Consider the following 63,921-nt stretch of genomic DNA (forward strand, 5'->3'; position numbering starts at 1 on the left):
ATTATCATTATGAGTTTAAATGTATTACTCGTAGCGCTAATGCTCTACCTGATTATCCAAAAATAAATTATAAATCTTGTATTTGTTTAGCAATTTGTATTTTGTTTTATCATCTATTAATAATATTTAATTTATTTTTATTTATGATTATATTGTGCTTATTATATTTGAGATATTAAATCAGGGGAGATAATACTACTTGCTTTAATATCTCTAATGATACATAAAATCATTAAATAACCTTGTCATTTTCTCAATTGTAGAAAATAATGGCTGATCTCAAAAATAGAGTGTTCAATGCCCTGGAATTAACAAGAAACAATTTTATACAATGGGCTTCAGATGTCAAATTATATCTATACGGAAAAAGTTTATTATACACAATAATTGAACTTAATCCGCCGACAAAGGAAAGGGTATTGAAAGAGATCCCATAAAAATTGAGGAAGATAGGGCAAAAGCTGCATCAATTTTGAGACATCATTTAACCGACAGTCTCAAACACAAATACACCAATCATAAGGATCCAAAATTACTTTGGGAAGAGCTAAATGAAAGATTTGGCCATAATAAAAGTGTACTTCTCCCAAAGGCCATCGATGAATGACTTGAGAGTTAAGATTTCAAATCAATTAATGATTATAATTCAGCCCTTCATCTGATAAAATCAAAATTAGTCTATTGTAGACAAATAATAACAGATGAAGAAATGATAGAAAAAACATTATCAACCTTTCATGTAAATAGCATTTTGTTAAAACAACAATATTGTGAAAGGCATTTCAAGAAATATCATGAATTGCTGAAAACACTCCTTGTTGCGGAACAAAATAATGAACTATTATTGAAAAATCACAACAGAAGACCTGTGGGGACTATGCCCTTTAATGAGACAAATACGATTGAGACGAATGTGCGCCATCGAGGTCGTGGGAACTATTTCATAAGAGGCAGAGGTCGTGAAAAATATCACGAAAAGAGCGGCATGAATACTTTCGAACAAGGAAATTTCTATGGCCGTGGTCGTGGTCGTAGTCATGGACTTGGTCGTGGCCACGGACGTAGCCACATTTATGAAAGAAATATAATTACCCTCGAAATGATAATTTTAAACAAGTCCAGAAACACAAAAGCACATGTAATAGATGTGGCATGACTGGACATTGGGGGCGAACTTGTCGTACCGCCAAACATTTAGTGGATTTATATCAAGCTTCCCAGAAAAACAAAGGAAGAGGGGCAGAAGCAAATTTTGTAAATGAAGCAAGTACATCTGGGCCCACCTTAGATGTCTTCGATTTCTTTAATGAGGATGTGAACCTCCACAAACTTGATCCCTAAGAAGAAGATAATTACATCTTTTAAGATGACTAGATGCATTTTCTGTTTCTCTAGCTTGTTTTCATTTGATAAATTGTAATTCTCTACTTATGTTTTTGTATTGAGTATTCTGGCTTTATATTAATAATATGATTTTTTTTTTCTTCTCTTGTCTTAGAAAAGAAAATGTCAGTAAATGGATCAATATTTCATTGCCTCCCAGATAGTAGAGCAACACATACGATATTGAAAAATCGAGAATATTTTTCAAACCTAAAATTGCTTGAGGCAAATGTCAATACCATATCAGGAGCAGCAAAATTAATTGAAGGCACTGAAAAAGCATGCATTATACTTCCAATGGGGACAAGATTAGTAATAAATGATGCACTATACTCGAGTAAATCTCGAAGAATTCTTATCAATTTCAAGGCAATACGGCAAAATGGTTACCATATGGAAACCAAAACATGAAAGAGAATTCTTATGCCTTACAACAGAAAGTAATGGAACGAAAATTATCCTTGAAAGGATGCCAGCATATTCACCGGGGTTGTATCTCACTCATATACGCCCCATCGAAATAAATGTGATAAGACTAGACAATAAGGAGCTATTCACTCTATGGCATGACTGCTTAGGTCATCCTGGCACTGGAATGATGCATAAAATAATAGAAAATTCAGTCGGTCATCCACTAAGAAATATTAAGATTCCCCAGTCAAATGAACTCTTATGCACCTCTTGTTCTCTTGGAAAATTTATTAGTAGACCATCAGTAAATAAGATTGTTACTGAATCTCCTATATTTCTTGAAAGAATTCATGGAGATATATGTGGTCCAATTAATCCACCATGTGGACCTTTTAGGTATTTTATGGTCTTAATAGACGCTTCCACAAGATGGTCACATGTAAGCCTTCTATCAAGTAGAAACAATGCATTTGCAAAACTACTTGCACAAATCATCCAATTGAAAAATCATTTTCCTGATTATACAATAATAAGTATTAGATTGGACAATATCGGCGAATTCACATCTCAAACTTTTAATGATTATTGCATGTCAATTGGAATTAAAGTGGAACACCCTGCGCCACATGTTCACACACAAAATGGTCTTGCTGAATCCTTAATTAAGAGATTGCAATTAATTGCAAGACCACTTCTAATGAAATCAAAATTACCATCATCGGCCTGGGGTTATGCAATATTACATGCAGCATCATTGATTAGGCTAAGACGTACAGCTTATCATAAATATTCGCCAATGCAATTAGTAGCTGCTCATGAACCAATATTTCACATTTGAAAATCTTTGGATGCGTTGTATATGTGCTCATTGCTCCCCTTCAACGTATAAAAATGGGTCCACAAAGAAGAATGGGAATATATGTCGTTTTGAATCTCCATCAATCATTCGGTATCTTAAACCATTAACTGGTGATCAATTTCAAGCTAAATTTGCTAATTGCCACTTTAATGAGACAATATTCCCATCCTTAGGGGAGGAGAATGTGGACTTACAGAAAAGAAATATGGAACGTATTTGGAAAGCAACACATTTAGAATATTTAGACCCAAAAACAAAATCATGTGAACAAGAAGTACAAATAGAAATTCTTGATGAAAAGGAAAAAAGTGATGAAATTGTTGTGCAAAGAAAGTGTGGAAGGCCACTTGGTTCAAAAGATTAAAAACCAAGAAAATTGAGAAAACAAGAAGGTGCACCAAATGATACTCAAAATGAAAATGAGAATAAAGGAGAAAATCAAGATATCTCCGATAATGAAAAAGATGAAAATTATGAAACCTCAATAAATTATATTTTCTCCAAGAAAAAATTAAATCGAAAAGGGATCATTCCAAATGAATCTTTTGCTTATTTCTTAGCTATTGATATAATAAATGATGAAAATGGTCTCGAGCCAATGTCGATAAATGAATGCAGAAAAGACCTGATTGGCCAAGATGGAAAGAAACAATTGAGGCAGAATTAAAATCATTAGAAAAAAGAGAAGTTTTTGGGCAAAATTTACAAACTCCAAAAGGCATAAAACCCGTAGGCTTCAAATGGGTATTTGTAAGAAAAAGAAATGAGCAAAATGAAATTGTCAGATACAAGGCAAGACTTGTAGCTCAAGGTTTTTCTCAAATGCCAGGAATTGATTATGAAGAAACATATTCCCCAGTAGTTGATGCAACCACACTCAGATTTTTGGTAAGTTTAACAGTTTTTCAATGCCTACACAGGAGATTGATGGATGTCGTAATTGCGTATTTATATGGGTCATTCGACACAGACATCTATATGAAGGTCCCTGAAGGACTAAACTTACCAATAAAGAATGTACCTAGAGAAATGTTTTCTATAAAATTAAAGAGATCATTGTATGGATTAAAGCAATCTGGGTGAATGTGGTATAACCGTTTGAATGAATACCTTATGAAAGCAGGATTTAAAAACAACCAAATTAGTCCATGTGTATTCATCAAACGATCTCAATTCGGTTTCGTAATAATTGCTGTGTATGTAGATGACTTAAATCTGATTGGAACTCCAAGAGAAATTGAGATAACAGCTAAATATTTGATGAGGGAATTTGAGATGAAGGATTTAGAAAAAACTAAATTTTGTCTTAGACTACAAATTGAACATTTGAAAAGTGGAATATTTGTCCATCAGAGCAATTATACTGAGAAAGTTTTAAAACGATTTTACATGGACAAGGCTCATCCGCTAAGTTCCCTAATGGTGATACGATTACTAAACATAAAGGATGACCCATTTCGTCCACAAGAAGAAAACGAAGAAATTTTAAGCCCTGAAGTGCCATACTTGAATGCCATTGGTGCTTTAATGTACTTAGCAAATAATACAAGACCTGATATAGCATTTTACTGTAAATTTATTAGATAGGTATAGTAATGCACCAACAGAAAGACATTGGAATGAGATAAAACATCTATTTCGATACCTAAAGGTAACTATAGACCTTGGATTATTTTTTCAGTCAGGAAATGATGTCATACTCACTGGATATGCTGATGCAGGATATCTATCTGATCCACATATGCTAAGTCACAAACTGGATATGTATTTACATATGCAGAAACCGTAATATCTTGGAAATCAACAAAACAAACTCTAACAGCTACATCCTCAAATCATGCAGAACTTATAGCTTTATATGAAGTCAGCCGAGAGTGTGTATGGTTGAGATCCATGATCAGCCAACTCCAAAAAGATTGTGACTTAAACGATACAATTAAGGCACCAACTACAATTTATAAAGGTAATGATGCATCTATCAACCAAGTCAGAGAAGGATACATCAAAACACTTGTCACCAAAATTATTCTTCGCACATGATCTGCAAAAAGATAAAAAGATAAAAGTCCAAGAAATTCAATCATGTGAAATCCCCGCTGATTTATTTACAAAATCACTCCGGTCAAAGCAATTTGAATATTTGGTACGCAAGATTAGAATGTGCCGATTTCTAGACATATGTTAACTTCAAGAGGAGAAATATGCTCACTATACTCTTTTTTCTTTTGATCAGGTTTTTTTTATCTCATTGGGTTTTTCCTGATAAAGGTTTTTAATGAGACAGTTTAAGACTATGAATGCCATAGTAAAATTTTCACATATATGTAATGCATTTAAGGGGGAGTATTATAATTGATATGACAATTCATGAATGCATTGGGATGAAGAATCCTATCTTCATGAATAGTATTGTAATGTTTAGTATAAAAGCATCACTCTTGTATTGTAAATGGATGGAATATATTGATATACGAAGCATTTATCAATCCTTTATACTACTTTTTTCCTTATATTCTCCCTACCTTTTAACAATCATATCAATTTAAAGAAAATTCTGAATGACAATGTGATATATATGTTTTTGAAGTGGAAGATGTTAGCAATGCTTTATTTTAGTATTACCGTACCAATAAGGAACTGAAGTTTGACTTATATTTGGTAGTGTTTCAGTTTATTATGCATAGTTCGTTTGATTGTTGATACTAAATAATAGTAATGATAATGATTTATAGTGTAAATTTTAATGGAATGTACAATGTTATTCCTATTGTAATGAAACTTTAAGATAAATAAAATTTTTGTTTACAATCTTTCATTACCACTCAATACCACATTTCTAAATGATAATGTATTAGAATGAATTTTATAAAGAAAATAAGATGACTGAAGTAGAACAAGTACGACAATTAAACTTTTCAAAAGATTTTTCCACCAAATCACACTAAATTTTCATCACCATTTCACCATTCAATACTGACTACCAAACGATCTATAACTGTGAGGTTTCAAATCGAATGCATTATCCATCTTACATAAGATAAAAGTTTTCTCAACAAAAACAAAAGGCAATATTTTGGAAAAAAAAAACAATAGAATATAAATTTAAATGGACCATATAATATATATTTGGACCATATAGAAAAGTAACAACCCAACAACTCTTCCAAAATGAATCATTATACTAACGCATGTATTTATAACTGAAAATAATGAGTATGGATGGGTGATTGTGAAATGGTAGTGTATAATGAGTTACACAACGTAGCATGAGTACATGCCACATCAACCAGTGATATAAAACTCGTTAACGAATATAAAGGCCGATGGTCCAACAATAAGTTCGGTAGTCATGAAAATTGAAGTCATACTAAAGTTGTATCTTAAGTGTAGGGAACCAAAAGCCAGACTATAGTTGTCCAAGAGGCCAAAATTCATATCCAAGAAGAAAAAAAAATCTGAAGTTGACACTTGAAAGGGCTATTGCCTACCCTAACCGCCCTTCCTATCCGCAATCCTGCCCTATATGCAATTAGACATCAGGTTCAGGCCATATATAAGGTGTGCCCAATCTGAAGAACTATCCGGGGTTTGACACGAGATGCTCGACGGGAAAGATAGTATAGTTGCATTCAAATGTGAATGTGCATACCAAGACTAGCCTCTATAGATGGTATGTTTGTTCTAGTATCACATTATTCGTAAATTTCCTCTCGCATCGCAATCGAAAAAAAATATGGCCGGATTTGGGGTATTTTTGGGCTATACTGAGCAAAATGCGAATTCAATAAATGAATTAGCTAACAAACTATGTTACACCAGTTTGCTTATAAATCTTTTAAAATACATATTCCCTTTTGATTAATACCCCAATTCAGTTTTTGCTTCAAAGACACAATGACCTACAGTTGAAGCAAGGGATATGAACAATCATGATACCAACAAGCAAGCAAAGAGAACTAGAGAAGCAAGCCAGCGAAAGGACAAATTTCCTTAGATGTTTGTGAAATAGTAACACTATCCATTATAAGTGAGATGATTAGTCGGGATATCATCGATACAATTAAGAAAAAGATAATGAATTCACAATACTCAAAATCAGCAATTTCATTAGGGTTCAAACATAAACTTACAAGTAAATTATAAACGAGAATCGATTACTACACAACTAAAGATACTTCTTTTCCTTTTCTATGGAAGTAGATGATTTATGCAGCATCCATTGCTTTGTATTCGTATAAATAGCGACCCAAACAAACTGAGAGAAACAAAGGATCATAATAATAGCTTCAAAAAGGAATGGGTACCTTTTCGGAGGACTCATCGTCAAGTAAACTATGTGGAGTATGAACGAGAGTATTATAACAAGCGTCTTGATCATCAATGGCAACGTCGTATATCTGATCTTCCTCGAGTTTTTTGAATTTGGTGCAAAGTAGATAGCATAGAAGAGAACGAAGAGTGCGATATACGCCAAGACAAGTTGGTCACGACATAGGAGTGGAAACATCGAGACTAAGCCAAAGTGTGTAAGCCATTTGTAAACATGAGTTTCTTCGAGAGCCAATAGGCTTGCAGGCAAAAGAGGAAGTAAAATTGACTTCTCGTGAACTGCGAACAAAAGCCAAACTAATAAACAAATGTTCGATAATTACGTACTAACCTTATAACGATGTAAAGGTCGATGAGTCGATAAATAAATTAAGGGTTACCTTGAAATGAAAAGAAGTAAAAAGATAGAGAGCTATTAATCAAGGCAAAGAGGAACCCTTTGTTGCTTGGATACTTAATCTGCTGAACCATTGACGGTAAACAAGTAGACACGGTGGCCACCAAGCTAAGCAGCTTCAATGACTGTGTATCGAACAGTTTCTTCCACTTAATAAGAACTGATGTTGTGCACCAAAAGTTGGCAACGTAATCCTCATAAATTCCTCTCTCGAAGGGAGCAAGACGGGCCAGAACCTGCGCATAATACTTTCTACTTGAGCTTTCTAGGAAGGGAGTGGGGGTTTTAAGTTGTAACTAGTCAAATTTCACCACAAATCCGGATTTAAAAAGATTTCTATGATGATAACGATAATCAGATGATTGACAAAATAAAGAAGCTCAAGCAAAAGATTTCGTACGCATGAGTTTGCAGGAGAAATGAATCAATCACGAGCATTTCACCTGGAGGTGTTCATTTGGGTCATCAGGTTGATTTCAGGTTAGGTGTTTCGAGTCGGTTTGAAATCGGGTTATGTGTCCATATTATTTTTTACATAATTGTAAGTCATTTTTGAAGTCAGGTCAAATCGAGTTCGGCTATAAGGTCGAGTAAATTTCGGTCATCGGATCTATTTTGAACATCTCTAATTTCACCGTAATTATGATAATGAATAAGCAAAACCACTAATAAATCAATTTAACAAATAACTTGCAGAAAATTCTGATAGTGTAATATTTTTAACCTCTAATAAGGCTTCTTTTGATTGCAGATAAGGCCACCAGACTATAGCAAATGTTCCCATGACAACCAAAGCCAATTTCGACACTTCAACAAATGGGTTGCGACGCCTCAAACATCTACCAAGGAGATGGCTGAAAAATGCTGGAGCAAAATATGCACTCATCTGCCAGAACACAATGGATTAAATCATGAGAAACGACAGCTACTATACAGAAACACAAGTGAATTTCAGACTGATCAGCTAAATAAGTTCTTGTTAACATCGAAAAGGGAGGGGGCAGGGGCCATGCTTATCTTATCATAGGTTCATTACATAAACCAACTAAAATATTTATTTCCCACAAAGGAAAACATCAATTCCTCGCAAATAGTATGGTTTTCTGAATAATCCCACTTATTGCCCATCTGCTGTGAATAATACCTACTATTGATTATTTTTAAATAATCCAACTTTTATATATTTTTTGCTAACTGCATCTATAACCATAATTAACCAGCTAATGTAGTTACCTACCACCAAAGAGGAGCAGGGGTAGACCAATGAAGAAGTACAAGGAGGAAAAAGTGAGTGTAATGGCTAGTAGGTATTTACAGTAGTCGGTTAAAATGTGGCAAGGGATGTTGTCAGCAAAAAATATACAAAGGTTGAATTATTTAGAAATAATCAATAGTAGGGATTATTCAGAATAGCTAGACAATAGGTGAGACAAGTTTTCCATTAAATTATCAATACACTATTTAGGGCAACAAGCAAAGAAGCCCAAACAAGGGAACAGGCAATAACAGCAATAGCTACACATATCATTACTTATAAACCATAGCAAAAATGCATATCCAATTCATAATGAAGATTGTAAACACATAAAATAATTGAATTGGCTGGATATTCGAACATTGATTTAAGAATTTGGGAAATTCCACATGCATCAGCTATAAGCTGGCTTTTCTTGATGTCAATTTAATCCACATAATATTGAGGTAAAACCATAAACCCCAGTTTATTTTTTATTCCCTCTTGTGCCATTAGTTTTCAAAGAGACAAAAAAAATGCTTAGAAAGAATACTCGTCTGTCCCGATTCAAGTTTAGACCCAGCTCACATGAGAAGTCAGGACTAAGGGTTAAGGAATCACCTGCTTATGGCTCAAAGCAAGAGTAAACAAAGCACTAGCTACCAGCTCTCGATTGGAAAATATAGCAGCAACAGCTCCAATAGTGAGACCCAAGCTGATACAATTGAACTGAAACATAAAATATTTGATGAGCCAAAACTCACAAGAGTTCAGCACTCCGAATTTGAGAAGAACAGAAGAGGCAAACCTGGAAATGGCCATGGTCTATAACAATGAGACATGGATTCAGTAAAATTAGTGCCATAAGCCAAGCTACATCACTCTGCTGCTTGTGCGGACGGTTAGTAAGATATGCTTGAATAAAGTAAAAAACAGCTGGAAGGAACACCAGTATATCAGAAGACAATACTGTCCATCTCAGCAGCAGCTTTCTAACAAAAGCATGGAAACAATAAGTTCACTCGACAACTTGAGCATAGGATAACCGTGTATCCAGTCAAAAATAGCATTATTGGGTATAAAATTCAAGTGCAAGTTTCCATGGAATGTCCCATATCAAACATCACATGGTATGGTAGTCTAGTACAAAAAAGCTCTTTCTCTTCATAAACTCTCATTCTATACATTGCCATTTGGGAATGTAGTGGGACTATATATGATTCGGAAAAAACAAATGTTAAGATGAAATTTCATTACAAAGGTCATTGGGATGAGTCTTTCATGTAAAAGTACACCACAAAGTATTTCCATTACCACAATTTATTACCAATTATACATTTTTTTAAGGAATTAGTTTATAACTCACCCAAGATAAGACTCGTAACCATGGGAAGTGAACAGGGAAACAGATTCCGGAAGGAGCGACTTCAAGATAATGCCATGAACATAGCTCTGATAGCCGGTCAATGGAGGATAATCGAGGCCCCAGTAACTCAGATCATTGGCAGTGCTATTACGATACCACTCCTTAACAGGAAGATTAATAGTGATCTCCATCCAATGCCTCTGGGCTTCAAAATCACCAAACTTGGGGGGATTTCCAGCACCAGAGTAAGGGTGAAGTGAAACAGTGAGTCTAACTAATAACGCAAACAAAGAGATGCACAAAAATGAGGCACCCAAACCCTTGTTCAGCAACCACCACCATGGCTGACTATTCGTGTCAATAATAATCACCTTTCTTTCCTTTTTGCTTCCCATCTCTCACGGCTTTTCCTAACTCTTTCCTTTCAATATCATCCCAGGGATCGATACATCTCTTATCTATGTCTTCCTTCACCAACCAATATGGATTTTCATGCAAGACCTAGTCACAAAATTAAAAATTGTTGAACAAAATATTCACTTCAGCATATAGAACTCAACTAAATGTAAGCGAGAAACATATAACCTCATTCAAAACCAATAATCAGTGTGCGGAAAAGGAATAGAAAATTCCGTCAGTTGTGATCATGCAGTGCAGTTAGAACATAGTGTACTCATACAAACATGGTAAACTCAAAGGTACTAGGATTACAAGTCAATTTCTAATTCACCATCGGTATCAAACTGTCAATGTTCTGATGCCATACTTCAAAAATACTGATTGAGAATTTGAGATATCATACTAATCGTAAAATACACTCCTAAAAACACCATATAAGACTGACATCAATAACAATAGGGGATATACAGAACTAACACATTTAACAGCCTAGGTAATTCGCCATTTATCTTTATACCATTGAAGTCGATCAAACAATGCTTCAAGTAAGGCACACCCTAGAATCGTTGTATCTTGGAACAACATTCGGTTTGGAATGGAGAACGGGAACACGGAATGCAACCTAGATTGACTCGGGAACAATTGGGTACGAGATACATTATGTATAAAATATATATTTAAAAACAAAATTAAATCAAAATGATTATTTTGCTTTAAGACATTATTTTCAAGTGGAAATTTTTTAGATTTCTAGGTTTCATCTCATTTTTTATCCCTTGTTTTTTCTTTAGTTTTTAAATGAAGGGCCAAAATACCTTTTAAAAAAGTCTTCTACACCGGGAAATCACCTTGAGCGATGTGGATCGCATTTCGTGGTGATTGGGAATGGACAGGTTACGTTCCACGTTCCATGTAACTATGCCTAGAATCATCAGACATTTGAAAAAGAAAACTTGTACTTCTATCAAGTAAAAGAATATTGTGATACTGTTGAACCAATAACCAATTAAAAACAAGCTTCATGGTGAACAACATAACCAGATACCAAACTGTCTCATTTAAATATTGGGTGTTTCTTATTTGTATCAAATTGACAATAATGATGTTTGCAATAAAAGATCAATATTTGATACCCTTAACTCGATCAACTACAAAAGTTAGCTCATTATATCATGGGTGTTTCTCATACGTGAAGAATCAGATAATAATGTTTGCAATGAAGGTTCAATCTAATTTTACCTCCCTTGAACCCACCTTGGTATGAGAAATTTGTGGAAATGGCCAAAGGGGGAAATGCATTGGTGTTGTATCAACATCATCAATCCAGATTTTATACAAATTAATCAAAATTCAATCAATATATAATAAATCGTACCAATTTCACTAAATTGGATGAGAAAAACACTCATACATGCATTGAACATACATCACAAATCAAGCTCAATGCAAGTCTGAACTTTAATTCTCAATTACAGAATTTGTTCAACCCTTAACCTATGCAAGAATCTCACAACACAATTAGTAACAATACCAAAGCTCTGAACCCTAAAAACAACAACCCAACTTAAACACACGATATTAAAAGAATATATGATTATTATTCCGGATTATTGTCAATCAACATCAGAAAGCAATAAGAGTATTAATCCTTGAAAATAATAGAAGGAATGAGAACAAGGAAGGATGTGATACCGAAATGGGACGGATGGAGTGGTTGCTGCCGGTGGATCGACTCCGGGTCTGGGTCTGGATCCGGGTCTGAAATGTGCCTGTGCCGGTCCGTTAGTGAGGAGGAATATGATGAATATTTTGTGAGAACAGAGAAGAAATTAGAATTTGGTTTTGGGTTCAATACTTAGTTTTTTGATTCACCCAAACTACCAAATGGGCATGCCTCTAAGGTATTTATATTCGCACACACATGAGATTTCTTACCATAAGAAGTGTTTAAATCATAAAAATTACCAGCAATCATTCAATCTTTTTATGATTTTTTTATAATAATTTTGGCTATTGATTAACTATGAATAATCTTAATTTTAGAGGGTATTTTCCTATAGTAAATTCAGTAATCTGATGACTTACTATAACAAGTTTTATTTTTTAGAAAAAAGATAAATTAAAATAAAATATCGAAAAAAATGTTAAAAAAATATTGAAATAAAATTCTGATAAATTTTCAGATTGTGATTATTGTAGGAAAATCATGAAAATGTTGAGTTATTCTAGGTAATTTTTTTATTATATATGAGTTAAATAGTGCAAATCATAGATCTTCCTTAAATTCAGGGACTCTTTGACCACATTATCCTTTATGAGTAAGAGTTGCTGTCGTCTTTTCCTCTCCAGACCTTAATTATAGTTTTTCTATGAGCGGAATACACTGAATATGATGATGATACACTAAAGTCTAAGTTCTTGTGTGGTGTTATTGTGGTTTTGATGGTGATTGCTAAAATTTGAAGATCATTTTTTTGATTTTTTTTAAAGTTTTGAAGAAATTTAAAATCGGAAATAAAATGTTTTGAGTTGACATATTTTTTTTAAATATTTTCTTTTTCTGTGATTGAGTGTATGAGCTGGTACATGCTATTCTTGGCCATTAATATAAATAAAATAAATTGCGTGATAATATTCGTTTTTTCAAAAAAAAACTGTCTAGTTGATGGTAAACAAATTTGTTAAAGGCCATTATAAGTTGTATGCTCCGTAAATAAATGATTCTATCAGTATCGTTTCTGATATTTTTTGTGCCCTAGGAGAAAAATAAAAAGGCTCTTATATAAGTAAAGTTTCTGTTATTTTTTCTCCAACTGTGTAATTCAATAGTCATGCGCTTAACTGAGAAACCTAATGCTGCAAGTTTAATTCATGCTAGAAGCTACTTATGCAAATACTAATTATTAATTATAAGGATTAACTCAATTTGGTTACACTTCAAAACTATCCTCAGAAACAATCCTGAGTCTATCATATTAATTTTACACAATATGGTTTTAACCCTCTGTCTTAGAAAAGAAACTAGTCATTAATACTTTCTTCGTTCCAATTTATTTGCAACATTTGCTTTTTCGCGCAGTCCAATACATTAATTTAATCTTTAATTATAAATGATAAAAAATTATAAAAATTTGATATTAATAATATTTGCAATCAGACAAATCAAACAAGATCCCACCTGACTATATTTAAACCTATAAATTAAAAATTAATCATAAATTAAAAGCGATAAATAAATAGTGTCATTTTTACCTATATTACAACCAGAATAATAAATTTTCAAATGAAATAACATAATAATTGAAAAAAAAAAAAAAGCCTAAAGTTAGGATTGGAATTTGGAATCCTAGTAAACAAGGCAAGAATCATAAGATCACCAACCCTTAATCACTATCCCGAGACACTCTTAATTCACAAGACCACTCATATAAATAGACCCAACTAATGAATCAAGAGAGAGATAGAAACACCCTAGTTAAGGCGTTTCTAGCTCTTCCTTTCTCTCTCCTCTATTTCCCGACGACAACGACGACGGTGATCTAGGGTTTTTAATCGCAGGATGAAAATATTTGTGAAGACCCTTAAGGGCACTAGTTTCGAGATCGAAGCGAATAGCGATGACACTGTAAATCTTCTTAATTTTCGTATTTTGTCCTTTTTATGATTGATTTTTTTTCATAAAAAATCTGTATTTGAATTTGTTATTTGTATGTGTTTGTGAATTTTTTTTTTTTGATTTTGGATTTAAATTAGGGTTGGAGATTTTTGAATTTAGGGTTTCGTGTGGGAAGGGTAATTTGGCTATTGAATTGAATTGAAATATGTTAATTTATTATGTGTGAAGTAATTAGTGTTGCGTATTTGTCTTTGATTGATTTTTGAGTGTATTTTTGGATTGAAGTCAGGTTTTTTTGGAATGGTGAGATTCTAGTTGGAGTTTGAAGTGAATGCAGTTGTGGCCTTTATGAGAGGAGATATAAGGAAAGGTTTGTTTTGCCTTCGGAATGGAAGGGTTTATCGTTCTCGGTTTTCTTTTTACGTTAGATTTAGTTGTGGTTGGAGTGGTGGAATGGCTACTGATGTTAGCTACAGTACACAGTTGATTGCCACAATTGGTAGTTGAAATTGTTTGTTTTAGGGAATGTGGCATTTAGGACAAAGTGGGAGAAGTTCCATTTCACTTGGAAAATAGTAGTTTGAGTAGAGGTATTGTTGTGGTAATTGGTATAACTTGTGTCTGTGTTTTGTTGGTAGATTGGGGAGATAGGACTGGAGAAAGGTTTTAACTTTGAAGTAACGGTGAGGAATGTTTGTTGTTACGAATAACTATGTGGTTGACAGGGTGTGTTTTGTTCTGTTCACTGTGTGTGAGATGTAGAAACATTGTGAATAACTCGGAATTTATATTATCAAATTCTAATGCAAATGAACTTTTCAGTCCAAGAAGAAAAAACCAACTATGCTTCGATTTATTGATGCTTTTAATTATTGCCTTTAGCCATACCGTGTTAAAATGCAATTTACAAATTCTGCTAGATCGTGGTCGCTTTTTTTTTGCTATTTGTCCTGGTTCTACTAGTAATGTTGCTAGGATGTCTTTTTATATACAAAATTTTAAGTCCAAGACTCAAAATATTGTACAATTAGATTTGTTGATGCATTTAATGCTTGTCAATTGGCCATCCCGAGTGCTGTTTTGGAAAATGCATTTACTTCATGAATTTTGCAATGCCTGGTTGTTTTCTGGCCGTTTGTTGTGATGCTGTTTTATTGCTTTATATTTTCATGTATTACTTAATCTTTTTTTTGATGTGGGATACCTTGTCAATTGTTTTTTCTTCTTTCTATTGTTAATGAAGCCACTCTTGAATATTAGAATTTTGATGCTAAAATTATTTTTTATACTGGTTTATATAATGATGGATTAAGTTTAAAAACTCATTTTCACCTAGGAGTAAGAGATGTGGACTTATTGGAAGTTTTATCTAAATAAATTGATCATTAGCTGAAAGATAACTATAACACTAGTCATAAATCATAAGTCTAGTAGCATAGAAGTAGAACATAATATACCTATATCAATTATCAATAAATGAAAAAATATTTTTTTATTTAGATGCAACAAGAAAGGAGAAACATTGATTTAGTGTTTCAAATCGCATTTTCAAACACGGTACAAGGCATATTTTCACGTTCCGTGCTTCAATGGTAAATAGTGTTGCATAGATGTTATTTAACTTGATTGAGGCTATGATCATGTTGAGCCCTAGCAAAATCACCTTATTAGGCTTCCTTTTATGTGTTAAAAACTTTTTCTTGTTTCTGTTTTAAATGATATCTAATTAAAGCAATTGTGTTTAACGTTTCCTTTTGAGTTGTATGTAATAGATGCCTTTAATAAGAAGTTATGCTGTTTTCTTGACCTATTGTCCAAATATGAGGTCTCATTTCCTAGTGTTTCTGCTGACTTGCAACTGTTGATCATCATTGTCGTGTTTAGGTTGCAGATGTGAAGAAAAAAATTGAGAATGTACAAGGTGCAGAGACATATCCTGCTAGCCAACAAATGCTCATCCATCAGGGGAAGGTTCTTAAAGACGGTACAACATTGGAAGAAAATAGTGTTGCTGAGAATAGTTTCCTGGTTATTATGTTAAGTAAGGTAGGCCCTTTGCAATAGTTGAAAAAAATGACTGCACTCATGAGCCAATTTTTAGAATTTTTGATTCCTCACTATTCAAGGGTATAAACTTGTTGAAGTGCTTATGAGGGTATAAGCTTACTCTTGTATGGGTATAGCTGTGTACACCTTGTTCTCTCTTGAACTTGCCAAAAATTATATTCCATAGTTAGCACTGGCTAGTGACGTCTTTTGTTGTATAAATGATGAAGCCCATTCTTTCTCTTTTAATTTATGTTACTGTAGATTTGTGGTCGACTATTATTTTCCGAATTTGTTTTGGCACGACATTGCACCTTCCATCTAAGTAAAGATTATCTAAATTTTGTGAGGAAAAAATCTGAATTTTCCCATTTGAACTTAGTTGAGAATCATTTACCCTTGTAATGACCGTGGCTCAGTAAGATCAATTTTTGAAGAGTACTGTGAATCTTTCATTTTTCAACTTTGATGAATTAACCCGATAATGATATTGTTACTGTAATAGAGCTCTTCTATTCTACTCACTTGAATGACATTCCTCTTTTTTTTGTTCTTGCTTGGAAATTCTGTAGTTTTGAAAACATTTTTATTGTGCATGTAATTATTTGGGATTTATTTCAGAATAAGCCTGCTGCAGCTGGAGCTTCATCTGTTTCTGCTGCACCTGCTACTCAGGTAGGTTTGGTGAATTGTAATTATGTTTTGACAATTTTAGCATTTTAATGCTTCCTTTTGTGCAGTTCAGTGAGTGTTACCTGAGATTTTAATCTTATTTGCCTTGAAGCATTGAGCAAAATCTCACCCTCTCTGCATATATACAAAAGCTGGTTTCTTCAATTTTGCACATCTTGAGTTTTTTTTTTTCCTTTTTTAAAAAATCTTTTTCATCACTTTCTAATGTTTTTACAGTTGATCTTTCTTTTATCTCCATCAGTGTAACATAATTCGCTACCCAATTTGCTTCTTGAATTCGCAATTCGCTCGAATTTTCCCAAGAATAGCCCAAAATAGACTATAATTTGCTTTTTCGATTCGCGTCCACGAGCAGATTAGCGAAACTTGTGACACTGATCTCCATTATTGTGGTAAATGGATACTGTCAGTTGGTTGATGAATGTTAATACTATGTGGCAAGGGTCTTGACAACTTGCAACTCATTTTGTTGTAATTTAATGATAATTTTGGTTCTATGAATTGATTCTTGCTGATGTATACATATGTTATTCATAGCTTAAATTGCTGTTATGAATATGCATATGTTTATGTATGCCTCTTGCCCTAGCCTCCCCCTTTTTATATCTTTTGCGGCCCTTATGTGGACTGTATGCCTCTCTTATTTGGCTCTTTATTGTTCCTCGTTCAATGGATTAAGATTGCCTTACTTTGTATAGGTTCAGCCTGAGAGTACACCGGCCCCTGCTGCTCCAATAGCAGCTGCACCTCAAGCTCAGTAAGTTCTTGTGGTAGTTGCTTATTTTGTTTTTGGAGTTTGAATACCTATTGTTTAATGTTGCTCATAGCATGCTATGATACACTATCTATATTACTCTTTCATTCTATTTACTAGTGGCTTTTTGCTTTTAAGGACACAAGCTGCTCCAGAACCAGCAACTGCTGCTCCTGCTACCTCGTGAGTTTTTAAACCTTTTGGACAATTGTATCAAACATCGTATTTTCCATCTAATTCACGTTGTAATGCAATTTTATGCATGTGGTGCTAACATAATATTGTAAAAGCAGAGGTGAATCAGATGTCTATGGTGCGGCTGCATCAAATTTAGTCGCAGGAAGCAACTTGGAGAATACAATTCAGCATATTCTTGACATGGGTGGAGGAAGTTGGGACAGGGACACAGTTGTTCGTGCTCTACGTGCTGCATATAACAACCCTGAGAGGGCTGTTGAATATTTGTATTCGGTATGTTTATTTACTAATGATGCTCTTGGGATTCTCCTCTTTGTCCTTTCCATCTAAATTCAAGCCAATTTAACCATGACTTTGAAGTACTTGGCATGTGATCATTCCTGTCAAGTTCTTTTAAGGGTCACTGTCCATGACAATCTTTGCAAAATCCATCTTGTTGCATGTGATTATGCAGTGTAGTTGAAGTTGAGTTACTATTACACTTTTATTCTTGTTCGTGAAGAATCTTATCTTTTGGCTTTATGCTTTCTCTTTTTTCTTTACAAGTGAACTGGTCTTGCTATTTGATAAATGCTGATATTATCATGTGCACTAGTTGACTTATTAATTACAAATGGGGTATGACTTTTTAGGAAGCTTATTTTTCCATTGATGCAGTATGAATTTTCCTGTCCTTGTCATAGTACTATTTTCATACTTTGTGTATCTTGTTGTACAAGAAACTTGATTGCCTTATTAAATGCAAACGGGGTATGAAATGCATTCCATACTGTGGTAGCTGGTAGGCATACTTCCCTGCGTTTTTTCCATTGATGCAGTATGACTTCTGCTGTCCTTTTCATAGTAATATTCTCATACTTTGTGTATCTTCTTGTTCAAGAAACTTGATTAGCTTACTGTCGCATTCTTTAGAAGTTAGCTAATGTTCATATTTTGGATACTCAGGGAATTCCTGAGCAAGCTGAAATTCCACCAGTTGCTCAAACTCCTGCAGCAACAACTGCTGCTCCTGCTCCTACTGGTGGGCAGGCTGGGAATCCTCTTGCTCAAGCACCTCAACCAGCTGTGCCATCTAGTGGTCCTAATGCGAGTCCATTGGATCTTTTTCCACAAGTATGCTAATTTTTTGTTATTAGCTTGTCTATGCTACTGTATTGAGTTATACCAGAATCTTGTCACTTGAAATTATCTCCATTCATTTGAAACTCCTAATATTTTTTGGTCTCAGGGCCTTCCAAATGTGGGTTCAAATGCTGGTGCTGGCTCATTAGATTTTCTTCGTAATAGTCAACAGGTATGGGATTATTTGTGAAACATTTGCTATCTGCTACATTCAAGTTCTCGATCCTAAATCATATATCTTGTTATAGTTTCAAGCATTGCGAGCGATGGTGCAAGCCAATCCCCAAATCTTGCAGGTATGCTGCCTTTTCTGCACGTCTTGTGTTTTCAGGTGGATTACATAATTTTGGAAAGTTTTATACATTCCTGTCTTCTTGTTCAGCCTATGCTTCAAGAACTTGGAAAGCAGAATCCACAATTAATGCGTCTCATTCAGGATCACCAGGCTGATTTTCTTCGCCTAATTAATGAACCTGTTGAAGGGGAAGGGTATTTACTTTACTTGTATTTGCTTTTTCCATTTCAAAAGGCATGGCTAATGAATGTAAATCTGACTCATTATTAATCTGTCTGGATTAGGAACTTGCTCTCACAGTTGGCGTCTTCAATGCCACAAACTGTGTCTGTGACACCAGAGGAGCACGAAGCCATTGAACGTGTATGTAGTATATTTCTTAAGCTGTGTATTAAACAAAATGTGCCTTATATTTTTGGGTGTCAATGAAATTTGATTTATAAAATGGACCTTAACACAATATTTTATGCACGGATACACGGATTCTTGAAAAGGCTATGGGATTCTTGTTATATGAAATGTTGGTTGAGTTTTGAGAGCTCGAAATAGAAAGGTCAAAGGTGGATGGCCATTTTTGGGATGGTTAACAATGTTTTTTGAAATATTTCTGCTGCTCATGTAAGTGACCTTAATAATTTTCGCATTTACTAGTTTTGTCTGTTAGTGATAACCACAAAGCTCGTGGATTGCTTAACCGTCCTTTCTTCTTTCTTTTGCACCGCCTTTGTGGCCACACACTTCCTTCTCTTCACTCTGCTCGTTCATGACTCCATTGCTGGAAAACTACTCCGTTCATCCCTTTAAAATTGCCACACTTTTCATTTTAATCCGTTCCTTTTACTTTGCTGTAATTTCCTTTTATGGAAATAACTCTACCCAATTCTTAAATTCATATCTACACATTTCCTTTCTCTTTTATTATCCATCTACTCAATCTGAATAACCCACTCATCATTGATCTTTGTGCCAAATGCTCTTGTTGCAAGTTCAAAAGTACCGAGGAGGTATTATGTATTGTGTGGTGGACCATAGAGTCAAATATATGATGATAAACTAAGCCCAACACTATCAAAATTTAATTAGTACAACTGCGAGACGTCTCCCATGAGTTGATTACACTTCCGTATGATTAATAGGGTCTTCCTAAGCATAGTATCTGAATTATATTTGATCGTTGAAATCCCTGCTAAGTTATCATCCTGTTTGTTATTGCAGCTCGAGGCTATGGGCTTCAGACGGGCTACAGTCTTACAAGTCTATTTTGCATGCAATAAGAACGAGGAGCTGGCTGCAAACTATCTCCTAGATCACATAGACGAGTTCGATAACGAAGATGAAGAAGGCCTTCCTTGAAATTAATTTATTGTCTTTGTTATGTTCGACCTCCTCTCCCTCCCCCCTTCACCCTTGGGCATACTCCTTTTTTTACTGCATGCCAATACAAGATTCTTAAATTTGTTCAGTTTTATGTTCAACTTTTTAATGTTTTCGAGCCGTCTTTTATATCTAAGATATCAAGTTATTTTGAAATTGCTCTTTTCTTGTTTCATAAGGATTCCTCTGCAATTTGCAAATGGTTGTGTTAGCTATGCCAAGAGGTGTTCGTTTGGATCATCGGGTTGATTTCAGGTTTTGTGTCCATATTGTTTTTCACATATTTGTAGATCATTTTTAAAGTTGGTCAAATCGAATTCGGTTATAAATCGGGTAAATTCGTATCATTTAGTCTATTTTGAACACCTCTCTCTATGCCAACCCTTTGCTTCTCCACCGGGCAAAATACAGTTTGGAGTTGCACAATTGTATTTGTGCTGATATAAGGTGGTGGGATTTTATACTACAATATATCTCCTTGGAATATGATTCTTTGAAGGAATTATTTTTAGCACAATCAACTTTTGTGATAAAATAAAGGATGCTTTACTTTTCTTCCCACTTTTGGTGATTATAAAGGGACTTTAGCCTAACTTAATCAATTGGATTCTTAACAAACAATACTAGTAATTACTAGGAATTTGCCAGTTTTTAGGAAACTTTAGAGTCAATAATATAAATTGTCATTGATTTTTCTACTATATAATACCAATTTAAAGAAATGTTTGTTTAGAATAATACCAATATTTGTTTGTAGTAAGTTATTTTATAAAAAATGCAGGTAAATTAATAGTTAATTAATTATTCTAAAAAAACACTCTAAATTGGTATTATTTATATTAATTAAAACTTGGGTAGTATTGAATGAACATTATAATTTTTTTTTTCAATTTATATTCCTAAATCATAAAGGAGAGAAATTCACCTCCTTTTGTTTAGTAAATAATTTTTTAATTAACTTTTTAGCTTGTGTTGGTTGATTGGATAAACAATTTTAAGGGTCGCTTGAATTTAGTGTAAATATTTAAGAGGTAAATAAAAGTTAAAGTAGGAAAACAAAGTTAATTAGATAGAATTTTAAAGGAATTTGATTGTTAGAAAGATGAAAGAATTAGTTATAAGGTAATAAAAATAGATAAAACAACAATTATTTTCCTTATATTGGGGGTATAAATTTACTCTAAGAGAAGGTGGAGGAATACTTTACAACAATCATCATTCTTTTTTATTCATCTTTTTTACTTTACTTTCATTCTACATCTTTCATAAGTATTTCAATTACTTCATTTGCACCTCCATTTACCTTTATTTCACTAGTTTGACTTTTTTTACCCTCTTAAATATTCATATTTGATCCAAGCGACCCCTAAAACTTATAAGTCGGTTGATTTTGTTATGCTTTGCATTTATCTCTTATTTTTATTTTTATTCACAAAATTAATTTATCTCTATCTCCTAATCTCATTCCTTTTCTTTTAAAGTGCTCATTAGTTCTCCTATTTCCTATCTTATTTTTCCGGTAACAATGGACTTAAATTCGAAAATAAAAAAACTAAAATAAACCATATTGTAGGATAACTAAGTATCAATTTGTTTTATTAAACTTAATGGAGTAATATTATTTGGTCATTTCAAAAGAATTATAGTTGGATTATATAATACTAACTTTTGCAAATGCAAAGCTATTACCAAAAAATTTCAAAGATAAAATATTTGAATTATGTAAATGATATCATCATATCAAAAGGGAGAAACAGTATATAAATACTTCCTCTGATTTTTGCTACACTTTTGTTTTTCAAGCTATTCAATACACGATTTTAATTTTTAATATTTTTAATTTCATATGATAAAAAATTCTAAATAAATAATACAATGAAAATATGCGTTAAGACAAATCAAACAAAATCCCACTTAATTATGTTTTATATTATACATGGAGAAATATATATCAGATAAGATCAGTTGATAAACAGTAGTTGCTACAGCTCCCTGTAGCAACTATTAAAATCCAAAGGAAGTACGAATTATAGAATGTGATGGAGAAAAATTATATAAAAGAAAATATAGAGACAAATAAAATCAAAAATTATAGCAAATTCAATAAAACGAAGAAATAGCTAAATTTAACATGATAGATTAACATGTTAAACCATGTTATTATACTTTTTTGTGTCTTAAGTAGGCAACTTAATTATGTTTAAGCTATTTTCTATATAGCACTTGAAAACTCAAGTAGACATAAAAAATAATTCCATAATTTGTGATGTACTCAACATTAAAAGATTTAACACAAATAATACACGTTTACTCAATTATACACTACTATTAATTATCTAGATATGTTGTTTATTAAACAAGTCTAAATGGTAAGTCAAAGATTTAGCTTCATACCATCTAAACATGATATATCATCATCCTATCCTAAACATCATACTTATAAAAGCTATAATTAAGATTTACAGAAACATCATACTTATAAAAGCTATAATTAAGATTTACAGAAAGATAACAATAACAAATTATACTCTTATCAAAGAAGATTACAATCAAAAAATCTTTGATATAAGAAAAACCCGAAAACCCAAAATACCACTACAGACAAAACTAAAATAAGACAAGACAAAACATGTAACAGAAAACAAATAATCCTTATAACCATTTTTACTTGGTAAAGTGGTTAACAATTTAAATATTGTTGTTATTATTCCAATATACCAATTTAAATATTATTGTTATTATTCCAATATACCAATTTGAATATTATTGTTATTATTCCAATATACCAATTTGAATATTATTGTTATTATTCCAATATACCAATAGTAAATATATATGTGCTTTAAAATCAATTGACATTTCATATGGGTTAACCCACATGAGTCTAACCACCTAACTATCCATACATAGTCCATGCAATTGATCTTCCCTCCTCCCATACTATAAAAAGCTTCTCATATTCCACATAATATTGTATACCCTCAAGAGAAAAGGCAAAATATAAATTCAACAAAAAATGGGGAGAACATTTGGTATCAATTTATTAGGAAAAAAATCATCAAAGTTAATGTCTTATTTAGATCATGCAATAACAAGAAATTCATATATCAAGAATAGGCAACAAGCTCTTTACTCATTTTTGCATTCGGATGTGCTTCAACTCCTCAATCTTGGTCATCAACAACAAGCTCTAATTCGAGTAATTTTTTTCTGATATAATCATTTTTTTTCTTTTTTTGTTTGGAATTAATTGTTATACATACATATTTTTTATTAGTCGTATTGTAATTGGAACTAGTAACGTGACAAGTGAATCTACTTTACGAAAATTTATAAAATATTATTATTATTATCTCTAGTGGTTATTTTGTTTATTTTTATTATTTTTCCTGATTTTGCAGGTTGAGCATGTAATAAAGAGCAAGGATATGTTGGATGCATTGGATCTTATAGACTCTTATTGTAATCTTCTTGCACAAAATGAGTCATTGATTGAGAAAAGCAAGTTAGTTTTTGATCTTTTTATTTATGGTTTCAAATCAATACGATGTTTATTAAGTTGCTCGCACTTAGATTGAGTTCGATGGGTTAAATATACAACTTAACTTTTGTAAAATAGAGGTTGTTTCTGATTGTAATTGTCTAATCCTTACAGAAAAATATCATTTGCAACTTCATGTAAATAAAAAATACATATAATTAAATGAGTAAATTTTAAATTGGTTTGAATCCAATGGAATATGTATAATTTTTTTTCATTTTAAGTATTTTTTTTTTCAGGGAGTGCCCAAATGAATTTAAGGAAGCTATAGGGAGCTTAATTTATGCATCTTCAAGGATAGGAGATTTCCCAGAACTACAACATATTCGAAATTATTTCACATTGAAATATGGGCAGCAATTTGTGCTTCAAGCTCTTGAATCTCCTACAAGTTTTGGTGTCAATGATAAGGTACATGCACTAGTTTTGCTGTTGGTTTTTTTTGTTAGCATGTTTGATTAGCTTGAAATGTTGAATGTTTTTGTTGGCTTTTAAATTAGCTGAAAAAACCATCTATTTATAAAGATATTTGGTAAATTTAGGTATTGACTTTTAGTTGTTTATTAGAGAAAAAATGGGTCAACAAACTAAAAGCCAGCAAAAAAACTACCTGGAGTAGCTTTTTTATTTTGACTTAAAAACCATTTACCATACATTGTTTTGGCCGTTTGATCGACTAATAAGCCAAAAGTCAACAAAAACTAACTATCTAAAAACATTTTTGTGATGTCAATCTGGAATACACGGACACGTGTCGGACAGGGACACGCGACGGACACGCGAAAATCCGTATCCGACACGCCAAATGAAGTGTCCAATATTTTAATATTTTTTCGGACACGCGGACACGGCAAGGGACATGGCAAGCAGTCAAGGACACTTTTTTTTAAATAAAAAATAAAAAAATAAAAAAAATTTTCTTTTTTCCTGTTCTTTCTGCCACCACATGTGAGCGCCGCTAGCATCGCCACCTTCTCCTTCAATATGTGCGCCACAACCACTACTGACATCCTCACCTTCTCCGCTCCTCTACTCATGCATTTAGACCACCGCAGCAGGCCACAAACCACGCACCACCATTTGTTGCCCCAAACCGCACCACAATCACTTAAAATTTGTAAATTACTTATGTTGATTGGTTAGTATTATTATGTTCATCACTAATTCTTAAATGAGACGGTCTCACATATATACTTTTTGTCTTAAACTGATCACTTATAACATTTAAATGATTACTTACAATTTTAAATGAGAAGATTCTATTTGTCTTGGCATGGCGGATCTTTCTCTCGGTGAGCCCGAGTTGGAAACTACTTTTGTAGCGGAGGATGACGATGGATGTCATATGGATGATGAGTGATGATCAAACTTAAATTTACCTATTTATTTGGTTTTCTTTGATTTGGTTTGTATGACTATTTTTAAATACTTATGTTGTTTATTTGGTACTTATTTGCATTTTATATGAGTTTTATGTTTTTAAAGTGTTTATTTACATATATCAAATGAAACATTGTAAAATTATCTTTAATTTGATATATTTATTATATTACCATTTTCGTGTCCCCGTGTCCGCCATTTTTAAATTGACGTTTTTCCGTACCCGTGTCGTGTCGTGTCCGTGTCCGTTTTAGTGCAACCTAGATGTCAATATGGGAACATTTGGCCTTTCCTCGCTCAATATTCAGCCATCACTTATGAATTGCTGTATTTGTTATTAAAGATCCATATTAAATTTGCACTTAAGTCAATAAATTCTAAATAGGGCTTACAAATGATGCTTAAGACCCTAATAAATGAGTTGAAATAATACTATGAGACAATCTTATCGTAAGACGTGTTTTATAATTAAGATATAAATAGCGTAATTAAATGAGAATATGATCTTGTTTTAAAGTCTTTTCACTAATCACTGAGAGACAATCTCTCACATGAATATCGCTTAAAGCTAAATGCAGGCTAATACAAGCAACTAGAAAAATTGATTTCCTTTTAATCTCATGATAAAGGTTCGATTCTCATCACCTACAAAAAAAAAATTAATGGGCTTCAATAAGTATAAAAAATGTCACATGTATCTCACGCGCAAAAGTGTGATAAAGTTGTGTGGGTTAGCCGCAAGCGCAAATTAACTTTACGTAGTAGCGAGTAGTGAAAAGTGCATGAATGATACATAGCGTGTTCGTTATAAATGCAATAATGCATCAATAAATATTCTATGTACGCCTGTTACAGTTTGCTGGTTACACTTTGAATTTTTGATTAAAAAGCTTTTACAATTTTTGTTAAAGTATAATCAACAAATTGAAATAGAAAGATTACGTGTAATTTTATAATTTTTGACAAATTTATGTATTTATATTTATGTCAGATTATACAAAAGTTATCAAGAAGCGAACCAAGTTTGGAAACCCGATTTAACTTCGTAAGGAAAATTGCATCCAACAAGGATGTTACCCAAATGTTAAGCAATAGTAAATAATTCCAATTTATGTTATATTATCTTTTGATTTTTTAATAGTTAGATTTCCTCTAATTCTCACATAAAAGAAAGAAAAGAAAGAAATGTGTGTAGTTTTGTTAAATGGTTGTTAATCTTATAATACTCTTTGTCTTATACTTATTAAGAACATATTTTATAGTAAATATGTATATTTATATGTATGTATATCTATTAATAATTGCTCTAGTTGGAATTAGTTGTTATATATTTAATTTTTACATTATTCAACGTATTATTTTGATTGTTAATATTTTTTATCACGTATAATTAATAATTATAAAAAATATGCAATAAAATAAACATTAAGACGAATTAAATAAAATTCTACTTGACTATATTGTTCTACATAAATAATAAGTTAACAATATCGATTAAGAAATAAATAGTGTAATTAGACCACGTAATATTGTTGTTGAAACATAGAATATAATTCCTTGAAAAAAAAAGGCTTAGAGAATCACAATTGTAAGAATTTTATGGATTTTCTATATCTTATATACCAATTGGAATCATATTCTTTAAAGCCATAAATTGATGAGTAGAATCATTTTCATGATAAGAAAGGAACCTTTACTTTAGTGATAGAAGTGAAAAATCCCTCTTCCTACAAATTTAACTATATTTTTTATTTTCGCTCATATAATTTTTTTTATTTCTCATTCACACATTTAAACTTTTTTTCATCTTATTTTGCTTATTTCTTTCACTTTTTAACTAGTTTTGTTCATTTTCTTAATTTTTTAAATTTGTCCTTGTAGCAAATGTTACAGAACAGAGAGAGTACCTCCTCCGCAATCATTTAATTTTTAAAACAAAAAAATCAATAGCATGAAATATACAATTCCATTTCAATCACCAACTATGGGACACAATATTGGTAATTTTGAGTAAAGCATAAAGGAACCATAATAACAAGTTTAATTATGAAGAGTAGAGATAAAGTTCTAGTCTAGTTTTGTTGTTTCTATTGATTCAACCGAAAAGAGCTTAATTAAATTTATTATACAATAATAAAGCTAAAATTTTAATCTCATAACAAAAGGTTAAATATATAACCTATAATAATCTGGTCATCCACATAAATTTTCCTCTATATATTCCTATCTTTCAAAATCATCTCTCATATTCTACACATGCATCAAAGTCATTTTTTTTATAATAGGGTCGACTGAGCGAAGGGAAGGACTGACTAGGCCACTTATGTGAGATTCGATCTTAGCACCTCGTCTAGAAAAGGCGATGCATACTCTTGCTCCAACTGAGACAAGACTCGATTCTCACATCAAAGTCATATTCCGTCTTCCTTTCCCTCTATGCGTATGCATCTCCTCTAGCCTCCGTCTTCCTATTATGATCCTTTTAAAAGGCCTTATGTTACGAATCATATTATAGTGTTTGTCTAACGTTAGAGGAACTCCTTGGTCACATAAGTCGTATTTACACTTCTTCACTTGAGCCAACCACATTGAAATCTTGTATGTTACACCTTATTCGATATCTCTATTTCTCCAATAGATTGACACATACTTGAAATATTCACTCGATCGTTGTTCCTTATCCCTCGAGCTTATTGCACCTCTACTTGGTTTCTCGATATTAAAACGACATTCCATATTAATATAATTTATCTCACTCTAACTTAGTCTAAATTCTCTCGATTCTAACTTGTGCCTCCACAATTCTAACTTAAAGACGATCCCTTAGCTTCTTTAGTATAGCACAATAACACAATACGACTAGCAAAAACAACATACATCATAACACTTTCTCCAAAATTGTATGTGATATCTTATCTAAGCTAATTGTAGATAAAAAAAAAAGTCTTAAAACAAAAACTTTAATGTAAACTATTGTAAACTATTGATATTAAAAAGACTCTTGAGGTTATTGTTCGTATTATTCTCTTACAAGTTATATCCAATGTAACATAATTCATCAGCTAATTCGCTTTTTGAATTTATGATTCGCTCAAAATTGTTGAAAAAGGCCCAAAACCGACCATAATTCATTGTTTTTGATTTGTGATTTGCGAAAAGATTAGCAAATCATATGGCACTAATTATATTCCTTCATCTATATTCCTAAGACTATGTGGCTTAAAGAAAAGGCAAAGACTATTTGGAGGAAGAAGAGAAGTTAATTTTTCTCTTCTTCAAACACACCAATTCCATAGTTATTCTTATAATCAACCAAACAAATCATACTCGAGTTTCATTTGCTTACTTTGTCTCCTACGCAACCATTTGACACCACATTCAGGCAATACGACATGTTATCACTACACTCGGATTAAAGAATTACAAGGCATCACTCATTAGCGAAAGCACTTACGAGAATATAACAATGGTTCAGGGGATATGACATGTTATCAGAGCTTGTAGCCCTTAACGAAATGACGAGCAGTCTAGCATTCGTAGGCAAAGATTGAACTTAACAAACTTATCGAGTCCTAAAAATGTGATCGAGAAACAAATTGAATTAAACTGAACTGAAAATGAGTTGAGAAAACGTCTCAAATCTTATAGGAGATAGACGATATTAGTTTCTATTCTTATCGAAACCCAGCAAAACGATACACAAATACAAAGTTACATGCATATGTACTGTTAAATTAAGTGCATATAAGATACAAGATTTACCTGAAGACAAGAAAACCCATCAAAATCAGCAGACTAAGATGCAGGATTACCACCACTTTGTTGCCACAAATTGATGATATCAGTAGCTTGATTAAGAATGATGATCATTTGTTTCTGAGAAATCCATGGCTTACTCTCGAGCAACACTTTAAGCTCTTCCCAAGCATCTTTCCGCGGCCAGAAATAGTATGGACTTAATGGTATCGTACCATGACCCGGTATGGTTTGATCGAGAGCAAGACCAATGTTTTTCTCCATCCATATGAACTTCAAAACTAGCCTTGGTTTGTCCATTGGCTTAACTTCCACTTTGAGCTTCTACAATTGATATTGCAATGACTAAATCAATAGCAACTTGTAACAAAATAGAACAAAATCAATCACAAGTTTATAACACAACAAAGCGTGTTCAAACCTGTTTGGTTGTCGGTATTAAATGATGAGAATGATAATGAAAAGTTAGAGTGGTTTAAGTAGGAAAATCCCCTGACCAGTTTAATGATCATGGTTGTTCTACTTTAATGATCATGCTTGTTCTACTTCAATGATCTCATTTTCTTCGCAAAAATTCATTCCAAATCATAACTATATAAAAATTGAAAATCTCTGGACAAGTCAAATGATAATGCTTGTTCTAATTTAATCATTTTTTTTTTCACAAAATTCATTCCAAATCATAACCATTTGAAAATGAGGTATTGGGTGGTAATTTAAAATTGCGAACAAATAAACTTTTTTATAATCAAATTTTATTTGTTCACAATTTGAATTACAAATCATTCTCAATTTCTCATTATTAGCATTTAGTACTACCAACCAAACGGACCATTAGAATAGTATTAACCGGCTCATGTGCACTTTTTATTTGCGTAAAGTTGCATATGAGGATAGCTATTGCCTACCAAAGATCAATTAAAAGCTACACTCAGTTATCACTAACATCAGTAAAGTTGCGTCGGAAACAAACAAACAAAGCTAGCATAGTTTTAAATTCAACATTGAAAGAGAATTGGTTTGGAAACAAACAAACATTTCTGGTATTATTGTTAAGAGTATATAACATGTACTAAGGTCTCAATGCGAAAGGTTCAACTTTTTAATTGAGTTGATTTTTTGATATAATATCAGAAGCCATGTGACAAAAGATCATGGGTTAAGACACCCCTTATTTAAAGTGTAATACACAATTAGTCTAAATGATATAAGAAATCAAATTCCTAAATATGAACAAAATTTATCTTCTGCAACAACTACTACAAATAATTCAATAATTTCAATAATTAGAACTAGAATTTAAACACTACTAAACATGAATCTTCATCCAGTTAAATTCAAATCCTCCACTACACAAAAATCCCATCTTTATCATCAAACTAGTAACAAAATTCTGAAAACACCCACAAGGTAATCATACAAAACAGAATTCAATCAAAAACCCAAATAAATTTTTCATAAAAACCAATTTAGATTACCAAATTTCATGATTTAAGGCAGAAAATGTTCAGGAAAGAAAAGAGAGAAAGAATTAAGAAACCTTTATGTTGATAGGTAAGTCATCATCAATGTCTACAGTATCAGAAACGGTTTCAGGAGCAGCAGCAAGAGAAAAGTACCGATCTTTCTTCTTCAATTGAGGAAATGAAGGTGAAGAATGGGATTTTGGGTTTCCAAAAGTGGAAACTTTGAAGGGTTTAAGAGATAGTATTGGAGAAGGGTATGTTGAAGGTTTAACAATGGCATTGATGTTAGGTTGAACCGCCATTGAAAACATCTTCTAAGCTAAAATTGAAGAGGGAGACGAAGATATATGCACTTGGCACTTGGCACTTGGCAGGATAAGGAAAATTTTTCCTCTACGTTTTTTTCAATACTTCACGAAAATATGAAAAATTATGTACAATAATCTAATATTTTATTGATATTCTTGTAATAATCTCTAACTTTTTGATTAATATGAAAAAATATTAACTTTTGATTAATATGAAAAAATACCAACTATATGAGTGTTATCTAATATCAATAAAATAAATTATTTTGCATAAAAATAAAATATAACAAAATTAAATTATAAAAAAATTTAAAAAGTCAAATGATTCGAGCTCGTGACTTTTTGTCAAGTTAGCTCTGATATCATGTTAAGAAATCAACTCAACCGAAAGCTTATAATGGTTGAGACTCTAAAAAAAATTAAATGAAAAAATCAAATAATTCAAACTCGTGACCTCTTATCAAGCTAGCTCTGATACCATATCAAATACGTAACTCATCCGAAAACTTATAATAAATAAAGCTCTAAAATATATTATATACTCTCACGATTATCCATGTAACAAAGCCATTCCAATGGCTAATACTAAAACATGCTAAATTACTAATCATGTCTTAATAGTTAGTAGTTAGGACCATGCATCAACATGGTGCCTACCAGCCTTCTCCAAAACCTTGAGCCATCTCGCTGCAGCTTCCTTCGAAACCTCACTTTCAGTGCTAAGGATTTCTTCCGAAGTCGACATAAAATCCAAAGGTGATATCAGTCGCAAGCTCGCCACAACATTGCTCATATCTCAAGTAAAACTCATGTTGAACTTTAGTAGAATACTATCCGACTCAGTGTGTAGCCCCTGGAGCATTGGGCCTTCAGCACACCTGTTCTTAATAAAAAGTATAAATGACAAACCATGTTCTGAAAATGGAAATGGCACACACTACATTTGCTAGTTGTAACGCTTTCACCTAAGAGATTTTCTTTATAATTCAGTTGAATAGTCCAACTAATACAATTATTAGCATATGAACTCTTTGTTTTAAGGTCGTCTCACTGAAAGACGATATCTCACGAGAGTAGCTCTATAAATATAGTTACAATCTTGTTATATATTTCTACAGTTCTACTACTATATCCCTATACTTATGAGACAAACTTTTCTAAGATTATTTTCTTTGTTTCTTTGAATTAGCTACATAATATTTAAAAAAGATTTCACTTTTTTTATAGGTAATTCTAATTAAGGCTAGTTTTTGGAAACTTGTATTATTTCATATTATGATATAAGAGCTTTTTTATCAAAATGATGCAAAATAAATGGACAAAAGCTATCAATCTGGTAAAGAATAATTAGTGCTAATTGTCCATTTTTTGGATTCTGTCATTAGTTGCTTTGATGCATAGGTGCCATTATTGACTTAAATATGTTTCCTTCCTAAAATATTACCGGTGAAAAAGCTTCGTATCATAGAAAAACAACGGTTGCATCGTATTACGTCGTTTGAGTTATATAGGTGTTCAAATCTATCGAATTGAAAAAAAATATATTTTTGACCGTTTTATGGAAAACTACATGATTTCAACCAATATTTCATGGTGCACAACCACATCACCCAATTATATGATCAATTTATCACGGTCGTCATTTATGTTAGTCGGACTCTTTATTTTGTTTTACGTACTCGTGCTCGATCCTTCATGTTCGGACTTTGGTACGACACTTAAAAACTTCATTTTAGGCATAAAATTGAATATTTAGACATTTTCGACATTTGAACACGTTCTAATATCCAACGTCATCACCCGAATCCAAGTAACATAGGTCACCATTAGTATAATTAGGATCAAAACCCCAATTCTGCATTATGGATTGTATTCTAACCATTTGTAGATTGATGTCATCCTGATTCAAAACTGAATATAAAATTTTTCTAGGGTATTTGGAATATCCAATAGTGGAATCATACAAAAGTAACATGTACTTCAACAAAATACTTTAAACTTCTTATGGGCAAACCTAAAACTTCACAATTCAAATACTGTACAAACTACAAAAAATAGCATTTTCATGAACGAGGGATTCATCAAACACTACTCTAATTAACACCTAAATTCAATCACAAACGAACTTAAAAAAAAAGACGTGTCTTGTAAACGGCTGATAGTTGATAGTTGGTGTGACAAACTGATTTTAAACACGTTGGTGGGCACAGCTTATTTCAACCAGCTAATCTACCAAACTGGCTAAATTCAATCACAAACGATCTATTTTGCTAAACACCCGCGAAGTAATATCAGTATATCACAATTCAATATGTTCAGTTATTGATGAAAGCTTTTATATGTGCAATCATCTCTTGTGTTCGAGATTTCGAATGATGAGAGCTATTCAAGATCTGAAAGGCGTGTCCAACGCCTTTATATACTGCAATTTTTACTGTTTTTCCTGCATTAGCCATTACAGAACAGAACTCTATGTTCCTATCCATCAAAATATCCATGTCTGAAATGCACACCATGGTAGCAGGAAGTTGTGCACCCTTCAATTTACTTGCACCATTTACTAAGGGATTGCACCAGGGATGATCTCGATTCGAGCCTACAGGAAGGGATAATCTCCAATAAGTATCTGCTGCTGATAAGGTCAGTGCCGAGCCCTGTGGCTGCGACACTTTCTCGGATGCAGTGCGAGTTTCTCCTCCGAAAAACGGCTGAATCAAGATAGTCCCCTTATGAAAAACTGGCCTAAAATTGCCAGTTTCTGCAGCAATTTTTAGTGTCACATTATGTGCTATATTAGCCCCTGCACTGTCTCCGGCTAAGAAAAAACTCGACAAATTGCATCGACTAAGCCACCAAGAATGCTCGGTATTACTACCACCATAGGCAGCTTGCTGTTTCACCCACATAATGGTATTGTACCCGTCATCATAGGCAGCAGGAAGGCGGTTCTCAGGAGCTAGACGGTAGTTTACTGATACGACTACACAGCCAACTTTAGACGCTAAGTTGGCTGTGAAGTTGTGGTAGCAACTCCATGAAGCGGAGCCTACACAAAAGCCTCCTCCATGGAAGTAGACTAGTACTGGAACCTTTCCTTGGACTTGCGGTGCATAAACACGCACAGACAGATTAGTGAATCGGTCGATTATAATGTCCCTTGATGTTACCCTGAGTTCGGGTTGAATGCTCGTGCAAGGGACATTCGGTATGATGGGCGGTCTTTCGACACGCCCATCTTTATACACCTTTATAAGGCCTTCTATTTCTTCTACTAAAACCCCACGATGTTGCTGATTTCTGATTGCATTGTGACTTAGTAAAGAAAGGGCTGCCATCCTTGTTTTTATGGACTTATGATAGTTTGTAGAATGTGGAATTTGTTTGCTGGTTTACATGTCAGTATGTTATTGAGTCCTTATATAGAGGAAAGGTCAATATTCAAAGATGATTTGATCAAATGTGAATACTTTTAAGCTCAAAAGGTGCTTTTTGCTAACAAGTGGGGAAATTGGGAGTTCACCAGAATGTCATGTGGATTGAAGTCCAAGCAGAGTGATCCTAGGCATGTGTGCAATATGCCCGCCCACAAAAAAGTGCAGGGGCGTTGTTGGGCTTTCTAGTTGGCTTGTTTTTATTCACTTTTAAACTAGTCAGATAAAGTGACTATTGAAAAAAGCTAACCACGACAGCTGTCCATTTTGGGTTAAAAGTAAGCTTTTGAACTTACTGAATAGCGTTTTAGCAAACACTTTTTTTGGAGTTTTGACCAATCAACCAACAAGTCAAAAGCCAACACAAAAGCCAACTATCACATACCCTGTAAAATAAATAGGGCCTAGAAAATTATGTTAGAGTATATAACATCAAGTTGATGGTTCAGACCCCATGATATGTTATGTATTCTAACAAGCCCCTCACACGAGAGTCTATTGGAATAGAAGTGTGGATGCAGCATAGTTCCTCTTTATATCTGGTGCGAAATATTCTACTTAAATTTAAGGGTTTTTGTTAGAGGACATAATATAACATGGGGCATATGCATCAGTTTAAGCATATGGTCGAGGCCGATGGATAATGGGCTTATTGATGAAGGTTTTGATATGATAGGATCATTAATTATGAAGCTAAACCTTAGGTTGGAATATTGAGTAGTAGTATCTATCTAATCAACCTCAGCAACATGATGGAATAATCACAGTAATCTTATCTGATGTTACTGGTAGAGCTCTGACAGCCAGCAATAATTCAAAAGGTTACCTTTGATAAACTTCAATTTCACTAAGTTGGTTAAATGGATTGTTAGAAAGGAATCACAAAAAATGCTTGTAAATCATACACGAGATTTGCCGGTGATTTGCCAAGAGTAAATTGGTTTAACCCATGCATTAGTATTTAGTACCACAACTTTTAATACCTCCATTGCAATGGATTAAATAGTTTAAGCAAGATTGAGTATATCTGGTATCATGGGGCTTTAATTATTAGCTTGTTTTTGGTTTAGTTGGTTTTTTTAATATGGTATCAAAAGTCGATGAGACGGTGTTAGCTTTTGTTTGGTCCCTAAACCTAAAATTTCCCTTTTGTTTGGTCCCTAAACCATCAGCAATTTTCAGAGGCTTGGTGACAAGTTGTCGCTTATCTAGTTGACTAACAAAAAATAACTGTTATTTTTTACTCGAGTGACGAAATTGAGTGTATAATATATCATTGAAAGATCTTGAAGTCTAGTTTCCAACACCGCTTGTCTTGCATCAATACAATCTTTCTACCAAAAATTATGTTAAAATAATCAACATGTATCAAATTTCAACTCAACTTTTGTAAACATTTTTCAGCTCTTTTATTCCTCTTCTTTGTCAAAGTTATCCAATTGAGCCAAAATTACCTAACTAAACTCCATCATTATTAACACCACAAGAATTATGCTGAAAACTATCAAAATCGCTTAAAATCAACATAAAAAATCAAAATGATTAAAGTAGCATAAATTTTTGAAAATAAGCACAAAATGACTATTAACGACCATTATAAAATAGTATAAATCATGACAATTAGTGCAAATATTTGCTCTTGTCACATATTATGGAGTTCAACCATCGGCTTAACCTTTAGGTTGAGTTGGTTCCTTGACATACGGAAGATCACATATTCAAATCTCATTCATCCCTCATTTCAAGTAAAATTTTAGCATCAAATATGAAGAGGATCCAAGGACGCGTGATAGAGTATATGAAATATCCAAAGGTTAAAAATCGTTAGTTCAAACTTTCAATTAAATAGGTTCTTTAACAATAACTTAATTATTATCCATTATATTTTAAAACCAAATAATTATAAATTTTTACTCAATTGCAGTAGTACACCAAAAACGACTTATCAAACCTAAACCCGAACCATATTCAAATTAAGGCAACCCGATTTACACCCAACCTAAAATAGTACCTACACAAAACTAATGAAAATTAGACCTAAAGCCAACTTAAATGACCCATTTATGACCACAAAGTGAGAAAAATAATACATGTAGTGGGGTAGAAACAACACTAGCTTAACTTTAAGCAGCTAGTCATTTTTTTCTTTGGGTGGAACTGTATGACAAGTTGGCAAACAGAGAATGTAATTCCACCTCTACCACGTCTTGTTAGGCCACTAAACCGAATATTTTGGTCATCCTTTTAGGCTTATGTAGGAAGCCGAAATATCCTAATCTCCATAATATAAAGTCGATTATATAAATCAAAACAAATCAACTGATCTAACTGTGAATACTCATGCTTCATTATCATACTCACGCATGAGTTTAGGATCAAAGAACATTGCAACATATTTGATAACCAACTTAATATCGTCACCTCTTATGACATGAGCCGAATTTATATCTCGTAAATCAGATACACGAACAACATTTTATTAAACCCAATAAAGAAAAGTTTGAAGAGTCGGTTGTACGGACCTCTTGATTGTAATCTAACCTAGTGTAATGTATAACTTACTTTAGTATCTCATAATGTAATCCTACCTTTAACCAATTACTAGAAATGGAAAATTAGATTCATATATTTTGTTTTCAACTTATCAAAAGTATTTTTTTTTTCAAGTAAAAATGATAATTAGATAATGTGAAAAGAAATTATTTATTTTTTAAAGTCTATTCTCAAAATATTTTCTTGTCTTTTTAAGTTGTTTTACTAAGAATACTCCCTTATTGTCCAAGCAGGGTGGGAATGCCAAATATACCAAAAACAAATTTATCATAATTAGAAATGTTGCACGTATTTAGATAGTTCTTAGGGAAATGTTTCGCTAAAACATCAAAGGAAGCATGTATTAATGGTATGGCTATCCAAGTCCTAGCCCCAAGATTTGACACGGATATGGTTAATCTAGTGAACTTATTTTGTAGTACATTAATAATAACAAATTTAGTAGTCCAATCCCAACGAAAACTTTTTAGAAAAAAGTGAGGATTAAGGTCGCACCGCATCGCATCAGTATCATTGCATATCTTGTTTTAGTTGTGCTTTAGTCTATTTCACGGATATATTTGTACTTACTGTCGAATTGACTTTCCACGTTGTAAGGTTAAAAAAAATGTTTTAGGACGTTTCGAGGAATATGTAATAATTTTGACCAATATTTATCATTATGATATTCGTTTCACTAATAGTCATTTCATTACCGCAATCACAACTGTCTCTAATTAACCAGAATATTATGATTTTTGGAACTAAATCATGTTTTGAAAAACTTTTACATTCAAGAAAGCTAATTCCTCCAAAATGATAAGTGCATGCATAGGGACATACAAACTTAAGAATCTTATTCTTAAGATACTTTGAGTAAATTCTTGAGATATGCTCAAATAAATTCTAAGAGTTTTATCTTTATCCTTCATTCTAGCCATGGGTTATTTCTAGTAGCATCTTTTTTCCTTGTTTTTCATTGCTTTTGGATTTTAGTTTTGACTTGCAGACATCACAAATAATAAATAAATAAATAAAGTCGAAGATCTTCCATAATATTCACATTATTAGTTTCTCATTTTAATCATTTTTCACATTTATTTTTTATACTTTGAATTTTCATACTTAGCTTATATGTCCTGTAATGAAGAAAAATTAGTCATTTTTTTTTAACGTAAATGATTTTGAAAATTGGCAACTAAAAAAACTAAATTTTCTGATTTCCTATTTTTGGTTTATGGTTTTTTTATAGTAAATTAAATATGAAACAAAAATAATAACAAAGAGATCTTAAATTATATGCTTTTCTCGTTTGTCGTTTGCATCATGATGGAAAAACTTATCTAATTTCAGGGTATTTTCCTTTTATTAATATGGTTATATTATGTTTTACTTTTGTGAGATGAGATCTTTGATTTATGATGAATATTATACTTATATTTACTTATTATTATTATTATCAACGTATCTAGACAATATGATAATCACCCTATCTTAGCTTCTATTGAATCAAATTCTCGTATTAAATCATGTTTACGTAACATTGATCATGTTTTGTTGGATATAGGTCCAAAAACAATAATACACAGCTTAGTAAAGATAACAAAATAATAGAACTAAAGAGTACAATGAAACCTCAACTCAAACAACCTCGGTAATCTAGACTTGAATCTGTCTATATCATAACTCGAATCATTTATAGAATTTTTAACATGTAACACACAAAAATGATGGTCAAGTTAGTTCAACATACAAACATACGTAAGTGTTCAATCCACCTTATACTAGTATTCTCGATTCGCCTCTGTAGATTTAAGAGATTTCTAGGTCACAAATACAAGCAATTTTTTCTTTGTAAATCCTAGTATTAGTCAATATGGGCAGTACGTACTAACAGTCAGAAAGCAAAAGAAATATTCTCTAATTAGAATTTTTAGCCAGAAATATATCTTCCTTAGCAATACAAGGTACACAGTACTTACAATATGACATAAAATACACATTTCAAAGATTTTAAGGATCAGTTTTCATGCATGAATATAAATGAAAAGTTGGCCTAACATGCTAGAAGTTTGTTGGTTATAATCTGATCGAGTGATCCATCGAATGCATGGATTTTAAACGGCGTTTCTTATGACTTACGACTTATGAATTAAGAGTCAACATGAAGATTCTCTTATTGTGAATGACATCCATGGAACCACAACAAAAACAAGTAAACAACTCCAATCTTTACTTCTCTTAAGCATATACAATATTCAAAGAGGTCCCACTTGGATTTTATTCCTAGCAAAAATAATCCATAACTTTTTGAATGTATGCAAGGAAAAAAATAAAATTTTATATTATCTCGATGTTATTAAGTGGCTTCTGCCTATACTTTCATCTAGATAGTTAGGGTTTAGTAGTGTGGAGTCGAAAACATACCCTTGTGAAAAAAGCTTATTTATATTTGATTGTTGATGGTAAGTACCATTTACAGCTTCACATAGACTGGTGCATATCATTTAAGGAGTTATTTTAAAATCTATTATAATTTAAAATTAACTCCATAAAGAAACCATTTCACTTATCTATGTCCTTCACTAATAAGTCGATTAGATATGCAAAACCACCCATCCATTCCATAGATGAAGTACTAAACCTAAAAAAAATCCTAAAATGTATCATATTGTCAAAGAAACTACAGCTCAACTGAAAGCTAATGATATCAGGTCAAACCAACTCATCCATTGTGTTGCATTGTGAAGGTTGAGGGTTCAAAATATATTACATGTCCTATCACACCCCTTTACAATGCAACACAAGTCTCCAATAAATTAGCGCTGCTATTCTTCTTTAAGTGTGGAGTGTAATTAATGTGTTAAGTCGTGTATGAGATTTGAACCCATGACAACGCTTGCCATGTTAAACCAACTCAACGAAAAGCTTAATTTCAGAGTTCATATGTAATACGGTATTGATGATTACCATATTCTAAACATAACCTATTATGTAACTCTAATTATGCTTTATTATCTCCCAAAGTACAAAAATGGAGATCCTCCCACGAGGATGATGAGATTGTACTTGTGAAGGGATTCTTACACATTAATCAAATAGTAACACATCTTGCCACCCTTTCTAACCAAAGACAAATCTTTGATCACCAATATGGATATGCAAATCTTCTGTAGCTTTATGCTTCCACATATTTTGTTCTTAATTCTCACCCATCTTTTTGACTCTATATATGTGCATGAGAGTTAGAAAAGGACATGATATTATCCCTTTTATAGCTTTTACTTGTCCTATATGGCCATATCTTGACAACCCTATACCATATTTGCTCAACAAGTTTTATATTGGGTGAATATTTGCCGACTAACTTGCAACGTGAGTCGGTCGACACTGAGGTTTTAGAGTCAGATGTACACAATCTTACCCGTATTAGTGATAATAAAGAGGTTGTTTTTAGTTGTACCTTAATATCAAACATTATATTGAGGTGTTCAAAACAAACCTGATGACCCGAAATTTACTTGACCTTGTAATTGAACCCGATTTGACCCTACTTCAAAAATAATTTACAATTTTATGAAATACGGGCACAAAATTCGATTTCAAACCGACCTGAAACACATAACTCAAAATCAACCCGATAACTTAAAGGAACACCTCTACATTATATGAAGTACTACACGATGATTAAATATGTCATTTTATTATTTAGTATTAACTAAGAACTAAAAATCTTTGTATATACTCCCTCCTATTCATAGATAAATGGACATTTGAGTTTTGCACTAAAATCAAAGGGGAGTGGGTGACCACTTAAAAGTAAATGGAAAGCTCTCTTTTTTCATAAACGACATTGATATTTGTGTGTTGTGTTGTTGTAGTAAGAATAAAAGGGCAAAAAAATAACAAAAATAGAAATATGACATAATCAATAAATTGACCTAATAAGAAAATGTCTCTAAATAGATAAATAGGAGGGTGGAGGGAGTATCAAATTCATTATATGCTTGAATGTACAAGATAAATAAAACAAAGAAGGTTTTGATGTCCTCAAATATGAAAAGCGCAAAGGTCATAAAACGATTTGCTAGTTTGATACTTTTAGTTAGAACTTAACATATAAGCATTTTAGCCCATTGGTTGGCATGATGTAAATGACTTATGTTATCAAGTTTCTAGCATATTTGGAAACTCAATCCTATTGCATCAATCTTTTCACTTTAGTTTTCTCTTTGTGTTTCTGATTTTTGTGGGATCAATGAGTGCCCCTAACTGTAGTTAACTGTAGGGGCAAGGGCCAATTTCAATTCAATCAACACCCTTTTGTCTTTTAGGCAAAGGCTATTATGCTTGATGTTATCTAATTGTTACATACAAGATACAACCAAGGAAAAATTGGTTGCAAAAATATTAATAATTTGGGTGTATAGAATCACAACAACTAGCTAATTGGAGCGGGTGCGGAAGGTACTGTTGCACAAAGTGTAACATATGACATAGTTTTGTTGGTGTCGGGAAAAAAATAGTGTCATTTTACACAATTTCGATAAAATTTATACTTAAGTGTTGTACCTTATACACAAGTTGGTGTTGCTCATAAGATAGTATTGTCATTGTAAATTTTAAACGTAATTTGTAGCATACAATAAGTGAGAATGAGCAATTTAGTTGGATTCTCAAGTTATATGCCTCCTTACCAACCTTTCATTCAACATAACAATTAACGAAGCTGATTGTTGAACTATGAAGAGATATTTTATTTGGGATTGGCAAATAGGAGTGAATGATGGTGATGAATAAGTCCAGTCCGGAGTCGAGTGTAATTGCTCGAACTTGAGCTTAACTCGAGTTTGAGTGCGATTCAATTGCTTCGACATTTGGTGGGTAGACTCAAATATATGAAGCAAATAAAATGAGCAATTTAGAACTTGTGACTATGAGTTACAAAAGTGTTTAATAATTGCTGCTAACCTTGAAGGGCCTATTGGCGGCGGCGGCAACCTTCTGTCTTTCCTCTCCCCTCTCTCTTCTCCCTAACGTCAGTGTTTGTTGCAGGTAGTGAAGGCTCCATTGGTGTTTGGCTCCTTTTGGGAGTCTTTTTGAGGGCTTTGTGCGTGTTTCCATGGTATGTTCTCCGGTGTTGGTGTCCTTTCTAGGCGGAGTGTTTGGTGGTTGGTATGCTGTCGTTTCTCTGGTGGGTTGGGTTTTTTTTATTGGCGTTTCTATGGTGTTTTGGGTGGTTGATCTCGGTGGTTTTACAGATCTGCTCGAACAATACTAGTGCATGTGAGTTTACCAGGATTGAGGTACGATCCGGGTCGCGGAACGGGATCGGGGTCGCAATTCACTAGTGTTAGAAATTTGAGGTGGGATCGAAACGATTTTGGTTCGAGTTTTTTAGGGTCACGGATCGATTTATTTCGGATTGAGGTATAATTTTGGATCGATTACTTTTAAATGAAGTACTTTCTATTTTAAAAGTAAGATAAGTTACAAGTGAAAAAATAAAAAAAAGAAAAATAAAAGGATAGACCATACTCATGTTTAGTTTCATTTCCGAAAGACCAAGTTTTAATATGTTAAGTTTAAAAATGAGTTTTAAACATAAGTAGCTCAAAGGCCCAAACCTAACACTATTTATATCAAAACATACGAAAAAAACCCTAAGAAACTAAATAGATGGCGGCTGAATTGAATCAGTTCATCTTCATCAACGGAATTCACCATTTCTCCATTGATGCCGAGTTTAATACTCATTGATGGTATTTTTTTCTTTTTTTTTTTTTTTTCTATTTCTCTATTTTTCTTTTCCTTCTCTTTTCTCCTTCCTGTCCTGTCCTCTTCTCTTTTCTATTTGATTTAGTTTAAGCCTAAGATTGGATCGACTGAAAATAACGAACCAGATCGCGAATGACTCGCGATTGGGATCAAACGATCTGGATTGTGGTACGCCTACCAAACCTTCGATCTAGGCTACATTGGGTGTGAAGTTTTGGTGGTTTTAGGGTTGTTGGTGTTTTAGGTAGTTCTCTGTTACTTTAGGTCATCTTAGGTGTCTTGGGGCGTTTTTAGGTGTGAAGTTTTGGTCGTTTCTATGGTGGTTTAAGGTTGTTGGTATTGGATGGTGGCATTTTCTGGTGGCTCTAGTCTTTTGGACGAGTTGTTATTTGGTAGCACGAAGTTTTAGTGGAGATTTTTGTGTCCTTGATGCTAAATCTAGAAGTGTTGAATAATCAAGAGGGTGGCCGAAATTGAATTGGTGATGGTGGCATTTTTGTGACTAGTTTCTTTGGTCGGGTTTTGTTTGGTGGCTGATGTTTTGAAGTGGTGTTGTTGTTTCTAGTGTGTGGTGTCCTCCATGGTAGGTGTGTGTGGGGTGGTGGTCTTCTCCAGTTTTCTGTGGGTATCCTTCATGGGCGACATGATGGTGGATGGTATGTTAAATCGATGGGTTAGCTTAATGGGTGTGTGTTCTAAAGGGTGGTTGTTTAGGTTTTTGGTGTAGTTCGAGTGATTTCAATGGCGAGCTCGTAGAGGGACGACTACCTTTTGCCCTATTACTTTTCTAGTTGAGCTTGTACAAACCACATTAGTAGTTCATGTTGAGTTCTGCCTCCACGTATTGAGGGTCTGACAGTGTTGGTCATCCCCTCTTGGCTTGCTATGGGTTGAAGTGATATTTGTGGTTCATTTCTCCCTATTTTGTTATGGTGGCTCGAGGTTTCTCGTCTTGTTTCGATGTCTGAGAATGGAACGGCAGTGGCCGGTGGGTTATTGGGTGGTGAGATTGGTGTGGCGGCGGCTTCATGGTGTTCTCTTCTTTAATGGTGCTACCCTTTAGGTAACTTGTCAGTTTTTGGGCCTAGTCTTTTATTAGATCTTTTTGGTGTGCCAACTAGTATTAGGTGTAATTAATGGGCTAGCTTGTGTCTTTACCTAGGGTATTTTGACTTTTTAGGTCTTAGTGTTTATTTGTATTTGGCCCTATGGTGTGGTTTAGGTGTAATTGGTTGCTTAGTCCACTTTTCAGGTGTATCGGTCTTGTTAAAAGGTTCCCTCACATTTTATGGTTGTTAATGGCTTTTTCCCCATAATTTTTTGTGTCGGCGATTTCATATGATGTCTCTTTAATTTTCTTTGAATAAAATTCACTAATTTAAAAAAAAAAAAAAAATCTCAACCTGATAATTCACCATCAATAACAGTAGTGTCGTGGTCGAATTGGATGGAGATGAACCAGGACCATCCCACAAAGCAACCAAATCTAGACTAATCCACGATTTTCCCTTCATGATCACCTCTACAAAAATTTTAGAATGAGCAAGAGTCTCACCTTGTCTTATTGCTTCTGCCTCCAATTTGCGGTAGTGTGCCTGTTAAAAACAAATTAAAATTAGATAAAAATTAATCGTAACAAATTAAAATATTAATGTAATTTTACCTTACTTTGATTTTTTTTATCGTATTCAACAATGAGGACACGTTAGCCATCTTTGTCGCTTACTCCTTTGGTCCGTAATAACAGCATATAAGGAGTAGGCACTAAATTGCCAAATTCTTCTATCTATAAAAATATATTTATATTAGTATAAATGATTATAAGTGAAATAATTTAAAGATAGATAATGTTAATATAAAATATCATCCTTTGGTGCAATCACACGGCAGAGACGGGTCCACCACAATATTTAGGCAGGGGTGATGCATCGCCGTCCTGCTTGTTACTCTTACCTCGGGAGCTTTTGGCCTCAAACACTGAAGTATCTGAGTAATTTTCCAAGACCCTATAGAACTCCAGTGGAGTAAAGTTAGGGCAATGCGATTTTTGTTCTTCCGCAACCTTTACACCTCAACTTTTCCTTTCAACCCGCTCTCTTTACTGTTGCTCTAATATTAGAAAGACAAAATGCGTATATTCAAAAAAAATAACCATAGTTTAGTACAAGATTATATATGCGAAAAGATTGCAACAATAGTTAAATAGAAATACAGATACTAATATTAGTCTAACCCGAATCACTAAAATATTCGGCATCATCAATTTGCTTATCAACTGATAATATGAAATCAATATCAGGTTCTTCCTCGAGAATTGTGGTGGATGGTTTGAGCTCATCATCGCACTTAATGAACTTTCTAGAAGGATCGAGGAGTGATGACTCAATAATGTCTTCATGAGAGACATGAAATTTTATGTGCTCTTCCTCTTGAAACGTGTTCTCATCAATGTTATTGTTTTGTTCAACTCCAACTTCGTATTTCTTTGGCTTGACTTTAAACACAACTCGCCAATCTCGTAAATCTTGCCTTAAACTTGGATACGGTATGTAATATACTTAAGAAGCTTGACTTGCTAGGACAAATGGACGTACTTTCCATATGACCGATTAATGTGGATATCTACTATCCAGTAGTGTTCATGAATACGTGTGCTGGTGTCCATGTCTATAATGAGTCGGTTCGTACCAGTGACATTTGAACATGGTCACTCTCTTGATTGGCATTGCCGAATATTCAAGCTCTATAATGTCTTCAAGCCGACTATAGAAGTCATCTCCATCTTGACTTTTATCAATTGCTTTGACACACACTCCACTGTTATCTGTGGCATGTGCGTTAGTGTAAAACTTACACCCATTGACATGACAAATATTATAATTTTTAGCATATTTCAAATATCCTTCTGCCATATCCTTCAGTATTGACCATTCGTAACATTATCAAGATGATCGGCTCTAGCCTATAAAATAACATAATTGAGTAATATAAAATTGATGCAATATATCAATTAATTAAAGTTATTGAACTTACATATGCATTAAAGAATTTTGGAAATTCCTCTTCAACAAAAGCATCATACTCTTGACGTGGCATAGAAGGAAATCTCAAATGGAGCTCTCTAGTGAACATTCTCATATAAGGTTTAACTTCAAAACAATTCATCAGAATATACCGGTGTGCAATTTTAAGATCAATGGAATTCAACAATTTTTTCTTTTCCCCATCCCATAAAATCTTACAAGGTGAGTCAAAATTGAAAAAACGTCTGATCTGTTATTATTACAATCGCTATCCTCATCCGTCTTTATGTCTGCAGCGTAACTCTGGCTCAAAGTAATGATATACAAAAAGTAAACTTTCTTTGGCAAGATATTGATTGCACATTTATGCTTCAACATGAGCTTTGTTTCTCACATTGATTTTAAGATGCCGTAAGTACCTATATGTTGTGTATACAAAAGAATTAATACATATATATATATATATATATATATATATATATATATATATATATATATATATATATATATATATATATATATATATATATATATATAGTGAAACTTATAATGAAAATAAGTGGATGATGTGTATATAGCTTTCAAATGGGTACATCTACCTATACTGAACTGGTCCAGTTATTCTTGCCTCGTAAGGTCAGTGGACAGGCAAAAGCTCCATGCAATCAAAGAACGAGGGAGGGAAGATCTTCTCTAATTTGCATAGTATAACTGGTATTTCAACCTCCAACTTTCTCAAATCTACCATTTTGAGTTTCGGGGAAGTTAACATATGAAAAACAAGCTTAGCTCAGTGAAAGCTTCCCAAATAGGTAAAGAAAGCAATTCACAAAAAGCAATTAGAACTAAGCATTGCATGAAAACGTGACTTTTCAACACAAATATAGAATATTTAGTCATGTCAATGTTCCTTGCTAAGCAGGTTACATAACCATCTGAAAACCTCAAAGTCTTAAGCCAATCAAGTTGAACATACATTTGTCCATCATCTAGGGTGTATGATGCCATTAGGATTTCCCTATTGGATGCAATATACTTCTAATGCCAAGGTCTTGCAAGTCTCTACGTGCATTAAGATGATCGTTCGTTTTCTTTTCCACACGCAAAACTGTATTGAAAATATTATCGAAAATTTATTTTTCTATGTGCATCACAACAAGATAGTGTCTGATCATATTTGTTTTCCAATATTAGATCCCAAAATACACTCCTTTTTTCCCACCCTTCAGTCAACGGACCATAATACTCACTATATTCCCGTGCACCATTCTCACACTTTCTTCATCCCATGCATGTTAAGCTCCTCAAGTAACTCAACACCGGTGCGAGTATAAGGGGCATGATCCTCCTCCTGAACCCTTGCCATAAAATTAGCCTTGTTCCTTCTTCTGAACGGATGATAGTCAGACAAAAACATTCAATGACAGTCAAAGCAACACATTTTCCTACTATTTCTCAAATAAAAAGCCTTTGAATCAGACATGCAAATAAGGACAAGCATTTTTACCGTGAGTACTCCATCCTAATAACATCGAATATGCCGAAAAGTCATTGATCGTACACACCAAGGTCGCTCTAAGACAAAAGTTTTTTCGTGTGGACACATCATAGGTCACGATACCGTTTTTCCACAACATCTTAAGTTCTTCGATCAAAGGTTGCAAGTAAATATCGATGTTCTACTTTGGATTGTTAGGCCCTGGCACAATCACTGTCAAGAACATGTATGGTGTCTTCATGCACATCCACGAAGGAAGGTTGTAAGGTGTCAGAATCACTGGCCATGATGAATACTGCCTTCTCGAGTTTCCAAATGGGTTGAATCCGCCTGTATACAAACCGAGCCTCACATTTCTCGTCTCAGCTGCAAACACTGGATGTGCTGCGTTAAAGTTTAACCAAGCCTCCAAGTCTGATGGGTGACATATTTCCCCCTCTTCTCTGTGGTGCTCAGCGTGCCATCTCATTTCACAAGCAGTAACTTAAAAGGCATACAATCGTTATAATAGTGTACTTATGGGAAGATATATAAATTGTTTCCTTGCAATGCGTTTATTTCCCAAATCGTCTTTAACCCACCTTGTTTTCAAACATGTTTCGCATCCTCTAGTATCCGCCGTACGACCCCAGTAGATCATACACCCATTAATGCAACAATCAATACTCTCTAATTGCAATCCAAGCCCCGCTATTAGCTTCTTTGTGTCATTAAAACTATATGTCATCAAGTTAGGTTGGGGTAAAGTCTCATGCATCACATAGCACAACTCGTCATACAACCTCTCTGAACAATTATGATCTGCCATTAAATTCATCATTCTCTCGATAATCGACATTTGAGAGTAAGTTTCGCACCCAAAATACAACGGATTATTTGCAGCACTTAGCATGTCGAAAAATTGTTTAGCTTGAGGATTCGGATCTTCTAAATTACTACCATCATGAGCCATTGCGTAAACCTATGATAAATTTTAAAAAACAAACTAATTATTATTATCAAAATACAAACCAAAGAGTATATTAATTCAAACTTAATTATTGATGAAACTATAAATTTATATATAAAAACAAAAAATATAACACATAATAATCATACAGAAATAAAACAAAACACATAAAAGCAAAGAAATTATAAGCATACCTTATATTTTAAGAGAATTTTCTCCTAAAAATACTAATTTTTGAGGAGTACAATCTCCCTCAGAGTAGATGGTTGACAAGGAAACTCTAGAGCTCTTGGCCTACTCCTGGAGCATGTGTTCTTTCTTCATTGCTTCAAGAACAAAGTCATCGTTACAGCAAATGTAAATTAGTATGTTACATATTGAACAAAAATGAGAATATTATATCATAAATTCTTTATTATTATTACAAGAAAATATACTTCAATTTCACCATTGTTAATAGGCTAATAACTAAAATTCCCAAAACCAATAAACAACAGCTGAACAAGAGTACACTTAAGTGTAATTTTGGACATGTGCAAAATGTTTGATAGCACAGGATATCTTATTGCAAGAGTACACTTAGGTGCGGCTAATAGGCTAATATCCTTTGTTTTCACTATTCTGTCTTGCAAAAAAGGATTAGTAATGCCCATTGTAACATGATTCGCTAGTTAATTTACCTATTGTATTCGCAATTCGCTCAAAATGACCCTAAAACAGCCCAAAACTGATCATAATTCGCTTTTTTTTTATTCGCAATTCGCAAGGAGATTAGTAAATCATGTGACAATGAAAATGCCATCAAAAAGGAGTACACTAAGGTATAGTTTTGGGCATGTGCAAGATGTTAGAAACTCAAGCCACACATCAACATCCTCTCAAATGTCAAATAACTAGATAGTATCGTCATCTATGAACTTGAAATTTCATAGACAATGCATCAACCGCATAGAGTAAAACAAGGCCGCATCACATCGAATTGACCGCCTTGTATAAGTGTAAACAAACTACACTTTGGACCAAATCAAGGGATATCTTATATTTCAACCGATATTTAAGTGCTATGATAACCGCATCACCCTCATAATACTATGTAACTATTCAATTCTAATATAAATTTTGCCCATTTACTCTCACATTTCACAAGTCAAAAAGTTCTAGTAAGGTCATATCAGTTCAAACCTAATATGTATAGTTCAATTTCAATTCAGTTTACACCTCGGTTCAATAACTTCCAATAAGTTAAGTTGAGTTTTCAACAACAATGCTAAACCCTAATCTCAACTAACTAGAGTCGACTATATGAACCAATCAATAGTTCCACTTCAATAGATCAATTCAGTTCTAATAAACTTAATTGTGTTTTGTTCCAATAAGTTTCACCCATCACTTATGCTCGAACATTTTTACCATCCAATAAGTTCTGATAAATTTAGTCATAACTAACAAGCCCATGTCCTTACAATGACACTCAATCATCATCTCAAAGAGTCCCGTCCAAGACAGAGTCTGAAGAGTGCGGAAAAAAAAGCTAACCAATATTCTCATCACGAGGGTCCTTACAATGACACTATGAGACATAAGTAGGACTATAAATAATTCAGATATACTAGCAGCATTTTCCTATACTATTAACTGGCATATCTCATTTTACTAATCTCAAAACACTTTTTTTTTAATACAAAAAAAATATATGATGTTAAACCCTAATTCATTCCCCTTCTTTTAAAACAAAATTCCAATAAGGGTTCATAATAGTATGAATACAACCAAACCAAAGCATGATGTTAAACCCTAATTTTTTCACATGGGCAAGTTACGAGCAATTTTGCCCTAAAATCAACTTATGAAGTAAACAATAGAACTCAATGTAAAAATCATGACTTCACAATTGATAAAACAATTAGAAATACCAGCAGAAATCAGAAAAACAAATTACTAATGTCCGGATCATACTGCGCATAAGAATTAACATTTGGATAATTAAATGATAAAGGGAAATGATTAAACAAATCAAAGGTTTGAGAAATTGTTTCACCTTCTTCAACCTCCATGATGTAGTTTTCTCTGGTTTTTTATACTACCAATCTGACATTACCAGATGATTTCAGTTATAAAACCGCCGGTGTTTGGTAAATGAGAATGTAAATGGGGGAGACTTACACGTTCCTCTTTGATTTACATTAAATGATAAAGAGAATAGTTTTCAAGTATAGGTAATAAATAAAGAAAGAATGAATTTTGTAGATGATATTAAAAGAGAGTTAAAATGTATTGATGAAATTAAAAAAAAGTGATGGGCCATCACCAAAAGATGAAAATGATGTAAATTAAGTAGAACGGATAAAATGAAAAATTCACCAAATGCAATGGGACGGAAGAAGTAATATTTTTAATAAAGTTTAAGAATGAAAAAGGAAATAATTGAAATAGTTACAAAATTATTAATTTATCCTTATTATATTTTTGTCTTTTTATTTCATCAATGGTAAAAGTGTTATTTTCTAACAAATTCAAGTCTCACTATAAATATTCTCCTACCCATTATTAAACATTAAAAATGATACTTGGAAATTTGAGACTTGAAAGGCCCATGCCCATAACCCATATACAAACATAATACTTTATTTAATCCAAGTCTTCGACCCAAAGACCCAACCAATTCCCTCTACAAAAAACACCTCCCATTGAAATCGTATCAATCAAGCTTTTTGGTCATAAATGGGTTCATCTCATTTTAAATTTACTCATTTTTTATCGAAGTCGCATTAATTGTGTTATTTTAAACTATTTTTATAAAACGCTTTATGTACCAGTGGATATTGAATTTTTATTTTTTTACAAATGAATCTTTTATATAGACCCGTCTCATGGTGAGACAGTCTTATACAAGATGGACTGTTTTAAAATAGATTTATACCAGTGTCGTTCCTCACAAATTTTTGACCCTAGGCGAAACATAGAAAAAAGGGTCTTGTAAGTAAATTTTCGGTTCTTTTTTTCTCCGACTATGAATCATAAAGTTTCTCTTCTTTTCCATCACATTAATGTCAAATAAAATGTACAAATTTAAGATCGTAAAATGATAAAATATTTATGCACATACTAATTTTCAACAATAAAGATTAATTGAATTTGAGTCTTAGACGATTGCACCTCAAAACTACCCTCAGAAACAGCCCTGATTCATACAATAATTTTTGATTATTAGTTGGATTTTTAATTGGTTTAAATCATACTCGAGTCAGGTTCATTCAAAGGTTTAAATTGATTTAAATCTGAATTTAGACTTGAGCCTATACCAAGTCGGTAATAAATTGATTTTGATTAAATTTAAAAAGGGTATAAGGGGCCGTTTGGTTGGGGGTAATAATCAAAGGGAAAGGGAATGAAAATACTCAATTACCTTTGTTGTTGTTTGTTTGTCACTTTCTATCATTCCCTTTCCCCCATTTTAGTTTTGGGTTTACCCCAAACTATTATCCCTCATTCCCCACCCCCTCCTACACTTTCCCATTCCATTCCCCACTTCATTACCCATCACTTAAAATTTGAACTTTGATTTATGGGTATTATTATAATTCGCCACAATTTTCATTTTACCGCCACCCTCTAATTAATTACGAATTTGCCCCTAGACTTCAAAAAATTATGAATTTGCCATTGGACATAATAACACTATTATCAACTAAATTAATAAAAAAATTATTAATAAAAAATTAAAAATTAATTAACAACTAAATTTTAATTAATATATTATTATTATATTAAAAAATAATTAAACAAACAAATAAATTATTTAAATTCAAAACTAATTATTATAATAACATTATCATAATATAATATTATATTAAAATAAAATAATTTATTACAACATTTATTTAAATAACAATAACTTAAAAAATAAATTAATTAAACAAAAAAATTTCATAATTCGAAAATAAAAAAAATACCAGTCGCACTTTTTGTGCGACTGGTAATTTTTTTTTAAAAAAAATTGTTATTAATTTTATTTATATTATTATTGCTATTATTATTATTATTATTATTATTATTATTATTTGTAATCAATGGAGCTAGAAAGATACATATTACAGGAAAAGATGATACAAATTAATGATATTTTTTAAAAAATAAGTTTATCAAGTTTATCATATAATAACTAGTTATTTTTGGAAAAAATATAAAAGAATTTAAAAACTCATAATTTGATTCCTTAACTTGAACCAAACAGTCACAAAGGGAATCAATGAGCATTTCATTTCGTTTCCTGAACACAGCTAAACAACTAGGCTAAATTAGGGGAATCCATTCCTTTCTCCTCCATTCCCTTTCCTCATTCCATTCCGATTCTCTTGTGCGAACCAAACGGCCCCTAAATCATATTGGGTGGATAATAGTTTAGTACAATAGTATTAGGTAGGGATCGGCATTAAAGGGTATGGATCGGGTCTGAACCCTACTCGAATTCGGAACCTAATTTTAAGGTAGGATCAAACCCGAACCCTGATATTAATAGTCTAAAAATTTAGACCCTGACCCAGACCAGATTCTGGACCCGGACCCTTAGGGTCTAAAATCATACCCTAAAAACTTTATTTTCTTCTTTGAAATTTTCAGAATAAGGTTGTATTAATTCAGCCATGAAATGTTGTTGCTGCTTGCATCTATATGGACAAAGTTTGCTATCTTACCTATCAAAATCGTGCACCTCTTTCTCCCAATTTTGGGAGAAGTCATTGAGAAGCCCTAAAATTTGAAGAAGCCATCAAAAAATCGAGAAAATCAAAATTAAAGGAAAAATAAAATCAACAAGAAAAAAATAACCAATTTCGTGTACCTCTTTCTTCCTAGACGCCATTGACTAACCTTAATATTTGAAGAAGAGATTGAGAGAAGGGGGAGTAACCGAACAAGAGATTCAGGAAATGAGGACATAGGTGGAAGATGAGATGAAGCAAGAAAGGAAGGAAGCAGCTACGTCAGAAGAAATGAGGAAATGAGGTTAAATGAAACAGAAACAAGAGCCAAGAGGGGAGGAAGGAAGCAACTAGGTCAGAAGCAATTGGAGTTGAGGAAATATAAAAAATAAAAAGGTCCAAGGGTCGGGTCTGGGTCTACTCGGATCGGAACCTTATAATATTTTTTAGACTCGGACCCTTAGAGTCCAAAAAAATAGACCCTTACCCTTAAAAAAGGGTAGGGTTGGGGTAGGGTCTTAGACCCTTGCCCATCCCTAGTATTAGGTTTTGAAGTGGGTATACACATGTGCTTCAAGTTAATGTGGATTCAAATTAATGGTTTGTTTGACAACTTGAAATTCATTTCTAAATGTTGAATTGGGTTAAATATTATGTTTGGTAAATTTTAAATTTGAAAATGTGAAATTGGGTCAATTCTATATAGAATTTCAATAACAATGTAAAATTGGTCAAGTATCAAAATCTGCAAATTTCAAGCATTTAGGTGTCATTTACAATTCTTGAATTTGAATACCAAATTAAAATTTTCTATTTTCAAATGAGTTCTATGTTCCCAAACACTACCTTAGTCGATTTGGGTACGATTTAAATTAATTTAATGTTGGATAAACTTATGTTTGAGTTTAGCATCGAGTTGAATAATATTAAATTTGGATCAAATTCATAATGCTTTTATGTTACAAGCCGAGTCAAATTGAATTTTAGATTACTTTAGAGTAATATTGCGTTCAACTATTTAATATTTGGGTTGGTATGTGTCTTAATATTTTGGGATCAAATGGACATAAGAGTAGTGATGTATCTATCAAGTCATAAGTCAACATTAAGTCCGATTCAAGTCGATTGAGGTCACCACATTTCAGGTCAACATAAGGGTTGTGTGCATTTATTTTTAGATTGAGCGTTAATCAAAACAATGTTAGATTTGAGTATGCTATGCCAACTAATTAGCTCGAGTATGTCAAATTCTAGTCGACTTTATACCAAGTTGGTCTACATGGTTTGAGTCTAAGTCGACTTTATAAACTTTTATATTCTAATTAAATGTCAATTTAGTTACTTGGCTAGGTTTTTAGTTGGATCTTTTTTTTCTTAGGTCACATTTGTTTGGCTCATCACTCATGTTACATTAAAACAAGGTTTGGTTTATGTCTAGCTTCTTTAGGTCATCATAGGTTTAATACTACAATTATACTGAATTGGATTAGGTTTGGTTTACACTAACGTATGAGGTGACTCAAAATCATGTCGCATCAATATAATTTAGGTTTGAGTTGGTTCTACTACAAAGAACTATGAGTTTGCGTTATCTTTAGATTGCCTCATTTGGAGTTCACATTGTATTTTAGTCACGCGTTATTAAGTTTGCATTAAGTTTTTATTGAATAATACCATATTTGGTTAATTATGAATTTGGGTTAATTATAATTTTGATCAATAATAGATCTTGATCACATTGAGTTAAATTTTGAAAGAAACATACATGGGTAAACTCAGCTTTCTTACAATTCTTGTTAGATTGTAAAATTATTTTCCTTGGTCAAATTTTAAATAGGTCATTCTAGATTTTCATGTTAAGTTTGAGTCATTTTAGTCAGCTTAGAGTTTTGACTTGAGTTAAAACGAGTTTGTGACATGAAAAGCCAACCAAAAGTCACAAACTCTTTTTAAATCAAGTCAAAACTTTAAGTTGATCTAAAATAATTCAAACTTAGCATGAAAATCTAGAATGACGTATCTAATATTTTGGTTTGAACTCGATTTGACGTTGATTTGGGTTAATTATAAGTTTGAGTCAACTTTATTGATATTAATCTTTTATAATTTATAATAAAGCACAATAAAAGAAATATTTAAGATTGAAATAATACATCGATAAACATGCGAAATTAAATGAAATATTTAATTAGAATATGAAAGTTTATAATTTGATTAACAAATGGAGCGAAACAAATGAAGTTTAACAAATTTTTAAATGAGACGGTCTCATTGTGAGATAATCTCTATTAAGTTGACCCATTTACATTTAGTGCGTTAAAATAATAAAAATAATCAACTATAGAATTTGACTAATTATAAATCTGTCGAGACAAATGATGAAATACCCAACTATCATTGTCGGGTTTAATAACTTCAACCCATTCACACGGCCCACAATAAATAAATCGGATCCACCCTTCCCAACCATCTGTCATCTCTGAATTGGACCTCATATTTTCTATATTTTCTCAATAAATTCTCCACCATTTTTATCTTCCTCCATTTTCGCTACTCCAATCTGTACCTTACTTTCTCTCTCTTCCCCCATAACATCCGGTACGTCCTTTTTTGTTCTCTTCGTCCTTTTCGTTCTCTTTCTTCTTCGTCTCATATTCTCATTAGATCTCAAATTTCTTTCCGACTATGTTCTTGACTTCTTGTGTTAATTTGATTTGATTTATTTTCAATGTAAGGATTAGGGTTTTTATTTTTGTTGTTTTCGATTTCGTATTTGTTGTTAGATTGTGTCTTTGGTTTAGATTCTGAACTTTTTCGATTGCTTTTTTCTTTGTTACGCTATTGATTATTACTTTTTTGTTGATTTATTGTAGATTAATTAATTAATTAACTAATTTCGTGCGAAATAAGTTTGTTGACGCATTGACTGTGTTTGAATTTAATTTGCGTTCAGGTTTGATTGAAGTTCAATAATTGATTTCTTGATTGTTTATTTATTGATTTTGTCTTGCCTATACGTTAATCAATTGATTCAAAACGACAGTATTAATATTCTTTAATGATTTGCAAATTGATAGTAAGATTCATGAAAAGAACCGCAAAATCTGCCATTCTTGTTAATAACTTGCAAATCCATATCTGTTGATTTTGGGTTTTTTCTTTTGTCTGCTTAAAACTTTGTTATTCAATAAGCATTGTGAAAAAATTAGGGTTTCTTAGATACAGTTGCATTGAGGCCTTAATTTTTGAAAATTAAATTTAGAAATTGAAACCACGATGCTTGGTTGATTTAATAGATCTACAAATAATGTTGCATTGTTATTATTATAGAATGCCATTCAGATTTTGGACACGCCCCTTTTCCCTTATTGGAACAATTTAGGGTGGAAGTGAACTTAAATTTATCAAGATATAAGATTTATGGTTTATATCGTAAAGGCGGAAAGTTTTGGTTGCACTTTAACATACTACGTCTTGTTGGAATTTTCAAATTGTTGCCATAAGCAATTGAGATTAAGGCTTTGGCATTGTTTTTTTGAAAGCTTTTGATGAGATTCTGGCTTATATGTTGTGCTTTTGTGGTGCCAGATTGTGAAAATGACAGCTGATTCGTCAAGGGAAGAAAATGTGTACTTGGCCAAGTTGGCTGAGCAGGCTGAGCGCTATGAGGAAATGGTGGAGTTCATGGAAAAAGTTGCAAAGATGGCAGATGCTGAGGAATTAACTGTGGAGGAGAGGAATTTATTGTCTGTAGCTTACAAGAATGTTATTGGTGCAAGGAGGGCTTCTTGGAGGATTATTTCCTCTATTGAACAGAAGGAGGAAAGCAGAGGAAATGAAGACCATGTTGCTACCATTAAGGAATACAGGGGTAAGATTGAGACTGAGCTTAGCAAGATCTGTGATGGGATTTTGAATATCCTCGAGTCACACCTCATCCCTTCAGCTTCCTCAGCTGAGTCTAAGGTCTTCTACCTTAAGATGAAGGGTGACTATCACAGGTACCTTGCTGAGTTCAAGACTGGAGCTGAGCGCAAGGAGGCTGCTGAAAATACCCTTTTGGCCTACAAGTCTGCTCAGGTGCGTTTATGTCTCATGATATTATTTGTTTATATTTTTTGCGGTATCATATTTGTTCTTTTTATTGACTTGTGCTGGCGTAATTTTTTTGTTTTTCTTTCAAGGATATTGCTCTTGCTGAATTGGCCCCAACTCATCCAATTAGGCTTGGGCTTGCTCTTAACTTCTCAGTCTTCTACTATGAGATTCTGAATTCACCTGACCGTGCCTGCAATCTTGCAAAACAGGTATCATATTCTAATGAACTTGATGATACTGCTTGTTGCTAAAATGAAATTATCATGTGTTAGTGAGAAGCTTTATTGTTGAGCATGCAAACCATTAGCTTATTGAGTTCCTTTTGTGCCTATGTTTGGGAGGTAATTGAATTATGCTTCTTTTAAGCTAAATGTTGATTTCATAATGATTATGTTTAAAACATATAAGCATTTTTAGAAAACAGCTACATAGTAAACATTGTTTCTGACATGGATGACCATCTAAATTCACTTGGCTTTTTAACTCTTTTCTGAGGTTGCTCATGGTCTAGACTCTAGAGTTTATGAGTTTGTGTGCTGTTAGACTTGCAACTAATTCTTGTACTCTGTAGGCTTTTGACGAGGCTATCTCTGAACTCGACACATTGGGAGAGGAGTCATACAAGGATAGTACATTGATCATGCAGCTTCTGCGAGACAACTTGACTCTTTGGACTTCGGACAATGCGGTATTAACTTTTTCTATGCCTGTTTAGTTATTGTTTGGTCTATTTGAACTTGATTTGCATTTTTGTGATAAATATTTTTTTTTAAAATTGTGTTGTTGAAGATTCAAAATTAAATATCTTGTTGATCGAGATGGAAAAAATTAATGATACTGTTGACTGATTGGCTCCATTGTGAGATGAATTTATGTATGGCATCATATGGGAAAAGGAACTGATTGCGTGTATGCAACAGATGAAGTTAAAATGAGATTTATCAACGTAAAGTTTGAAAGTAATATTCAAGGAAGGCTTGAACTTCCTTTCTGAAGTTATTAGGACCACGCAATTGATATGATGTCCCAAGTCCCGATGATTTCTGACGTAGTATGGTTTTACTGTGGGTGTTCTAAGCCACCTCTCCTTAGCAATGAGGTTGTTTTCTAATATTTTGCCAGTCTATCTTGCACTTGTACTTTGCACTCTGCATTTGTGCTCCTGCTACTGCAAGCATCGATATTTAGTTGTTTTAAGAATTCAGTCATTACATAAATCCTATTCTTGACTTTATGATATTCGTAATTTTTTGGGGGTTTTCAAAGTTGAGAAAGAGACAATACGGTCTCAAAAGCATTATTTATCTTTGTTTTAGTTTATAGTGAATTTGCTTGAGCAGGCACCCTTCTCTTAATCTCTTTGTTTGATTATCTGATTTCCCCCCTGTTGTGTCTGACATGATATAGCCTTTAGCTACAATCTCGACTCTTCATCTGACCGTTTTAATCTATCTTCTTCAGGAGGAGGGTGGTGACGAGATCAAGGAAGCTGCAGGAAAACGTGAATCAGGCGAGGGTCAGCCACAGTAGTGATAAGTTGGAGATTATGCTTTGTATTTTGAGCATGAAACTCCAGTATAGTAGCTAGGTTTATTAGATTCATATCGTCTTTAGTCTAAAGTACCGGTCCTACCTCGATTTAGTCATCTCTTTTCATCTTAGACTTAAGCGGCCTTACGCCATGTTAATTTCTATGTTCGATGTGTGAGTTTTAGTTGCAATTCAACCTTTGTCATGGGCAGAAAGGGAGTCACGAGGCACGACTCACAAAGTATTTGATTTTTGCAGTAGTCTTAGAGGTTTTGTGTACTCATGTTATTGTTTGCTTATGTTAAAAGTATTTAATAATGGTTTTGTTTCGTTTGGAGTTAAAGTTACCAGGATTTGGTGTGGACTATTATGGAGTACTTTTTTGGGCTATTAGTACGTGCCCATCTTTCTTGGCGTGGTTGTATAAATTTTAACTCGTGATCAAATTTAATTACTAGTAAGTGGTTGCTGATCTGTTTGGCACTTACAATATCTGTCAGATTAGAAAATCAGCTTTTTTAGTGACGGTTCTCAAGCTCAAGCTCAAGCTCAGTTCATATGTTGTTAGCCTAATTTAAAAACAAAAAAAAAAAAATTTCAAATCCCAACAGCAGTTTGTGAGTTTCAAAAAACACCTTCTATATTCCAATGAATTATTAACCACTTTTTTTGAAAACTACCTAGGTAATTATTATGCATTAATCTTAATAAAAAAAACTTTCATACTAAATATTCAAAATCAAATATAATTTCATTTTGAATTGACCCTCAATAACGTCTATAAAAAAAAACTTCTTTATAACTATTTAATAACTGATTTTTAATGCAACTTACATCGTTTTAATGTAGACTTATGTTATATAATCCTAACTTACATCATAATATGCCAATTTATATAATATATTATTCATATCGACTTTTTAAAGACTTCTTCATGATTAGTGCAATCTTAAGTTAGACTTAATGCCAAATTATATAATATATAATATATAACACATTAAATTTAATAATTAATACCAACTTAAAAGCACAATTAATCTCAACTTAAATATTATGGTTAGTGCAATCTTAAGTTAGACTTAATGCCAAATTACATAAAATTTAATTTCTACTTACATCAGACTTCATACTAACTACAACTAACTAAATGCCAACTTAATTCAAACTTTATGTCAACTTACGTCAGGCTCAAAATCAGCTTAAACATTCTTTGCCAACTAAAAATACATCGTTCTCTGTAAGTTGGCATTAAATATGATGTAAGTTGACATTAAGTTTGATATTAAGTTTGATGTAAGTAGGCAATAAGTCTGATGTAAATTGCCATTAGGTAAGATGTATATTGGCATTAAGTCTGATGTAAGTAGATCTTAAGTGTGTTGTAAGTTGGCATTAATCTGATGTAAGTTAACATTCAATTTGATGTAAGTAGGCAATAAGTGTGCTGTAAGTTGGTATTAGATATGATATAATTAGGTATCACGTATGAAACGTAAATATAGTATAAATATACATTAAGATGATATAAGTAGATATTAAGTGTACTATAAGTTAGTATTAAATCTGATGTAAGTAGGCATTAAGTGTGTTGTAAGTTTGAACTAAATCAGACGTACGTGTGCATTAAGTTTGATGTACTCATGTAAGTAGGCAATAAGTGTCTTGTAAGTTGGCATTAAGTATGTTGTAAGTTGGCATTAAGTCTGATATAAGTTGGCATTAAGTCTGATTAATTACATCAGACCTAATAATCACTTATATCAGACTTCATCCCAATTTACATTAGATTGAATACCAACATATATCAAACCCAATACCAACTTACAATAGAATTAAAGCCAACTTACATTAGACTAAATGCCAATTTACATCAACTTAATGTCAACTAACTTCAGACTCAATGTCAATTTATATTAGACCTAAAATCCACTTATATCAAACTTAAAACTCATTCATATAAGAATTAATGTCAACTTACATCAGACTAATTCCAACTTATAACAGTTATAAACCTACAACATATATAATGTTAACTTACAATAACCATAATCCCAAACTTACATCAAATTAAATGTCAACTTACATCAACTTAATGCCAACTTAGATTAAAGAAAAAATAGATTGGTCTCTAAACAAAAAAAATAAGTCATCCAATAAGTCATCCAAATTCTCTACTAACTCAAATTTTCTTTCCATAAACTAAACTCAATTATTCAGCAACATATATAACTTTTCAAAAACATAACTTAATAGAGAATATATAAAAATATGAAAACGAAAAAATGAATCAAGAATATGTTTAATTACATATTAGTAAACAAATAATTACCAGAACAATGATAAATATGTCGAATATACCTTAAAAAAGAAAAAAATGAATCAACAAATAAATGGATCAAACTTATTTACCTGTGAACAAAGAAGAATAGAGAATATGAAAAGATGAAAATATTAATCAAACTTGTTAATTCAATACGTAATGGTCTGAATTTTGAGAAAATATGAGAAGAGAAAAGCTTGAGGATGGAGAGTATAGGAAAAAGAAAGGTGAAGAGGTTGATGAAAGAAAAAAAAGACTGACATAATTGGTGCACAAATAATGAGGTAACTTTTTGAAACTCACAATTTCAGTTTTTTTAAAAAACTCAACCTTTATTTTTTTAAAATTAAATTATATGCGCTGGCCCATGAAAAATGGTCATCTGAATTGCATTTTGTATTGAGCTACTTTGGTGAAATGTCTTCTTGAGAGAATCACAAAATAAAAAGTCTATATGCTAATAATTTGTATTAGTTGAACTGTTTAATTTATGTATGAAGTTTGTTTCACTATGAGGCCGCCTTGTACAAGAATTTATGTTTTGCGATCATTATTTACAAATTTTTGTATGAAACAGTCTCAACGTGAGATTGAGTCTGGGTTTAATTTTTTTTGACCCTTATTAGAATTGGGTATTATGACTCTAAATGCCCATTCCTATTTCTACTCTAGTATCTACTTCGTATTATTTGTTTAATAAAATAACTTTTTTCAGTATATATAAAAGAGAGTTTTTCTAAACAACTTTCACTTGACGAAAATGTTTTGTGTGCCACACTACTTCTTTAGTTGCAAGAGATACTAGGTTTTATTAGATTAAGAAACTTATTGAACTTCTGTGAAGTAGTCTCTCTTTTTTAATGATGTTTGCATGAAAGAATATTTTTTTCAAAATTTGTGATATAAAAAAAAGAGTTTTTTATAGGAATAACAAATAGAACACCTAAAAAAACAAATGAGAATTTTTTAAGAAACATATGGAATAAAGTTTAATTTTAATTAGACTAATCTCATAAAGTATATGAATGAGTTTGATTGTACAAATCTTGAATTGAGTAGGCACAATCGCACAATAGTAGATTCGAATTTTAAAAGTACTTAAATAAAAGAGTTAATTGATTTAGGGATTTTTTGTGATTAACTTTCAAAACATCATACTATAATCAGTAGTCACATAATAAAAGAAGATGGGTCAGGTGATAGTCAAACTCAAAACTTTTTTTTTTGTTGTGATATGACCAAATGTCGATCACTAATAACTTAAGTGATAATTTACAATTTTAAAGTGATAAATTATACTCCATCCGTTCTTGTAATAAGTTTTCATTTGCTATCTTATAGTGTTCACATAACAAATCTTTCTATTTATGTTGAAAACTTTGAAAAAAAATTATCTTATTTATCCTAGTTTTAATATTTTAATAATATTTGTGGTACTAACGTATCTTCCAATAAATTTATTTTTATATTTTTATATTTTTTATGATCACCACGTGTTTTTCACTAATTTTATAAAATTATTTTTTATTAGTTATGGTCTTTATATTTTTTTACTAATTTTCTTATAATATTTATAGTCTCCACTTTTCTTTTATCAATGTTATTATTCAATAAAATAATATATCTGCTATCTAAAAAATTCAATTTTCTTAACTCCTGTAAACATTGCTTGTAGAAACTTTAATAAAAAAAAAGAAAGAAAAATTTTTAAGTGATTATTAATTAAAATAAGGTGTTTATATGAGTTCATTTATAATGAAAGGTTTTTTTTTTTTTTTTTTTTTTTTTTTTTTTTTTTTTTTGAATTATACTCCCCAATTCAAATTACTTGTCCCATTTTCTTATTGGATAAAGTCATTTTAGTTATCCCATTTTCTTTTTTGGCATGGATTTTTTTACCAAACTACCCTCATTCCCCATGTGATATTACCAAAATTACCCCCACTTAACTTACTTACATATACTAATTAACCCTCCCCAACATAATTAAGAGACTAACTTTCCCTCCCTTCTCCATAAAACCTACCCTCCCCCCCCCCCCCCCCCCCCCCACTCTCTGATTTAACCTAACCTTAAACATCGTGCCTCTTCATCATCTTTTTCATCTTCATCTTCATCTTCCTGTGTTTATTGTTCATGTTTGAAGATGAACATTATCATCTTCATCATTTGTCCTCTTCATCCTCATCCTTAGTTTCCCTTTCTCCCCTCTTCGACTTCATCCTTAGTTTTCCTCTCTCTCTCTCTCTCTCTTCGTCATCTCTCTCTTCACTGATTTAACCTAACCCTAATAAACCCTAAAAGTAGATTTTGGTTCACCTTTCTCTTTCCTCTTTGATCTTTCTTCGTAGATCTGCTTTTTGAAGTGAATTCACCAAATTCGTGTCTTTCATGGGTTGCTTCCTCTGAGGAAAATGATTTAGTGGGTCCTCCTAATCCTTGGTTTGACTACTACCACTACGTCCCTCCATCTCCTACCATTTCTATGAAAACGGATCCTTATTGAGGAAGAGTGTTGAATTCAGAGGAAGAAGAAATAGAGGGTTTGTTTGACTTACATCTAGATCTAAAGGATCTTTATATTGAGGATTTTTTCCCCTCTTCAAACGAAGAGTCACTTGATGATGCTCATCTGAATTTGAGACTCGTGTTTGTGTTTGCCCAATGATTTTTTTAGGGTATAAGTTTGATTTCTAGCTGCAAAAAACCCTAAAAATGTGATTTGCCACCAATCTTAGCTTTTGAGGGAATAAGCCACCAAACATGATATTTAGTAGTTATTCTCTAACCAGATTCAGGAGGCAACATGTAGGGTAGGGTTCTCTGCGATGAGAATATTTGTTCTCTAAGAGAGACAACAAGTTGATAATGTTTGAGGCCGTACAAAATCTGTTCTTCTTTTTGATTTCATTAAAATGTTTAGTCTAAAACAAATTCATGACATGTCATACATGATGTTTACATTCTAAACATTTTTTTGACCTAGTGTTTCCCAAGAGGGAGTATTCACAGTTAATGCAAAAGTATACTCATGTATTTTCATATGTGCTTCTTTGCCTTTGTAATTTCCCAAAAAATCTATTATGTGTTCATTTGTTGCTGCTGATCTTTGTTCTATGTTTATATGATTTCTGT

General features: G+C 32.6%; 6 protein-coding genes and 1 long non-coding RNA gene across 10 annotated transcripts; 3 read left to right on the top strand and 4 right to left on the bottom strand.

The window, feature by feature from the left end:
- Positions 1-6,627: 6,627 nt before the first annotated feature.
- Positions 6,628-12,266, bottom strand: LOC130802299 (probable dolichyl pyrophosphate Man9GlcNAc2 alpha-1,3-glucosyltransferase). 2 transcript variants are annotated; one of them, XM_057666253.1, is made up of 7 exons: positions 12,071-12,266; positions 9,980-10,480; positions 9,422-9,605; positions 9,235-9,342; positions 8,104-8,265; positions 7,363-7,615; positions 6,628-7,261 (listed from the first exon to the last, which is right to left on the bottom strand). In XM_057666253.1, the coding sequence occupies exons 2-7, from the start codon at positions 10,372-10,374 to the stop codon at positions 6,819-6,821; spliced, it is 1,545 nt and encodes a 514-aa protein (XP_057522236.1). In that variant the 5' UTR covers positions 10,375-10,480; positions 12,071-12,266; the 3' UTR covers positions 6,628-6,818. The 2 variants fall into 2 exon arrangements, with proteins under 2 accessions (XP_057522236.1, XP_057522238.1); XM_057666255.1 differs by lacking the exon at positions 9,422-9,605 and having other exon boundaries at positions 9,235-9,421.
- A 1,476-nt stretch (positions 12,267-13,742) lies between these two features.
- Positions 13,743-20,632, top strand: LOC130802300 (ubiquitin receptor RAD23d). Its single transcript, XM_057666256.1, has 12 exons — positions 13,743-14,003; positions 15,879-16,040; positions 16,662-16,715; positions 17,432-17,490; positions 17,626-17,670; positions 17,781-17,958; positions 18,631-18,798; positions 18,914-18,979; positions 19,056-19,103; positions 19,190-19,296; positions 19,387-19,465; positions 20,318-20,632. Exons 1-12 carry the CDS (start codon positions 13,938-13,940, stop codon positions 20,453-20,455), a joined length of 1,170 nt encoding a protein of 389 aa, XP_057522239.1. The 5' UTR covers positions 13,743-13,937; the 3' UTR covers positions 20,456-20,632.
- Positions 20,633-23,058: 2,426 nt separating this feature from the next.
- On the top strand, positions 23,059-26,710 carry LOC130802301 (uncharacterized). 2 transcript variants are annotated; one of them, XM_057666257.1, is made up of 4 exons: positions 23,059-23,675; positions 23,878-23,981; positions 24,257-24,428; positions 26,389-26,710. In XM_057666257.1, exons 1-4 carry the CDS (start codon positions 23,493-23,495, stop codon positions 26,497-26,499), a joined length of 570 nt encoding a protein of 189 aa, XP_057522240.1. In that variant the 5' UTR covers positions 23,059-23,492; the 3' UTR covers positions 26,500-26,710. The 2 variants fall into 2 exon arrangements, with proteins under 2 accessions (XP_057522240.1, XP_057522241.1); XM_057666258.1 differs by lacking the exon at positions 26,389-26,710 and adding an exon at positions 25,274-25,475.
- LOC130802302 (30S ribosomal protein 3, chloroplastic-like) lies at positions 25,614-31,031 on the bottom strand. Of its 2 annotated transcripts, XM_057666260.1 has the most exons (3): positions 30,694-31,031; positions 29,160-29,477; positions 25,614-26,042 (listed from the first exon to the last, which is right to left on the bottom strand). In XM_057666260.1, the coding sequence occupies exons 1-2, from the start codon at positions 30,928-30,930 to the stop codon at positions 29,193-29,195; spliced, it is 522 nt and encodes a 173-aa protein (XP_057522243.1). In that variant the 5' UTR covers positions 30,931-31,031; the 3' UTR covers positions 25,614-26,042; positions 29,160-29,192. The 2 variants fall into 2 exon arrangements, with proteins under 2 accessions (XP_057522243.1, XP_057522242.1); XM_057666259.1 differs by lacking the exon at positions 25,614-26,042 and having other exon boundaries at positions 29,020-29,477.
- A 1,804-nt stretch (positions 31,032-32,835) lies between these two features.
- On the bottom strand, positions 32,836-34,312 carry LOC130802303 (probable carboxylesterase 17). Its single transcript, XM_057666261.1, has one exon. It carries the CDS (start codon positions 34,260-34,262, stop codon positions 33,243-33,245), a length of 1,020 nt encoding a protein of 339 aa, XP_057522244.1. The 5' UTR covers positions 34,263-34,312; the 3' UTR covers positions 32,836-33,242.
- Positions 34,313-46,560: 12,248 nt separating this feature from the next.
- On the bottom strand, positions 46,561-50,526 carry LOC130802304 (uncharacterized). The gene is made up of 3 exons (XR_009039765.1): positions 50,177-50,526; positions 48,333-48,464; positions 46,561-48,150 (listed from the first exon to the last, which is right to left on the bottom strand). It is a non-coding gene; the product is annotated as an uncharacterized LOC130802304 (long non-coding RNA).
- A 4,747-nt stretch (positions 50,527-55,273) lies between these two features.
- LOC130802306 (14-3-3-like protein) lies at positions 55,274-58,795 on the top strand. Its single transcript, XM_057666262.1, has 5 exons — positions 55,274-55,436; positions 56,427-56,918; positions 57,023-57,145; positions 57,508-57,624; positions 58,398-58,795. The coding sequence occupies exons 2-5, from the start codon at positions 56,436-56,438 to the stop codon at positions 58,464-58,466; spliced, it is 792 nt and encodes a 263-aa protein (XP_057522245.1). The 5' UTR covers positions 55,274-55,436; positions 56,427-56,435; the 3' UTR covers positions 58,467-58,795.
- Positions 58,796-63,921: the final 5,126 nt, after the last annotated feature.

Source organism: Amaranthus tricolor, chromosome 16 (assembly GCF_026212465.1).
Source record: "Amaranthus tricolor cultivar Red isolate AtriRed21 chromosome 16, ASM2621246v1, whole genome shotgun sequence".
NCBI classification, from domain to species: domain Eukaryota; kingdom Viridiplantae; phylum Streptophyta; class Magnoliopsida; order Caryophyllales; family Amaranthaceae; genus Amaranthus; species Amaranthus tricolor.

Excerpts from the sequence above, each read along its gene's own strand:
- LOC130802299 (XM_057666253.1), bottom strand. The coding sequence starts at position 10,374 with ATGGGAAGCAAAAAGGAAAGAAAGGTGATTATTATTGACACGAATAGT. Across the intron at positions 9,606-9,979 it reads GGTTACGAGTCTTATCTTGG|AAAGCTGCTGCTGAGATGGA; the intron begins GTGAGTTATAAA and ends TGCTTTTGTTAG. Across the intron at positions 8,266-9,234 it reads TTGCTTTGAGCCATAAGCAG|ATGAGTGCATATTTTGCTCC; the intron begins GTGATTCCTTAA and ends GTGTTCTGGCAG.
- LOC130802300 (XM_057666256.1), top strand. The coding sequence starts at position 13,938 with ATGAAAATATTTGTGAAGACCCTTAAGGGCACTAGTTTCGAGATCGAA. Across the intron at positions 17,671-17,780 it reads ACTGCTGCTCCTGCTACCTC|AGGTGAATCAGATGTCTATG; the intron begins GTGAGTTTTTAA and ends TTGTAAAAGCAG. Across the intron at positions 19,466-20,317 it reads AGCACGAAGCCATTGAACGT|CTCGAGGCTATGGGCTTCAG; the intron begins GTATGTAGTATA and ends TTGTTATTGCAG.
- LOC130802301 (XM_057666257.1), top strand. The coding sequence starts at position 23,493 with ATGGGGAGAACATTTGGTATCAATTTATTAGGAAAAAAATCATCAAAG. Across the intron at positions 23,676-23,877 it reads AACAACAAGCTCTAATTCGA|GTTGAGCATGTAATAAAGAG; the intron begins GTAATTTTTTTC and ends CTGATTTTGCAG. Across the intron at positions 24,429-26,388 it reads GTTTTGGTGTCAATGATAAG|ATTATACAAAAGTTATCAAG; the intron begins GTACATGCACTA and ends TATTTATGTCAG.
- LOC130802302 (XM_057666260.1), bottom strand. The coding sequence starts at position 30,930 with ATGTTTTCAATGGCGGTTCAACCTAACATCAATGCCATTGTTAAACCT. Across the intron at positions 29,478-30,693 it reads ACTTACCTATCAACATAAAG|AAGCTCAAAGTGGAAGTTAA; the intron begins GTTTCTTAATTC and ends TATCAATTGTAG.
- LOC130802303 (XM_057666261.1), bottom strand. The coding sequence starts at position 34,262 with ATGGCAGCCCTTTCTTTACTAAGTCACAATGCAATCAGAAATCAGCAA.
- LOC130802306 (XM_057666262.1), top strand. The coding sequence starts at position 56,436 with ATGACAGCTGATTCGTCAAGGGAAGAAAATGTGTACTTGGCCAAGTTG. Across the intron at positions 56,919-57,022 it reads TGGCCTACAAGTCTGCTCAG|GATATTGCTCTTGCTGAATT; the intron begins GTGCGTTTATGT and ends TTTTCTTTCAAG. Across the intron at positions 57,625-58,397 it reads TTTGGACTTCGGACAATGCG|GAGGAGGGTGGTGACGAGAT; the intron begins GTATTAACTTTT and ends TATCTTCTTCAG.